Source organism: Capsicum annuum, chromosome 1 (genome assembly GCF_002878395.1).
Source record: "Capsicum annuum cultivar UCD-10X-F1 chromosome 1, UCD10Xv1.1, whole genome shotgun sequence".
In the NCBI taxonomy this organism is placed as follows: domain Eukaryota; kingdom Viridiplantae; phylum Streptophyta; class Magnoliopsida; order Solanales; family Solanaceae; genus Capsicum; species Capsicum annuum.
In genome coordinates this window covers 209943016-210015104 of record NC_061111.1, presented here as the reverse complement: position 1 = coordinate 210015104, position 72089 = coordinate 209943016, and positions in this window count along the sequence as shown.

Genomic DNA, 72089 nt, shown 5'->3' with positions numbered 1-72089 from the left:
CCATGTGTGTGAGAGATAGTACCTAGTTCCAGTTGTGGGTTAAATAAGAACTTTTCCGGTTGGTCTTGCCTTAGTTGTAGGATAGCGGTTAGGAAAGAATCATAGGTTGTTGTTGATATTAGTTTACTTTTAGCCTAAATGACCTTCCATGTGTGAATAATATCCCTCGATACTAATTTTGAGCCTGAATGCCTATTCTTTTTATATTACCTATCACCTTCCCATTTGTATCACAATAAACCTCTTTTAGCCATGGTCCTCCTTGGACATTGTGCACTTTGACTTAGGCAAATAACCTAAGTTGAGGGTGGCTATAATAGGGGTGTGTGATGTAAAGTGAGTATTAAGAAGGGTAAAAAAATACAAGGCTAGGTGTGGTAGAAAAAGAATGATAAAAGAAAAGTTGTGAAAAAAAATAAATGAATAAAAACTACACCCAGCTTGAATGTGCTTTAATCAAGAAAGGGAGAAATAAGGTAAGGGTTGATAAGTGAGACCCCAAAATTAGTGTAGTGCCAAGGAGGCTTAGTTACTTTAAATATCCTTGTGTATCATACCATCCCCAAGCCTACATTAGAAGCTGAAGAAAAGTCCTATAGTGATCCTAACTTAATTGTCTGAAAACTTTGGTAATGAAAATAAGAGTAAGCTTATGGAATTTGACATACATTGACTAGAACTTCTTTTTGAGAATGAGTGTCTCTTGACCGTCCCAAAATTGACATGCTTGAGTTCACATATTAGTGAGAAGGGACATCTTTGTAGTAAGGGCACACTGGTTATATTTCTAGTTGCTAACTTGTTTGGATAGTGTAATCTTAGTACATGCATGGTTGTTGTTGCTCAATTGATGCCATATCTTGATTTCTGTGTGTCGTATTATTGTCCTTCAATAATATGCATAGTTTTTTAAAAAATTAATTGACCTTGGAGATGGTGAAGATGTTTTGAGATAATATGGATGGTTGACTATCGAATGTACTTTGTATCCTCTTGGTTGTGTTTTAGTTGCTTGAGGACAAGCAATCATTTTAAGTTGAGGGTGTTGAAGTGTGAGTAGATGCTAATACATTTGAGGCTTTTAACTAAGAATAATTGCAAAGTCTTAAGCAACTTTTATTGTTTTTGATTGTTTTCTCTTTGATATTGCAGTAAAAGTCAAGATGCAAGAGCACCAGCAATAATGAAAGTAAAAAAGTTGATTTCTGAGCAAGTAAAGAGGGAAGTACAGCTGACGACTTATCTGATAAGTCGTCAGCCTTGTCATAAGCTATCAGAGTTGTTGTCAGCCTTAGACAGAGAATAATATTCAGTTGGAAGAACTAACAACAATATGTGATAGGCCATTAGAGTTGTGATAAGCCATCAGGCTCGTCGCCAAGCTTAGGAAGTTCTTGAGAACTTAAAGTGAAGAAGCGACAAAAATTCTGATAAGTCGTCACATATCTAATAAACCGTCAGGCTTTATCATCAACTGAAGACAGAACTTGTTCAAATATGATGAGGAGCTAACGACTTTCTTGATAAAGCATCAGACTTCTGATAAGCCATCATACATGTCATCGTCTATCCGAGAAAATATAGTGATCTATGATTTTGTTTCCATAATTAGGATGAAGTATTTAAAACATATGTTAGGGTTTTCTAATCATAAAAGGGGCGAAACATCTAAAACTTATTCCAAGGGAGTTTAGTTTTCTTTTTGGCTCTCTTAACTTAGAATTCAATTTTCAACTCTTTGATTTGGTTGTGGGAATTTTCTCTTGAACTTAGAAGAGAATCACTTCAGACTTCATCATTTGTAAGTTTAATTACTTTGAATGATGATTACAATTGTTGCTATCTTTTTCTTTCTCATGTGAAACTAAAACCCACAACTAGGTTTGTGGGACCGATGATTATTCCCCCATGGATTTAATAGTTGGTTAGGGTTTGAGTGATTGTGGGGACGTCTTAATAATTCCTTTGTTATGATTGTTATTTATTGGCTGCAAATAATAAATCCCGCCTTATGTTGATTTGCTCGAACTTTGAAATAAACTAAAGGTGGTGAATTATCAACAAGGATTTGGGAAGATTAAGCTCCCATCTAATGGTTAATGTTGTAACAAGATTGATCAACTTAAGATAAAATTAGTATGAATAGAATGATTTCCTAAGGTTGAGAGAATTAGGGAGTTCAACATCTAGGTAGGTTGAGAAACACTTAGATGGACTGTCGAAACAGATAATTTGGTGTTTTTCATAAGTCATAAGAATCCAGTACTACAACTATCATTTAATAAGGGGTTAATAATCATAGTGATCACAACTTTAGTTTCTCTATATCCTTGATTTGAAATATTGCAGTTTAATCTTTGAGTTCTAAGGCAAATTGAAGTGTTATAACTTTTGTTCAATCATTAAAAACCCCTATTTTATCTTTTCGTATCATTTATTTGAATTTAACTTGTAGCTATAATTTCAAATTAGTTTAATCATCACTCACATTATTCCTCGTGGATTCAACCCCGATACCAAAGTTGGGTAAATATATTGACGACGGTCGTCTTGCACTAAATTGATGTGTAAGTAGAGTGTTATCAAAGGACAGTTGGACTAACCCTGTTGGTGCAAATCCCTTCCCCTTTGAGCCATTACACTACACTCCCGCATCCTATGGCCTGGCTTACCACATCTTAAACATACATCACTGCCAGCTCTATACACACCATTATAATTTTTACCATATTTCTGGAAAAGTGAATGAGTACGACCTATTTTCATGCTACCTTGAGATATAGAGTATAACGTGCGATCTCTACTGACATTTATAAAGTTTAGCACTGAAGCGCCAGCTACAGATGGATTTGGGGCTGAGAATTTTTTATGGAACTAGAAACGGTTACCACCCTCTAACCTTAGCCTAAAACTAATTGTTTTGACTATCTTATTCTTTCTATTTTTCATCCTACGATTCTCCCCCTTTCTCTGCTAAGTACGAATCCAAGCCTAGATAGAACAACAACCTGTGGGTTGTTCTGACAAACTACTGAATAAGCTAAGGTAGTGTAAGAAGTTCTGAATTCGGCATGGGAGACATGCTCTTCTAGGGGATCTGCCTGAACAGGATGAGGTGCTGACTGATTTCATGTTCTTCTTCCGTCAGTCTTTTTGTAAGGCATGTTCGGTATCAAAGGAAAAAAATGAATTATACTAAAAGTTTAACTTGAGATCATGATCACTCGCACGAAATGAATACTAAAAGAAGGAGCAACATTTCCTAAAACATCTTGTAGCCTATTGCCCATCAGTGCGGTGCACTACAAACTCATATACAAGACTCTACAAGATGCGGCTTTCAGACTCCCTAGGACTCTGTTGAACCTTAGGCTTTGATACCAAGTTTGTAATGACCCGAGAGTACACCTTGGGCATCACACGGTGCTTACGACCCCGAAGGACCACAAGCTAACCCATAAATGATATCTTCCATGAGCACTGGATAATAATACTAAAATAAATATGAAATTATGCTGAATTACCATAACATTCAAAAATTAAAATACTAATAAATAATAACATCTGGTAAAAACCTCTAAAAACTAAATACTATCCGATTGATCTAGTTTGAAAGCCTATAACTGAACTGTCTGAATATGGAGTTGATGGTACAAGCCCTTAACTAACTACTAAAATACTAATAGATGATGACTCACTACTAAATTTGCAATTACTGATTAGATCTGTCTAAGCACGGTTGGGAACCTAAGTGTCTGAACCTATGATATGAGAAATCATATTGCAAATAAAGAGTATGAATCAGTACATGGAATGTACTGGCATGCTAGATGAGGTAAGGTTGAATGCAAGGATTTATATGCATGAGATAATAACTGACTGAATGATATGAACATAACTAAATGAGAGTACATGAATAACTGAGACTACTAGAATTACTGAGTATACAATACTATGCACATACACTGTATTCGGGATTATACTAAAAGCGAGTAATGAGTTCTGATAACTAAATGACTGATATTTGAGATTTCTAAAAACTGGATTACTGATAATTGGATGACTATTTTTGACAGTCCTGATTCTGTAGAACTGAACTAAGTTCTATACTAAGTCTTGAACTAAAATTGTAACTGTGGGAGTGTTTATCTAACTGACATACTCCGATATAAGGTGATTTGGTGTCCAACCTGTAACCCCAATTGAAAGGGTGTTAGCACCTTGCCAAAGGATACTAACAAAGCTGGGTAAACCCTAATATGGAAGGAAGACCCATAATTTATATGTATGGTTGCGTAAACCCTACTCTGGCAGAAAGACGTCTTCCCTTACACTGGCTACATAGTTCTATAATGCAGGGACTGCTACTAAGGGTAAAACACTATACTGGCAGAAATGCCTCCATCCGTGGTTTGCTCGGTGCTGAATCCTACTCCCAACTGAAAGGACAGTGAACTGATCAACTAGACTGTACTAGGATTGACTAAGCCGTTACTGATCGAATAGGCTGACTGAAGTGGACTGATTTTTCTCAGTTCTGTAACTAACTAAATTCTACTATCCATAATGTTACTAAGACTATCCTGAGGCTTTTGTGATTCTAATTAAATAGCTATATTTTCGGGTATTGAATACCCCCAGGACTCGATAGCATCAATATTAATAGAACATGATAATACTTAAAATATGGCAATAGTCAACTATTCATAATGCAATCATTGAGATATTTCATCCTGCACTTGGCAGTCATAAACTTGTACATGAATAGGGATACATGCTAAAAGGTCATAATTACACCATTCAATTAATATAGGCATTCCAACAAACATTTGCAAGGCAATAACTTTAGAATGATAGTAATTTTAAACATGTAGTAATGGCTTGAGTTCAACACTAGGGTCACCAATTTGTCACAAATGTACAATTACCTCAATTATGCATTTTGTCAAACACCTAGGCGGCATTATCTAGTACTTGAGCATGAATAATATGTTGATGCATCATGACTACATTTATTAATTAACAATTCAAAGGTTTTTATATGCGGACTACAACAATTACATACATAATCTTTTTTACTCGTGAAAACTATAATTAAATCTTGAATTGAAACTCATACAAATGACATAAACATGAAAACAGCCGAATTGATACATGAATTTCAAGAAACTATTAACTTAAGAATTTGAAAAGGGTTCTTGAACTCCAAGGGTGGAAGAAAACCCAAGGTTGAACACCTAACATACATGAATCTTATGGATTCTTGAAGTTCTTGAAGGATTTCTTGAAGATTGACCTTGATTCTTGAAAATAGGGTTTTTTCATCTTTGAGAGAGAATATTTTATTCTTGAGAGAAAGTGAGGAAATAATGACATAATAGGGTATTTAGGGAATAAATTTTGTGTTAAAGGTTGACTGAGGTGAGGAGAAAAGGCCTTAATACCCTCAAAATTAAAATTCAGAATTAACTGAAAAATCCCAATCTGGCAAGATGGCGCAATGCGGCGCTATCGCATCGCGTCTTTGGAAATTGACAACTGGGAATTGGGGGCTTGGAATGACGTTGTCGGATCGTGGTGCCCTTTGATTTTGAATTTCACCCTTGGCGCGATGCGCCAGGATCGCGGAGCAACACTGGATTTTGACAATTGTGAACTGAAGGCTTGGTACGATGCACCAATACCATGATAAAACACTGGAAAGTGACCATTTCCATTTGGCTGGCCTCCGCGGCCCGGTGAAGTGCTAGTTGGCATACTGCTATACAAAAATGGCTCTAACTCTTTGTTTGGGTATCAGATTTGGGCAAATTTTATATCGTTGGAAAGATAACTGAATTTCCTACGTATTGGTGAGCTCTAAACTGAAAAATAACAAGTATTTAAAAAAATTTATATGGAATAAATCATGTACTGAGATTTAAAATAAGCTATGGAAATACGGGGTATTACACTTAACTTGTTTAAAGTTGAACAAGTAAACACATAGGTCCTATGTGGTATAATACACGTAGGATGCCATGTAGGAAAATAATTGGCCACATAGGAGGCCACATTGGACATAGGTGTCTAGTTCAAATTTATACAAGTTTGAGTGACTACTTGTGCACACTCAAACTTGGAGGTCATAGATGTAATTTGATGTCAAGTTAAAGGATATTTTTATGTATTATGCCTAACTAGAACTAGTTATCAATTCTTCTATATTTTAGTAAAGATTTCTATATCATGCCTATGTTATTCTGAGTAGAGTTACCAACTTAATCAACTAGAGTTAGTCAATTTAAGAGGTGCATTAGAGTTGCTGCACAAATCTTGTAATTAAGGTGTTACAATGTGGATAGGATTTAAAGTTTAATACTTGTGATTATTGGATTCTGTGATGACACTTTTGGCTTGAAGATAGTGGAGATTGCAGGAAATTATGTGAGATGGATCGTGGTTTTTTCTCTCTTGATCAAGGAGGTTTCCACGTAAATATTGACTGTTATTTATTTTCTGCACTTCACATTATCTTAATTATTTACTGTTTTAGTGCTTTAGGGACATCGTCCCATTACTTGTGATGGACTCGAATAAGCTGTCAAATCTAGACCCTCGATCTTTCATAAGCAAGGGAAAACACTAGCATAACAATAATAATACGGATAAGGAAATAGATAGATGCTCTATACTATAGCCTGTATTTATCACATGTAGGAGGGAAAATTCTTGACTACCCGCTAACCATCCCAGTACAATTCCTTACGTTAGGAAATAATAACAAACTTTCAAACAAACTATTAGTGAATAATGGTACAATCATATATCAAAATCATTATTCATAGACCAAATAATCACCAAATAAAATAAGTGAAACCTCTCCAATGTCCATAGACATAGTAATGCACATGAATGTGTTAAGTGTGGCCTATAGTATAAACATTGCATCTTTAGTCTTCTTGAAATAAAAAAGATTATTTAACCACCGTGACTTAGTTAAACCACCGTGACTTATTCTTGCTTTGCCCGTTCGCTCCTCTTCATCATTAAACAGTCAGTTATAACTTTTTCTTCAAAATGATTTATAAGTTCCTGCCCCTCATCCTCCCCACATAAAAAGAGTTTTCAGGACCTAAACTTTTGAAGAAGACCATTTCAGCGACAACTTGTTCTGAAGATGATTGAAAAATCTAGCTTTTTGGATATATCAAGCGCATATTTTCTCGCAACAAATTAAAACAGTGGTTACTCTTCAAGTTATTTGTAGGTTTGCCTAACTTTCTCAATTTTATAGACACAAATGTAGAGTACACCATTTACAAACATGAATAAAAATGTGTGATGATACTTATAGATATAAATTGCATTTAAAAGGGGTTATGTGTTGAATGGCTGTGACCCTTCTTTTAATGATTGTGACTCTCTTGAAGAGGTACTTTTACATTATTTTTCTTTTGGAAATATTTATTAGTATGGTCTTTAGACATGATAAGAAGGGTATTTTAGTAATTTTATGTTAAAATTGGTTTTGAGCCTAACTCACACCCCAAAAGACAGCTCAAGAGGGGGAGGATTGCCGAAGATTTATAAGGAGGCCACCCATCTCATTAACCACCAATGTGGGACTTTTTCTCTTTCTTCTAACATCCCCCTCACGTCCAGACCTTAACTGGGCATGAAAAATCTCTCCCAAATCTCAATCCGGAGGCCCAACTTTGGGTGAGATGGGTCTGGCTCTATACCATGTTAAAATTGGTGTTGGATCTAACTCACACCCCAAAAGCTAGCTCATGAGGAGGAGGATTGCCCAAGCCACATAAGGAGACCAGAGACCCTTTTCTTTTCCGATGTGGGATACTTAACACTTCCCCGCACGCCCAGGCTAGCTGTAGCGTGGACAACACGCACAGGCTAACTGGAGCGTGAACAATATATGAGGGGGCCCACCATTAGTGAATAAATATTTGGAATGGGCCTGGCGAGGTTGAGTTAGGCCTAAGATCAATTCTTGACATGGTATCAGAGCCAGGTTCATCCTCGTTTTGGGCTCCCGGTCCACGCGCCAGTGCCAGTTAGGCCTAGGCGTGAGGGGGGTGTTAGAGTGGGTAAAAGTCCCACATTAGTTGGGGAATGGACTAATGGTTTGCTTATATGGACTTGGGTAATCCTCCCCTCTTGAGCTAGGTTTTGGGGTGTGAGTTAGGCCCAAGACCAATTTTAACATTTTACATTTCGATTAAGGGCTTCCTACTTAAGAAGGGTATTTTGGTAATTTAATATTCATATAGATATAGATAGATATAGATATAGAAGTATAGACATAGAGCCTATGTGTTCTATTTCTCTCTTTCTAGCTCTATACATGTTGCATAATTAAGGATGATAATAAAAGTTTTCAAATGATCTGACATTGATTATTGCATTTGTTTATGAAAAAGTAATCCAAAAGAATAAGACTTACCAGCACCACAGATACTGAAGATGAGATTTAATTATGCGCAAACATGTACTTGCTAACATCCAAAAAGACGTGAGTCAATGGTTAAATATAATTGAGTATACTTTGCAGTAAATGTAGCTAAAGATATCATATAGTTAACCTGTGATTTAGAATTAAATTGCTCTGTCAATGAGATATCTTTTTTAGGTTATCATATATAGTAAATCATCTTACATAAAAGAGGATATCATGGAAAGGTAAAAGTTTAAAATGAAGAAAGAATGTGTTTTTCCATTTTTAAGAACTTTTTAATTCTAAAGCTTTCACATAAAATGTTTAATCCCACAAAATTATAGGATATTTGAGAACATTCTACATATGTGTAATTGAAAATCAATATTCAAAAGTCATATTTACTTTGTCAAAATCTATACCAAATTAAAAATAGACAGCGAGATTAAAAATAGGAAGTAGGTAAAAGAAACTGATTGAAATTTTAAGGCTTAAGTCATCGTTAGACACCTAAAGTTGTTCCGAAAATTCACTTAGACCCCTCAAGTAAGGGCTGTACCTATCAGGCCCCTAACACACATGAATTTTGATCCAATTAGGCCTTTTTTTTCTAATCATCAATAGACATAGAGTGTGTATAATACACTTGTCTGACGTGACAAAATTAATCAATTAAAATAAATACGTGGTAAAAAATAAATTGTAACTGAAATTGCTGATTCTTTTCATTTTTCTATTTAATTATCTATTTAATAATAATTTTTAATATAAAAAAAAAACACCCCCTACCCACCCACTCACTGTTATCGTCACACCACCTATTAGTTGGTAGTTCTTTCAAGTTGTGCTAGAGAGTCCCCACAAAGCCAGCTACACAATCAGCTGCATTCTCAATTTGGATAATTAGAAGCCTTATAGCTTGTAGAACATCAATATAGATCTTGCGGATACTTGGATCAATAGGCTTAATCTTCATCTACAGATGATCAAAAATCACTTGATTTTTGCTTCCATTTCACTTTTTGTCTCTATGGATCTGTCCGAAACAAAGCAGACAAAATTCCTCAGTAACTTCAACTCATTAAAGGTGTCACATCCCTTTTTTGTCCAAAAGGATCGAATCGAAGGGTTTTTCAATTAAAGTGACCATATTGAATAGGAATTATTTTATTTACAGAGTCGCCACTTGGAATTGAGTTATGGTATTCGAAGTCACTTTTTTGAATTCCTAATCAAAAGGAAAAAACTCTTTTATTTAGTCTGCGAAAATAAAAGACCAAGTAAGGAATTCTATTGACCGAAGAGAAGGTGTTAGGCACCCCTCGAGTCCTGTGGTTCTAGTACGGTTGCTTTTATTGACTTATCTTGACTAAAACTATTTTGGCAAATTATGTTAAGGCCTGAATTCACTCATTTTTTTATCTAAAATTTATCTATTATTTACATTAAATAAATCAGTAAATATTAATTTTAGAAAAATATTTGTCAAAGTGCATTACTGCATCCTTAAATTTCAAATATCCCAAAAAGATGTGTATGCCACATTCTTAATTAAGACGAATATTTTTGAACGTGTTGAAATATACCTAAACTCTTAATAATAAATTAAATCAAAATTCATTTGACATAATTAATTAAATCCATAAATAATTATTAAATTCTATTTATAAAATATTAAAATGTACAAATCTACGTATATTATATTAAACTAATATTATCTCCGAAATTTATTCTCTTCAAAATTCATACAAACCCAAATCATATTTTTAAAAGACAAGTTAACACAAAAATCACAATAATCTAATTTAAACATAAATATATGAAAAAGAAAAATTGAAAAAAACTGAAAATAAAGTTATATAAAATTCAAATGAGATATAATTAAAAAAATTATTAAAGATTAAATTAATGTCATATTTTTAATTATAAGTTGATATATGACGAAATGTTGTTAAATAAAGAGATAAATATAATTTTCTCATAAAGTACAAATAATAATAAAAAAATTTCCAATGAATTTAGCATTAACACCTTATAGCGTATTATTTCTTTTTTAAAAAAAAAACAGCGATAGTCACTGCCGGAGTTGGTGATGGCGAACGCAAGGGAGATGAGAAGGAAAGACCGATACCAACAGCTGACCTGAGGACTGGTGGTGTTGGGCTGTGGATTGGTTTTAGAACGTTGGCCATCCAGTGATCAGATCCGAAGTCAGCGTCAGAGAGGGGAAAGAGGATAGCAGTGCGGGGAAGAGAGAGGGAGATGGCAGCGCCGGTGGCTTCGCTGGTGTTGGGAAAGGGGAAGAGGTGGTTATCGGTAGAAAGTCGTCGATTTTAATGAATTTTTCGGTAATGCGGGAAAGAGGGAAGGGAAGACTGTGGCAGCAACGGTTGGTGAAGGAGGAGAAAGTGACAACATTGTTGTCTCACCGATGGGAGGCGTAATGGAGTGATCGTAACGACTCCGGCAAGAACCAACCAAAGTCAACTTGAAAATAATCAGTTTTGGTATTTTTTTTTAAAACAGACGTTACATTCCGGTGAGGGAACGATTCTGAAAAGGATGGTTTCGTAAGTAAATTATTTTACATATATATATATTTATCTCTATATATACATATTTGATCTTTTATACAGTGAAAAGGAATTGAAGAATGCGTCGTTACTTGCCGTGCATATAAATGCGAATCTATGTACATATAAATTTACAGATGAACATATATGCATACAGTGGTATGTTAAATAATAATAGTGTTCATTTTTATTGTTTTTCTCAGCATATACAATTTAACATTCATATAAATATTCCACAATTTAATATATAATACATATTAACAAACAAATTCATATTCTAATTCCTAATAAAATTTAATACAGTAAGGAATGTAGGATTATAGAAGAACCTGCTGATGACTTAATCAAATACTACAGCAAGAAATGTTGTCACCGAAAATTTCAGAATGGAATTACGAAACTCGAATCACAACTCTTTCTTTCTTTCTTTGTCCTTCTAAGTTTTCTTTACTGTATTTTTCTCTCTGCTTTTTTTACTGTTTTTTTTTCTCCAGATGACTCTGCTATTATTTTCTGATTTCTGATAGTGTAAAACGTACATAAAAAAAATATCTGATAGTGAACATATATCTGTTGTTCTGGGGTGAGAAAGTCCCTTTTATAGAAGAAATTTAATAAATTAAATAATATTATGCCAAATATAAATATTTAATATAAAAATAATTTAAAATTTGAGGAGGATAAAAAATCACGTGTCTACATTTTGCCCCTCTTTGTGTGAAATCTCGAAGAGTTTTCCTACAATGAAGTAAACAAGATATTATTTTTGAACCTCCAATTATTTGGAAGGTAAAGAGAAAAATAAAAATAAAAATAAAAATAAAATAAAAAATGTGACCGAGTCCTATTTTTGGACCTCCTACCTATTCCGGGTTATAAGGAAATCAGGTCACAAGTTGTTCAAAGGTAATTTGGTGAGAGAAAAAGTTAGAGTCTAGTGAGATTTTGTCAAGATTCCAGTTAACAACTTCTGCCTTTTACATTCAAATGACTAAGAAAAATAAAAAAAAAATGAAATGAAAATTACAGACTCTAGAACCTCGATTCAAATCTTCATGCCTTGAACTTGAAAATTCATCCTGTTCTTCAATCGGATCTCTGAATTGTTATTTTTCTTCCGGTTCTTCAGGTAGGCTCCTGACTTCCAATTTCTTCACCATGTTTTTCAGGCGGGCTCCTGAATTTGTAATTTCTTCACCCTGCTCTTCAGGTGGGCTCCTGAACTTGCTATTTCTTCTCCCTGTTCTTCAGGCGGGCTCCCGACTTCCAATTTCTTCACCCTATTCTTTAGGCAGGCTCCTGACTCCCAATTTCTTCACCCTGTTTTTCAGGTGGGCTTCTGGACTTGCTATTTCTTCCCCCTGTTCTTCAGACGGGCTCCTGACTTCTAATTTCTTCACCCTGTTCTTCAAGCGGGCTCCTGACTCCCAACTTCTTTACCCTGTTTTTCAGCCGGGCTCCTGTATTTGTAATTTCTTCACCCTGTTCTTCAGACGGGCTCCTGGACTTGCTATTTCTTCACCCTGTTATTCAGGTGGTCTCCTGACTTCCAATTTCTTCACCCTATTCTTCAGGTTGGCTCCTGACTCCCAACTTTTTCACCCTGTTCTTCAGGCGGGCTCCTAACTTACAATTTCTTCACCCTGTTCTTAAGGTGGGCTCCTGGACTTGCAATTTATGATTTTCAAATATGTTCCTGAACTCAAAATAAAAGGTGGAACAGAAAAATAACATCTTATTCTTCAGGAGGGTCCTGAGCAAAAAGTAGATTCCCATTCTTTAGGAGGGTCCTGAGCAAAAATAAATTCCCATTCTTCAGGAGGGTCCTGAGTAAAAAAAAAATTTCATACAACACATATAAAATTGTTTCCCCAGTTTGTACTGGAAAAATTTATGTGTCACTAGATCTTAATATATCTTGTAAAGAATAAAGTTTACCATGACCGAAATCCAGCATCGGATGTTGTAACCATGCTTCTTAGATTGAGTGAAGTGTGAAATCATATCTTTTATCTGAAAACAATTATTTCATCTTTGTTCCAAACAAATAAAAATTGTGAGTTTTAAAACATGAGGTGGTTGGTTTGTGGCATTTGGCTTTTGAAGTAGTCGCTCTCGCACTTGCCATGCTCAACTCTTCTCCAAACCATGATAATATTCATTGAATTGACGTACTTCTGACTTAAAATTTTGACTACTGAGATCCTCAACTCAAATCATATTTCTATTGTATGATGCTTCTGAGTTTAACTTCCAATACATCCATTAAATTTTCACGAGTTTAAAATGGTCAAATCACAATCATCTTGAATATCTTACTTTTACTTTGAAACGTTGTCTCTGTGCATCGACCCTTTGTCTTACTTTGTACTCTTAAAAGAGTTGGTAGTAAGTTTGGAGTTCTTTCTCACTCGACCTGACGTGAATTTGACTCAAAAGACAACAAAAAATTTTCGTTTGATGACAAGGACACAAAAATCAAAACTTAAAATAAAATAAAAAGAAAAAGACAGTAGTCATCTCTTTTTCAAAACAAAAAGAAAACTTATCTGAATGTGGAAGCCAATTCTGGTGATTATGACATGCATTTGAATAAAATAACAAGATCTACCCACACCAATCATTACAACTTTTGTCCACTTATTGAGCTTGAAATTAAGTCAATCTTGAACTTGTTATTTCTTGATAACAACCTTTCTTCAGCTAGTGGCACCTCAATTGGTTTTTGCCAATGAGCCTATCTCCTTTTCATTTCTACCTTAGCTCACAGTCGTCTTATGGTGCCCGAAAGGGTTTTCACCAATAAGACTCTCTTATTTTCAATTTTTTTTGGATAAACACCCAAAATATGAAATATCATGCACTCATAACATGTTTAGCCTTGACATTCTCAAAGATTGGTGTGAAGGTCTTTCTTTGGTTGTAACTTGTCTTTTGGATAGGGTTAGAAAGAAAGATCGGCATGAGGCTCAAAAAATATATATAACATTGGGTGAAACATACAACTTTTGGAATCGATTCTTTTAAAAAAATAAATTTTTGCCCCAGTTTCATTTCATTCTGGGTAATTTGAATTTTTGATTGATTTTTTTTCTTTTTTCTTTTTTTCAACTTTTTTTTCTGACTTTAATTTTATTCCAAAAGAGGGGTATGAAGAAAAATAAAAGATCAAAGGGGTAAGCAAAGGTTGATTTATTATTCAGCTAGTAGAACAAAATGCCTTCATCATTTCAAATCTTTAAAAATATAAGTGCAAAAGATACATAACATAATTGTACATGAATATCATACATAATATCTTTTAAATGCATCAGCATTGGCCGACATTCCTTCCATTTTTCCTTCTACATCAGTTAGATATAACACGTCATTAGGTAAAACTTTCTTTACCATAAATGGCCCATGCCAATTCGGAGAAAATTTGCCTTTGGCTTCAATCTGATGGGGTAGAATGCGTCTTAGTACTAACTGACCAACTTCAAAATATCTGTGACGTACCTTTTTATCATATGATCGTGCCATTCTCTTTTGATATAGTTGTCCATGACATACCGATGTTAATCTTTTATCATCAATCAAGCTTAATTGCTCCAAACGAGTCTTGACCCATTGGTCATCATCAATTTCAGCTTCTACAACTACTCGAAGAGATGAAATTTCAATTCTTGTAGGTATAACTACTTCAGTTCTGTACACTAACAAGTAAGGAGTTGCACCAATTGAAGTTCGAACTGTTGTACGATAACCCAACAAAGAAAAAGGTAACTTTTCATGCCATTGTGGGGAACCCTGCACCATCTTCCGGAGTATTTTCTTTAAATTATTGTTGGCAGCTTCTACAGTTTCATTCGCATTTGGACGATAAGGAGTTGAATTTTGATGCATAATCTTAAATTGCTAGCACACTTCTTGCATCAGATGGCTATTGAGATTCGGAGCATTATCTGTGACAATTATCTTTGGAATGCTGAACGGACAAATGATGTTAGAGTGAATAAAATCAACCACAACTTTCTTCGTCACTGACTTGAAAGTCGCTGTTTCTACCCACTTTGTGAAATAATCAATGGCTACCAAGATGAACCTATGTCCATTCGAGACCTTTTGTTCAATTGGTCCAATTGTGTCCATTCCCCAAGCCACAAAAGGCCATGGAGCAGTCATTGTATGTAATTCAGATGGAGGGGAATGTATTAAGTCTCTGTGTACCTGGCATTCATGACATTTACGAACGAAATTGATGGAATCTCGCACCATGGTGAGCCAATAATAGCCTGCTCGGAGTATTTTGTTTGCCTAAACATACCCACTCATGTGTGGTCGACAAATCCCAGAATGTACTTTAGTCATGATTTTTGAAGATTCTTTAGCATCTACACACCTCAGAAGTCCAAAATCAGGAGTCCTCTTATACAAGATTTCTCCACTTAAGAAAAATCCACTAGACAAACGTCGAATGGTTTTTTCTTTATTACATCAGCATGTATAGGATATTTTTCAGTCTGAATATATTATTTTATATCATGGAACCACGACTCTCCATCAAATTCTTCCTCAACAACATTGCAATATGTATGTTGATCATGAATCTGTATATACAAAGGATCAATATAAGTTTTGTCGGGATGTTGAAGCATCGAAGATAAGGTCGCCAAAGCATCAGTAATCTTATTATGAGCTCTGGGAATGTGTTTGAACTTTATCGATACCAATCGTTGACAAAGATATTGCAAACAACCTCTATATGGTAGGATTTTCAAATCACGAGTCTCCCAATCTCCTTGTATTTGGTGGACTAATAAATCTGAATCTCCTAATACCAACAGTTCTTGGATTCCCATGTCAATGGCTAATCTCAATCCCAGAATGGAAGCTTCGTATTGTGTCATATTATTAGTACAGTAGAATCGAAGTTGAGCGGTTATAGGATAATATTGTCCCAATTCAGAAATAAGAACCGCTCCTATACCCACTCCTTTTACATTAGCAGCTCCATCAAAGAACAATTTCCAACCTGAATGACAATCATAAAAAATAACTTCATCAATGTACAATACCTCTTCATCTGGAAAATAAGTCTTCAATGGATTATACTCCTCATCAATAGGATTTTCAGCCAAATGATCCGCCAAGGCTTGAGCTATAATTACAGTTCGTGTCACATAAACAATATCAAACTCTGTGAGCAATATCTGCCATTTCGTGAGTCTGCCTATAGGCTTAGGCATCTGAAAAATGTACTTTAAAGGATCCATACGAGATATAAGGTAAGTAGTATAAGATAACAAGTAATGTTTCAGCTTTTGGGCTACCCAAGTTAAGGCGCAGCACGTCTTCTCAAGAAAAGTGTACTTAGCCTCATAAGTGGTAAAAAAAATTTTGAGGTAGTAGATGGCTTGTTATTTTCTACCCTTGACATCATGTTGACCCAATACACAACAAAAAGAATTGTCTAAAACAGACATGTACAATATCAAGGGTCTGCCTAGCTCTGGAAGAACCAAAATAGGCGGATTCGACAAGTATCTCTTAATTCTATCAAATGTCTCTTGACATTGTTCAGTCTATTCAACTTTAGCATTCTTCTTCAATAACCTAAATATTGTCTCATAAGTTATTGTAAGTTGAGCAATGAATGTACTGATATAATTCAACCTTCCAACTAAGCCCATCACCTTTGTTTTATTTTTCGGTAGAGGTAAATCTTGGATAGATTTTATTTTTGAAGGATCTAACTCAATACCCCATCGACTGACTATAAAACCCAAAAATTTTCCTGATGAAATTCTAAATACACATTTTTCTGGGTTAAGTTTGAAATCATACCTTTGAAGCTTTTCAAAGAATTTTCTCAGTTCTTTGACATGGTCAGCCTGCTCTCTTGACTTAATGATCAAGTCATCCACATAAACTTCAATCTCTTTGTGCATCATGTCATGAAAAACTATTGTCATTGCCCTCATATAAGTTTCCCCAGCATTCTTTAGTCCGAAAGGCATGACTCGATAACAATATGTCCCATATGGAGTAATAAATGATGTATTTTCTGCATCTTCTGAATCCATAATGATCTGATGATACCCCGCATGACAATCCACAAAAGAAGCCAGATCATGTTTAGCACAATTATCCAACCAAATATGGATATTGGGAAGTGGAAGATTATCTTTAGGACTTGCTTTATTTAGATCACGATAATCAACACACACCTAAAATTTGTCATCCTTTTTTGGAATAGGGATAATATTTGCTAACCAAGTAGGATATTGGGCCACTCGAATGACTTTAGCCTCGAGTTGCTTCGTGATTTTCTTTTTTATCTTTACACTTATGTCAGTTTTGAGCTTTCATAGCTTTTGCTTGACAGAAGGAAAAATAGGATCAATTGGCAATATGTGAACTACCAAATTAGTGCTCAAACTGGGTATATCATCATAAGACCATGTGAAGATGTCTTTATACTCATGCAAATCTTCAATTATAGCTTTCTTTTGTTGTGGTTGAACATGCACACTTATCTTAGTCTCCTTAATATTTTCATGATCTCCTAAATTGTTCACCTCAGTTTCTTCCAAATTAGGATTTGTCTTATTCTCAAACTGTTTGAAATCCTTGCTTATATCCTCAAATGATTCTCCTTCATCGTATTCAACTTCTTTATTCATTATTTCATAATTAGATTGGGTTTTTAAATCTAGTTGACAATTTTGCATGCATTTCATATCATTAGAATCGGCATAGAAAGAACTACATGATAGAAGAATATATAAATAAACATCAGACCCAAAATAAAACAAAAGGAGACTGCACTTTATTAAAAACAAAGCTAGAAAGAGTTTTAACCTAAAATACCAAGGTAAAGGTATGAATTACAATCCTAAAATTATTCAAATTACAAAAATAAAAACAAGCTACTAAGATTGTAAGAAAAACAAACAAACTACCAAGACTCCTTCATAATAGGGAGAGGAGTGGCCTCTCAATTATTAAGCTGGTCATCAGGGCAGATAAACTGCACATCTGCATTGTTGGTACCTTTCCTAATTTCAACCATATCAGCTTCAATGAACATTTTCTGAAAAAGGTCAATCAACTCTTTACCATCATCATTCATTGATTTTGCAGCAGGTAACTTGGAGGATCCAATATCACTGAATTTGATAAAAGACTCGTGAAGTGGCGGTATCGGCTTGGTAAGTAACCATGACTCTTTCTTACACTTTTTAGCCATCTTTATATCTTCAGCAGTACGCTCGTATCCCAAACCAAAAGTACCAAAGTTCTCATAGAGGTTTACCGGATGAACTATGCCTTGCAAAAACTTCCCTAGACCTTTTTCTGGTTCAAAACCATGCTTCAATAATTCATTTACTACATAACAGATGCAGAGGACAATTGTGGTCTTACGATGAGATTCTCCTCGAGGATATGCTCAACAGCCACTACCTCAGAAGCTTGACGAATTAACACATTGGAAGTATCTGCTTCGATGGAGGAAACGAAATAGTCTTTATACATGGATAAATGTCCTTCACCATGAACAATTATTTCTTGCCTGTTGCGTTCAAATTTGACCATTTGATGCAATGTTGATGCAAATTCTTTAGCCCTATGAATCCATGGCCTTCCCAATAACATATTATATGAAGTTTCAATGTTTAGCATTTGAAAATCCATAGCAAACTCCCTAGGTCCAATTGTTAATATGAACTCTATTTCACCAATGGTATCAGTTTTTGATCCGTCAAATCCTTTGACACATACATTATTAGGTCGGATCTTTTCCACATTAACATTCAAATTTTGAAAAGTTGACATAGGACAAATGTTAGCACCTGATCCTCTATCAATTAACACTTGAGTGATAATGGAATGTTCATATTTCACAAAAATGTACAGATCTTTGTTATGCTCAGTACCTTCCATAGGCAATTCATTATCTGAGAAAGTAATTTTATTTGTTTCAAGGATCCTTCCAACAAATTTTTCCGGCTAATTTCACTCTAATCTCACTAGGAACACATGCTTTATTAAGAATCTTCATTACAACCTTGTGGTGTTCCTCTGAATGTATCAATAAAAACAACAAAGAAATCTGTGTTGGTATCTCTTCAACTGTTCTATAACAAAATATTTTGGCAATTTCATTTTCTTTAAGAATTCTTCAGCTTCTTCATCAGTGATGGGCTTCTTGATTGTCATTTGTTCTTCACCGCCTTGTTTATTCTTTCTTAACTCTACTGGAGTATAATATCTTCCAGATCGAGTTAATCCCCCTACTTCATGTACATCTTCAGTAACTTCTTTCCCCTTGTGCATCACTACAATGCGATCATAATTCCAAGGGATAGCCTTAGTATCAACCATAGGCAGCTGTGACACTGGTTTAATAACAATAGGAGCTATGGGAGCTCCTTTTATGATTAAAAGAGGCTTATTGGATCTTCTAGGAATAATGAGTTTTGTCTTTATTTGACTTGACCCAATATTTTCTGAAATCTCTCTCCCCATCACCAAGAGAGCATTCGATGATTCGGGTTTTGCTATCACCACCTCCGTTTTTTGCAAGCTTTTCCTTTGTCAAATTCACAACATTTACTGATTTTTCTGAATCAATTTTAATTTTAATAATCGGCTTAAAGAAGATCGTAGAATCTCCACCAGTGAGTATCACTTCGAGCATGTTTGTTTCATTATAATCTGGCAGCGGATTTTAATTGACATTTGGAGCGTCTGAAGTTTCTACCATAATCTGTTGGGTATTAATCAACTCTTGAATAGATCTTTTCAGATACCAACATTTCTCTATGTCGTAACCTGGGACATCAGAACAGTATTCACATCTTCTAGAATAGTCCAAGTTCTTCGAAGGAGGATTCAGGATCCTTCACTCAATTGGGTTTAGAACATTCATTTTTCTCAGCGTACGAAATAAACTGGTTTAAGATATTCCAATGGAGTGAAATTATCTTTTACTATGTTATCCCTTTTGAATTCTGCTCTAGGCCAAAAATTAGACCTAGAAGGGCCTCTTTGAACTTGCGGGGCTGTTGGATGATTTTGGATTACTGGTGCACGCCACTATGGGTAAGAAGGAGCCCGAGCGTATGATTGTGCATTGTAAATAGGATATTAGGGAGATGGAACAACATATAATGAATTCTGTGCGTATGGTTGACGCGCACCTCTCCAATTTTGTCGTGCAACTATCATGACGGTTACTACATTCTCTTTTTTTTCTTTCCCCCAAAACTTCCTGCACCACTTTGAATTTCCTGTGTTGTTTCTTTCAAAGTGGCCTGGCTGATGATCTTTCCTGACTTTATTCCATTCTCTACCATCTCTCCAACTTTGATAACTTCGGCAAATGTGCTTCCGATAGAAGAGAGCAAATGATGGACATAATCAGGTTCTTGTGCTTGTAAAAAAATATCAATCATTTTAGATTCTTTTATCGATGGTCTGACTCTTGAAGCCTGCTCTCTCCATCTGACGGCATACTCTCAAAAACTTTCAGTCATCTTTTTTCTTATGTTGGCAAGCGTAGTACGATCTGGCACAATCTCAATGTTATATTGAAATTGTTGAACGAAATCTCGAGCCATGTCATCCCATACGTGCCAATGAGAAATGTCTTGATCGATGAACCATTCAGAAGCCATCCCTGTAAGGCTTTCTCCAAAGTAAACCATCAATAATTTTTCTTTTCCTCCTGCTCCCCTTAATTGATTGCAAAACTTTTTCAAATGAGCTACACGATCGCCATGTCCTTCATATTTGTCAAATTTTAGCATTTTGAACCCTATCGGCAAATGGACATCAGGAAACATACATAAATCCTTGTATGAAACACTTTTTAGTCCACCTAATCCTTGCATATTTCTTATACTCTGCTCTAGACTTCTAACTTTTCTAGTCATCTCCCCCTGTTCCTCATTCTTGGCAATCTTCTCAATCACGATAGGCGTATCGCGTTGATGAACATGATAATGTGGATTTTGAGATTTGAAAGTCATTTTAGGAGGATACAACATATCATGACTTGGTTTACTCGTATTATTCAGTACTGTCAGTTGAATACTCGCAGTAGCTGGTGCCACAGAAGTAAAAAGTAGGTTATTTGTGACAGATGGATTCGGTGGGTACATGGTAGAAGTACCAGCAACTCCAGTCATATTAGCAAATGGGCCAAATCCTGGTGGGTAAAATGGATCACTAGTTTGAGCTGGGTCAAAATTTAGATCATTCGAAGTCGAAAGTCCAAGGATTAAAGAAGGCGGGGCTTGTCCATTAACCAAGCTTGATACATCTTCGCCATCTATTAATTCAATGATTTTATTTCTTTCATTGATGCTATTTCCTGCGAAATCAACTGATTCTGCTCTTCTTCACTGTCAGACCCTATACCCTCTCTGCGGGTCATTCTTCTTTTACCCTTGTATCTGGTGTTATACAGATGTGATGCTAGTTTAACCACAAACCAACCACCAATTAGTTTATCTTTCTGTTACCAAGTAGCAAACGGGTGAGTGTTACATATTTAACACATTATAATGCCATGTTATATGTCATGCTTCTATATGCATTTTCCAACCTATCATGGAAGCTTTGTGTTTCATCCCGGCTTTTCTAGGCATATTTTCAAATGTTATGATCAAACCATTTAGAGGGTTGCCTACGTATCCTGCCAAGACATGAATCAGATCTTGCGTAGTTCGGGAGGAATTTAGAAAAATTGTTTTGTCTTTTTTTTTTAATTGAATAAAATATTTAAAGTAAGTGAAGTAAAACATATGTACTATATATAGAAATAAACAGTCAACTTCATTACATTCTATAATATAAATATGACAAAATAACTGACCCAACTCCTAAAATAAAACCTACTAACTGACATTTGAAAAGTAAAATACATAATATCTAAACAAGAAGTTTTAAAACTAAAAAATGAAAAATTATGAAAAAGAAAACAACTATCCCTTCAAGGAGACTTCGATTTAATATGTCCTTCCAAACTCAAATATATGTCCTCTAATGAAGTAGTGAGACGTTATGCGAAAGCTAGTACTAGTGCCAAAAATTCCTCACGATCCAACTGCTGATAATCCAAACTCATTCAGGCAGTATCTTGTGCTACACTGCAGACCTTCCCTCGAAGGGAACTAAAAGCCTGATTACATTCCTTAACCTGTCGATCTCAGAAATCAACCATCTCTCTTGCACTCTGTTCATGAGCAGAAGCAACCTCCAACTGTTCTCACAATATTCCTCTTTCACGAATCCACTGAGATCTCTCTTGATCAAATTCTTATTGCGTATTCTTTTCAACTTCGTGAAGTTGTTATCGGCGAGATGCGGCAAATTCTGCAATGTGTGACCCCCTAGTGGTAGCAAGCTTGATTTGTCCCCGAAGTGCAACCTCAATATCTGTTGACTTAGCTTTCTCTTCATCAAATTCCCTTTGTTGTTCGTCTATGGCATGCTCTAATTATACTCTCAAAGCTTGGTTGGACTCATGATGTTCTCGCATGGCTCTCTCAATTCCTATCCTGATTGCAGCTTCCTAATCTATAGGTCCCCTAACCGATCTTTCTAGTCTGATTGGTGGACTCGACTGTTCTTTAAACCATTCATGGTAATCTGGGTGCACTTCTCCTTTCTCATGCTCTATGACCATCGTTTCAATCCCCATAATACGGAAACCCTCCCAAATCTGCTGGGCCAAATCTTCTAGAAGTGGAATCTCTGGTCTGACCTCAAATACAAACTTAGTCATGTTTTTCGTTATGGGAATTATTTGACGCCTGCCTAGCTGACGTAGAACCCTCAATGGAACATACGATTGAACACCTCTAATACTCATTAATAACAAGAACGGATGAATGACAGAACTATGTACGACTTGCCTCCAAGGGAACCAATGGAGATTCCAAATGATTTTATCTACTGTCAAAGAACGAAAAAGCATAACCCAATTCCAATTTCTTTTGGACATTTATATTTCTCCATCCTTTACTTGTAATCGTTGATGCGATTAAATCTCTCAGGATCGAACCTTGTCAATGTAGGACGTTGATACAGATACTGCACAATCCACATTTGTAACAAGATATTACATCCTTAAAAAAAACCTCTTTCCCTTCTGACAAACAGTCAGAGCACGGTAAATATCAGCTAGGATCATTGGTATCATAGTGTATTCTTTCTTAATCAGTATCTGTACCACTCCCGCTAAACGAATAATAATTTTTTCTTCTCTTCTCGGGAAAACCATAGTGCCTAAAAAGGCTACCATGAATGCAAATCGTCTGTGAATTTTCCAAGCCTCAAAACCCCGCTTATTACAAAGTTGTTTACCATACTTTTCAAACCCCTCTTACCTTCCATATCTGTCATACAAAAATTGCAAGAAAACCCAACCTTTTTTCATTGATTCTTCTTTCGTATTCCGTATGTTCATGAGTTTGCAAAATCTGTTTATTGAAATAAGTCTTAGGGCTATAAGTTTCTTCCGATGCATATCCCCATATCCAACATAGCTCGCTATCTTTTCTAAAGTAGGTGTCAACTCAAAATCTAAAAAGCGGAATATATTATACTTCGGGTCCCAGAAATTCAGTAATGCAACAATCACCTCCCTATTAGGGCTGATTCCCATGATACTCGTCAAAAAACCCAAATACTTATGTATCTCGTCATAATCGAATGTATCCATTTCATTCCACCACAACCAAAGCTGCAAAGGGGTACAATCCATAACCTGAAGCGGTACACTCCCATCTCTCTTTCTCTTTGGACGCTTTCCACTAACAGGGGGCGACATTTTATACCTATTGACAGGGACATAAGATTAATAAATATCTAGACTTAGACAAAACTTAATTTATTAATTTTGAAAAGAATTTATAACTTAACCTGTAAAACCTAGTACGGCCATTAATTGGACTTAGTTGGAAATAATAATTTTATCAAAAATCAAAGCGAGACAAACAAGATTGATAATATTTTTTTAAGAAAAACACTTATTTAAATTGACTCTATCAAAAACTTTGCTATAACAGACTTCTAGACAATTTTATCTATATGTTTGAAGAAAATATTCCCTAATTACAAAAATAAAATAAAAGAACTCAGAAATAAAGAAAAATAGAATGACCGTTTTATGTATAAAGTTGTATAAAAATTTCAGTCTCACAACCCTAAAGGTTCAGAACTGTTAAAATTGGTATGTATATTTTTTTTTGTAAAAATTTAGCCTCATGATCTCTAAAGAATCTGGGCTGTTAAAATACATATTTTATTTTTATTTATTTTGTTAAAACTTAGCCTCATGATCCCTAAAGATTCCGGGCTATTGAAATATATTTTTATTTTGTTATTATTATTATTATTATTATTATTATTATTATTATTATTATTATTATTTAAAACCTTAGCCTCATGATCCCCAAAGATTCAGGGTTGTTAAAATATATATAAAAGTTGGACTTGAGAATTATAAAAATAATTATGAAAGTAATCATATTTTCAAAATATTCCCCAATAAATCTATGAATGATTTTTCAAAAGATAGGGTCGTATCCTGGGAAGGACTTCCTACGTATCCCACTAAAATGTGAGAATCAGACCCTCGTAGTTCATAAAAACTCTAAAAGTATATTATTCTATATTCAAAATTTTCCTTTCTTTTTTTTTTTTTTAAAAAAATTTTTTTTTCTTTGAAAAATAATTCAATAATTTTAAGGATAATATAATCTTTTTCATTTTAAGTTGCCTAAAAATCCGGTCAACAATACAATAAGTCTTCCAAATTAATGTCAAAGAGCATGTAGGATGCACATGTTGGTCTTTATATATTAGGTCACCTGTTCTAGAAAGACCCGGCCCCTGTGCCGAGTCTCGCTAAGTTAAATGCATATGATGCAAATAAAGCGGCACCTAATAGGGATAACCAGATTCTGAGTTTTTAGTTCTTCTAAGTTTAAATCTAATAGGGATAGGTGTCTAGACTGGCTTGACCGAGCGGACACTCGAGTCGGGGAGGGACAACTTGGTCGGTAGCAGGGCAACACCGCATTCATTGTCGATCCGAACCCCACCTAACATGTGTGACTATATCTTTCACCAAGTGCTTTGACACTCCTGTTATCTCAAAAAGAAGGTGGGATGCATATGTTGCATTCTCTCTATCCTATTTCAAAGACTCAGAGGGGGTACGCGAGAGAAGACAATATATAATACAGCTCAAATAATATCAAAGTGGTAAATAAGCAACAAGTAGCACATAAGGACAACAAACACAATAGCAACAATAATTAAAGCAAGTATAAGTCAATATAAAAAGCTCGAATTCTTATTAATCCCCAGTAGAGTCACCAAAGATGTCACACCCCTTTTTTGCCTGAAAGGATCGAGTTGAAGGGTTTTTTCAATTAAACTAACGATATTGAATAAGGATTATTTTATTTACAGAGTCACCACTTGGAATTGAGTTATGGTGTTCTAAGTCACCTTTTTGAATCCCTAGTCAAAAGGAAATGACTCTTTTATTTAGTCTCCAAAAACAAAAGATCGGGTATGGAATTCTATTGACCGAAGGAAAGGTGTTAGGCACCCCTCGAGTCCCGTGGTTCTAGCATGGTCGCTTTTATTGACTTATCTTGACTAAAACTATTTTGGCAAATTATATTAAGGCCTAAATTCACTCATTTTTTTAATCTAAAATTTATATATTATTTATATTAAATAAATCAGTAAATATTAATTTTAGAAAAATATTTGTCAAGGTGCATTACTGCATCCTTGAATTTCAAATGTCTCAAAAAGATGCGTATGCCACATTCTTAATTAAGACGAATATTTTTGAACGTGTTGAAATTTACCTAAACTCTTAATAATAAATTAAATCAAAATTCATTTGACATAATTAATTAAATCCATAAATAATTATTAAATTATGTTTATAAAATAATAAAATGTACAAATCTACGTATATTAAATTAAACTAATATTATCTCCGAAATTTATTCTCTTCAAAATTCATACAAACTCAAATCTGTGACAAATCTGTGAAGCTCTGCAAGCCGAGGAAAATATGAAGGAATTCAAAATTTCTTTTAAGGAGCTTGATTCCATCCTTTGAAGTTTCCGGTATTTTTGAATCCGTTGGAAGTTTTTTAATTATCAAAAGAAAATGTTGAATTTGTATTTGATTTTATTGTTGAAAGTTGTTAGTTTTGAGGGGGTTGAAGACAATAATGACTGGTGGGGGTGGGGTGTTGTGAAAACAATGATAAAGCGGGGGAGGGTTGAAGACAGTGAACTGGGTTGGGGATGGGGTAGGGTGAAGACGATGGGGTGAGGGTGAAGAGGATGATGCAGGGTGGAGGTGGGGTGGGGTCAAGACGATGATGCTGGGGGAGGGGTTGAAGATTTTTTTATTTTTTTTTAAATTAGAAAGTATTATAATTAAAAATTATATTATTAAAATAATTTAAGTATAAGTTTTTAAATTAAAAAAAGTAAAATACTATTATTTTCTCTGATTCACGCGCCCAAGGATAGTGAAACACACTCTCCTTGCCAAATAAACATTCTATGCCTGATAGGTATCAATTTTAGCACTTAAGGTGCCTAATAGGTAAAAGATTTAGTTGAGGGGTCTAAGTGAATTTTCGGGACAACTTTAGATGTTTAGTTGAGGGGTCTAAGTGAATTTTCGGGACAACTTTAGATGTTTGGCGATAATTTAAGCCAAATTTTAATTTAAGAAATCTTGAAACTTTAATGATAATTGACTGATACTCACTATGATGGTAAGAGAGCAGAGAGCAAAGTGGTTGGTAGATAAAAGGTGTTTTTAGGAAAAGTCGTTGGTTTGTTGTTCTACATAGCCATGGATATATTCATGTCAACAGTAGCAACGATTGGAAAAACAACTTAATCCCAACAATTACACCTCTTCAAATAAATTTGGTGGTTTTATTTATTTACTTTAGTAAATAGATATTTAAATTAATTAGAAGGGCATTTTTATAATTTCATTTTAAGTTTTTTTAAGTTGGTGCTTTTAATGTGTATAGATAGATAGATATAGATAGTTATTTGACAGTATTTCACCAGTTTATTTTATTTAAGGATGACAGACCGGACTTTAAACTTGGGAGGACCTACGCTAATGGAACCAGGTATTAATGTCCCTGAAAACACTTTTCCTTCTTCACTGGAACTTTCTGATTCAGGTTTGTAATTTAACTTTATACTTTTTTGGCATTTGGTTTATGTTTTTTAGTCTTTTGCATTGATGATCCTGGATGTTTAAACTTAGGATCTCTTTATCTTTCTTTTAAAAAATTAAAATTTCCTTCTGATCATCTTTTTGGATTCTACCTGCAGGGAATCACACAAGCATCTCATTAAGGATGACCTTATGTTGTGAGACCTGAAACTTTTGCATTAATAGAAATGTGAAGAGACAAGAACAAGAGATGCCTTATGGTCATTGCTTGCTCAGCTCAGTCTCGGCAAAAAATTATTTGAAACTTGAATAGAAATGTGAAGTCCATTATGGTGTTTAGGTTCAAGAGAAAATATAGGTTATCCTAATATAATGATGTGATCGAGATCTTTTTCTTACTAAACTTTTTCTTCTGGCACTGAATAGATGTATTTACCAGCTGACCAACAAATAATAGCTCATATAGGAGGAACTATAACAAGTTCTGGAAAGCAACCTGTAGTGCAGGAGAAAGTAAACCAGTTGAAACCCTCTTCACATAAGGTACGTCTTATTTCACAAAAGTTGTCACAAGTAATTGATTTTATTTTAATGTCGTCAAATTTCAGCAATATTTTAGCACTACCAGAATTGGGGAAACATGTGCTCCTGTTTGGCATCTAACTTCTTACATGTGTATTGTATCTGAGTGGCAGAGAGAGAAAAAGGTTGTTGAGGTTTTTTGGCTTCTGTTAGATCATTTTTCTGCATCTGCTTCTTCAGGCTGGTGATTTCTTTTCACTTTGCCCTTATAGACACTCGGAATGTCAATATAGTATTCATTTACTGAGCTGTAGGTTTGGCAAGAGAAAGCTACTGTTGCTGGTGTTGCAAAGGATAATACCATAAGCTGCTACTCCTAAGGAGATGTTGGTCTGGTTGGTGCAAGAATTGTAATCTAAGCATGCACTCAAGATGAACGAAAAGGTAGGGGACAGAAAGTTTAATGGTTCCTAAGAATATTAATTTAGAAAATGTTGCAATTAAGATAATTGACAGTTGATAAAAATAGTTTACCCTCCATAAGGACTGTATATAACTGGTGTCACCAGTTGTTAGTCTCAATATTACTGACCGAGTTAGGTTGTGCATCTAATGTTATCATATTGAGATAACCCGCCACATGGATAATTGATATCATATTGATTTGCAGATAACTCTTTAAAGAGATCGGTGGCCTTCACACAATGATGAGCAAGCTCTTATGTTTCCACTCTAATTCAAAAGGAGAATTGTTGGCTACTGGAGGACACGACGAGAAGGTTTGTCTTATTAATCTTCAACAGCATTCTAGTTGGTTAGATGGAAGAGCGCTTTTCTCAACTTCTCCTGTCAACAAACTTGTACTGTGATTTATGTTTAGGATCTGATCCAGGGACTTGGGAAACAACAATGTTTACAGTGGAGAAGGCCATGCTCATCACGTTACAGATGTCGTTTTAGACCAAACTCAATAGTGTTTGCAACATCTTCCTTGGACATAACCGTGAAGATATGGGATGAAGCTATGGTACTACCTCTATTTTCCATTGTAGATCCTTGGTCTAATGAGTCCTTCAGTTTTTTTTGTTCTTAGTTGTAACGGCTAATAAGTATCTATCAATGTTAGAATGATGGACAACTAGTAAATATTGTATATATTAATGGAACTATATATTGTTGTACATTAGTGTAATCACAGAGATTTGATTTAGTAATTAAAGAGAATAATATTGATTATAGTAAAGCAGATTTGGTGGGATAGAATAGCAGATTTAGGGATAGGAAAGACAGATTTTTAGGGATGTAATCTTTTAATACTTTCTATTTAAAGGCAATACTTTCAATATTTAGAGGCATTTAGCAAAAAATTAACATAGTAGTAGCGCCTTCTCTTGATTGTCTTATTTCATAGAGTCCATCTGTGATTCCTTTTAATTTTCTTTTGAAAATTTTGGTTTTGTTGACTGTTCATCAACAATTAGTACCTAGGATTTTGATCTTTCTCATTGTGGTTGTTCTTTTTTAGTCATAGTGTTTCTAGTTTTCATAAATATGACTTCACATCAATTTGAATATTCAGTGTTCGTCTCAACCGAAAGAAATTTTCATCCTTACAGTTTCAGTTTGTTTATTTGTCATCAAAAAAGAACTCTGAGGCCATATAGATGGAGTCGATCCAGCACCTTCTAGCACTACAAAGTTAAGTGAATGGAAGATTAAAGATGCTCAGGTGTTAACATGACTTTTGGGGTCAATTGACCCTTTTATTGTTCTTAATCTCAAACCTTTCATGATAGCTAAACCCATGTGTTATTATTTACAAAACATGTACAACTAAGATAATCGTGTCCGACTCTTTCAGTTAGAGTATGAAATTTCTAATTACTCGGTCTCTCTATTGAAGATTTTTTTCTTGATTTTAGAACTTATAGGCTGAATTTACAGATTTATTTATGCCAAAATACTTGTCAAATATCTCTTTATAATTCAGGAAGTTCATGAGAAGAGAAAGTGAGATTAATTTTTGATGAAGTTATGCTTTACGTTTGAGAGGGCTCACTATAACTTCATGAAGAGAAGCGGTTTGTCACATAAAATGCATTCAAAAGAGGAAATAATGTCGATATTGCATTTGTTGCTTAAGATAAAGGAAAGGGTAGGGATATCACTAGAACTGAATAGGAAAGTTCCAAGGAGTAATTTTGGCAAGAAGTTCAGTAATTATTGTAAAAAAAAAGGATACATTATTAAAGAGTACCCCATATGCCCCAAAATTAGAAGGTAAATTCTTTTTAAGAAGGGATAAGTGGTTCCACTCATGAGAGCTCATCTTCAGGGCAAGTTATCCTTAATAGTACAACAAATAATCGTATTAGCCTTCTCAGCATTGGGATTACAAGGTACTAAAGTTAAATTTGATTTTTGGTGTTGATTCTAGTGTATCTAATTATATCAACTCAATAGGCATACTAAAATATGTTTGTAAGTATCAAGGTTCATCACAAATATAGGTTGCTAATGGTAGTAATTTACCCATTACCAAGGTTGGGGATATTGCTCCAACTTTCAAGAATGTTTTTATTTCACCAAAGATCTCAACTAGTCTTATTTAAGTTGGATAGTTGGTTGATGTAAATTTTTCTGGTAATGATTATCTTGTGAAGGATTAGATGTTAGTGACGATAATTACGTAGGAGCCTAAAGTTGGAAGATTGTTTCCTCTACATTTTTTCATTCCTCTGGTAATATCTTTGGCTTGTACTTCTACATCTAATAAGGTTGAGGTTTGGCATAAGCGTCTAGGACATTCAAATTCTGTTATGTTGTCTCATTTGTAGAATTTTGATTTATTGTGAAATAAAAATCAATTTTCCACTGCTTTATTTGATTGTTCTACTTGTAAATAAGACAAAAGTAAAATTCTTCCATTTCCTAATTTTGATAGTCATGCTACAAATTGTTTTGATGACATTCATAGTGATATTTTTGGTATTTCACAAATTGTCTCTCATGCTAAGTTCAAGAACTTTCTGACATTCATAAATAAGTATAGTTGATTTACGTGGGTGTATTTTCTTCTTTCCAAATCTGAGGTATTTTCCATGTTCAAGATATTTTTGACTAACATTGATACTCAATTTTCTACTTGAATCAAATTATTAAGATCTGATTCTGATGGAGGATATATGTCAAATGAATTCAAAAATTGTTTACTTGAGAAAGGAGCCGTTTCACAACACTCTTGTTCATATACAATACAGTAAAATAGAGCCACTGAGCGTAAAAATTATCATCTTTTAGATCCCACTCGTATGTTATTGATTGAATCCCTTGTCCTATCTAAATACTGGGTTGAAGCTTTGTCTAGTTTTGTCGATTTAATTAATAGATTGCACTAAAGTGCTAAATCTTAGTTTTTGTAATATCAATTTTATTGAAAAATCCTAGCTATAATAATTTTCATACATTTGGCTATGTTTTTTTGTGCATCCACCTCCTTCTTAGCATAATAAATTTTTTGTTCCATCTATTAAATGTGCTTTTATGAGCTATTGTACTTCGCTGAAAGGTTTTATTTGCTATGATCAATTTTCTTACAAAATTTTGTATTTTTAGAAATGTTTTCTTTGAGAATTAGTATTTCTTTCCTACTTATGTTGAGTCATCTCATTTTTCTCCTTTTCTTCCTATTTTTGATGACTTGTCATTTTTTCTAAGCGGTTCTAAGCTAGATTTGTGTATGAACCATGTCATCCCACTTTACCTTCTCCTGAAACTGATCCCCCACCTGAGACTGCTCCACAACTAGAATATGAGAATTCATCAGGCTCTACTCCTCTTGATCGGACTCGACATCTACCAGAGTATCTCGTCCTCCTAATTGGTATGCCTTTTTTTCTACAATATTCACCAATTTGTTTCTACTTATTACTCACAAGCTTATAAGCATGAATGCTGGTAGAAAGCAAAGGAAGAAAAACTTTTGGCTCTTAAAGAAAACAACACATGGGATATTTTTTCATGTCCTTCAAATGTCTGCCCAATTGGATGTAATAGGTCTATTCAAGTAAACTTATTCTGATGGAAGTCTATACCGGTACAAAGTTTTCCTGGTTATTCTTGGTAACTAATATGAGTATGGTGTAGACTATGAGGAGACTTTTTCACCAGTAGTAAAAATAACTACCGTGGGAATTATCATTGTCATTACTTCTTCACAAAACTGGCATCTTCATCAGATGGATGTCCAAAATATGTTTCTTCTAGGTGATCTTAAAAAAGATATTCATATGAAACCCTATCCTGGTTTGTTCTCATCACATACATCAGATGTATGCAGGTTGAAATGATCTTTGTATGGAATAGAAAAAGCTCTCAGAGGTGGTTTGACGAATTTCAATCAACTTTGCTACATTTCTCTTTTAAGCAGAGAAAATATGACTCATCTTTGTTTCTTTGGAAAAAATCTACAAGTTATTTTCTTCTTTTGAAATATGAAGATGGCGTTATTATCACAAGAACTAATTCTTCACTAATCACTAGCCCCCATCAGTAACTTAATTATTCTTTTCTTATGAAAGAACTCTTATTGAGTTTGAAAGTCATTGTAATTAATCAAGTGTGTTTCTAAACCAACACATATATACATAAGATCTAATTTCTTTGGTAGGTCATCAGGATTCCTCTTCCATAGAAACTCTACGAGAATTGAATGTAAAGTATTGCCTGGAGGAAGGAGGTCTTTTTATTGATCCACCTATATTTCGATAATTAGTCTAGAGCTTAAATTACCTTACTATTACCCGACCTGATATCTTCTTTGTAGTTCAACAAGTTAGTCATTTATGCAAGCTCTCCATTATCTTCATTTGGTGGTTGTTTGTCACATCATTTGATATCTTCTATGAACATCTAACCTGAATTATAATTTCTTAGTGGTTCTCCTTATTGCCTTAATGCTTTTGGTGATTTTTATTGTGCAGGATGTTCTAACACTAATCATTTGGTCACTAGTGTTGCATGTTTATGTAACGCCCCGAATCTAGTACCTGGAATGCTATACGGTGCTCATGATCCTGAAGGACCACATGCTAACCCATGACTGATATTTGTACCTGTATACTACACAAAATACTGAATAATGCGAAAACATGCACTGAAAGGCCATAAGGTTGAATACTAAACATAATATGGATGAGATAACATCTGTGGGGTAGTACAATACCGAAAATAAAAGTTTAAACACTGAAGTCTGAAACATGATAGTCTATATCTAGTCTGAAAGCCTCTACTGTCTGAGTAATTTGAATAAGGAGTTGATGGGACATGTCCCCAACTAACTCCAACTAATAAACTAGTTAATCAGATAATACAGAATAATTAGGTCCTCGAATAATGAGGACTCACTTCTAACTTTGACTGCTGAAATTGGAATCTACTGTTGATCTGGAGCTCATGTCTCTTAACCTATGGTATAAGACATCATAGAGGAAATGCGTCAGTACTTTGAATGTACTGGTATGCATGTGAGGTAGGCTGAATGCATGGGGTTCATATGCATAAACAATAATAATAACTGACTAACTATCATGAGTGTGAGAATACATGTATAGGACATAACAACCAACACTAATACTGTGACAACATGATTATTGAATCTGAATATAACTGATAACATGAGTGACTATATCTGACAGTCCTAAATCTGATGGAACTATCTGAGTTCCGTACTGTGTCTAAGTTGACTATATCTGACATCCCTAAATTCTAAAGAACTATCTGAGTTCTTTTACTGAGACTGTGGGAGGTAGAAATCTAACCATCATTCCCCAAATAATGCATTATATATGAATTGGGGTCTAATCTATGCCCTTATTGGAAGGGTGTCAATACCACGCCACTGGTAAGGAAATCATGTGAGTGACCCTAATATAACAGGTAGCTTTATTGAGAACGGTGGGAACCCTCATATAGCAGGCTGAACCACCTTATCTACCCTTATATAGCAGGCTATGATGTCTCAACCTATGCTGGCTACATAGTTTTGGAACGCAAGGATTGCATCTAAGAATCACACCCTCATATAATAGGTGAGTTCCTATCCTTGGGTTTACTTGGTGCAAATTTCTACTCCCATCAGAATAGATACTTAACATAATTTACTGAACTGAATATAGACTGAGTTACTGAATTCCGTTGACTGACGGAATATTACTAATATTTGAGAACTAACTGCGTTCATAAGATCATGGAGATTTCTTGAGTCATAAGACTGTCTGAAGTCTAAGGATTTATATCTTGACTGAGAGTATTGTGGAAACATGACAAGGCTCTAGGCACATAGCTAATGTTTCGAGTACAAGTACCCACAAGACTCGATGGAAGAAAACTGAACAAGCATAACTTACTTGAACATATAACTAACATCATAATCCATAATACATGTATAGAAGCATTCCATCAAAACATATGATAGGCATAACTTGTACATACATGGGGATTTTGTGATATCATACAAGTTAGGAATTGTTGCTTCATCTAGGAATTTAATCAAACACATGGTAGGCATAGCACATGTAGCCAACATAATACAACAATTAATCATCATGATTCATCACTAATTTTATCATCTAGGGTTTATTCATAGGTTCACATGAATATACATCTATATAAATCAATTCCACATAAAATTTATCACCCAACATGGATTTGAATTCAACTGATCATTCTCAACATAAACAAAACAAATCCAACATGAAATTTATAAAGAAACCCATAAACTTAAACTTAGAAAAATGATTCTTAGGCTTCATAGAAGAAAGGAGTCCATGAATGAGCACTACGTATACCTTGGTTCGTGATTTCGTAAAGATTGACTGTGAAACCTTCTTGAATTTGAATCCCTAATAGAAACCCTAGCTTATTATTGAGAGAAACTTGAGAAAAAATAGTATATTTTGGGTGAAGAATGACTAGATCACTTGTCATTGGGCTTAAATAGATGTTGGAAATTGACCCTTTTAACCCTGAATGTGTCATTTAATTTTAGTAAAATTTTCCTGAACTGGGCCCTTGGAGTGACGCGGCATCATCGCACCATTTCACTAAAAATTGACAATTGGGAAATTTAGAGATGGCGCGACACGGAGCCATCACGTTGCCCCTTCTTTTGTGACCTAGAACTTTGGTGCGACGCGGAGAAAATCGCGCTAAGACACTGGAAAAGGGACAATTCTAAATATGGGCCCTAGCGCGATGCACCATAATAGCGGACCCATACTATAATTTTACAAATTTCATTTTCTCTTTTGGCGTGGCATGCCACTGACTAATATGGCATTGTTTTTTGATGGGAACTTAAAATAGCCGTAACTTCTGACTCGGTTATCGGATTTGGGAGAATCTTATATCGATGGAAAGCTTATTGAGTTTCCTATATGGAAAAAGGATAAAATCTTGGAAATTCCTCATGGAATAACCATCATTAAATTTAGAAGCTAATACTAGACATTCTTGAGATGAAATTAGCTAGGAAAAAGTATGGGGTATTACAATATCTCCCCCTTGAGAACATTCATCCTCGAATGAAACTAGCTTAGTGGGAAGAAAAGACAACTGATGTACATACTAAACATGAATAACTAGCACATGATCTCATGACTGAGATAACTGACAAGCTGAACGTACAATACTGAACATGCATATCTGATGAATGTGTAACTGATTCATGAATGCATGACTGAATGTTTCGAGGAACTTAGTTTCTCACAATGAGAATGCATTTCTAATACATAATTATATAACTGAGTTGATACATGTATGACTGAATATGCAATGGTACTTGATACCAAGTTTATGCTGGGAACATGAACATGAAACTGAATACCAAGTTCGTGATGAACAATGATCATGAAACTGAGTAACCTTAAGGAGAACTGTTACCTTGACCTTGGTCTGAGTTGGTAGAGAAGAGGTGAGGATACTTGGTACGCATGTCTGCTTATGCTTCCCAAGTAGCTCCTTGATGGACTAATTTTGCCAAAGAACTTTAACTAGAGGGACTGCTTTGTTCCTTAATCTACGAGTCTAATAGTCTAAGATTTCAACTGGAATCTCTTCATAAGAGAGAGTGTTCTGAACATCAATGCTATGAATAGGGAGTACAACTGATGGGTCACCTATGCATTTCTTGAGAAAAGAGACATGAAAGATTGGATGAATTGAGGCTAGATCTGAAGGCAATTCGAGCTCATAAGCTACTTTTCCAAAAGGAATGAGAATCTTGAAGGGACCGACGTATCAGGTTCTGGGTTTCTCTTTGTTGCCAAACCGCTTCACTCCTTTCATGGGAGAGATCTTTAGAAATACATAGTCAGAAATATCAAGCTCGAGATCTTATCTACGAACATCTGCATAAGACTTTTATCGGCTCTGAGCAGCCCGGAGTCTTTCTTTGATCAACTGGACTTTTTCTAAGGCGTCGAATACTAAGCCAGACCCTATGACTGAGGCCTCACTAACTTCAAACTAACCAATTGAAGATCTACATCTCCTACCATAGAGTGTTTCGATTGAAGCCATTTGAATACTGGAATGATAGTTGTTATTGTATGCAAATTCAATTAAAGGTAAGTGGTCATCCCAACTTTCCTTGAAATCAATTGGACTCGCTCTTAGCATATCTTCTAAGGTCTGAATGGCCCTTTCTTCTTGACCATCTGTCTGAGGATGAAATATTGTACTAAGATGAACTTGGGTACCAAGACCCTTTTGGAATGCTTTCCAAAAGTGAGAGGTGAACTGGGTATCTCTATCTGAGGTATGAACTGGAAGTAAATGGGCTGATTTGGTTATTCATTCTACAATGACCCAAATTGAATTATGCTGATGATGAGTTGAAGGCAAACCCGTAATGAAGTCCATGTTCACAACTTCCCACTTCAAAGTAGAAATACTAAACTCCTGTATGGACCTACTGGGCTTCTGATGCTCTATCTTAACTTGCATATATGTAGAGCACTTAGCAACAAACTCTGCAACATCTCTCTTTATCCAACTCCACTAATAGATCTCCCAAAAGTTACGGTATCTTTATGACCCCTTGATGAATAGAGTAGCGTGCACCATGTGCTTCTGCAAGAATTTGTTACCTTAAGTCGTCTACACCTGGAACACAGAGAAGACCTGAAAACACAAAACACTATCTCCCTCTTAGGAGAAAACCTCTACTCTCTGATCCTGAACTGACTCTTTCAACTTGACAAGGCTGGGATCTCTATCTTGCTTTTCTTTTACCTTGAAAACTAGAGATGATTCTGAACTACTCTGAACATATACACCACCCTCTGAAGAATCGACTAAGCGAACAACCTGTCTGCCAACCTGATGGACTTCTTGAGCTAACTTCTTCTTACTATCCTCCTCATGAGAAACACTACCCATAGATAGCCTACAGAGAGCATCGGCCACTATATTAGCCTTGCTCAGATGATAGAGGACACTCATGTAGTAGTATTTCAAGAGCTCTAGCCACTTTCTCTGATGAAGATTGAGATCTTTTTAAGAAAAGACATACTGAAGACTCTTGTGATCTGTGAAGACATCTACATGAACTTCGTAGAGATAATGCCTTAAAATCTTCAAGGCAAAGACTACGGCTGCTAAATCAATATCATGAGTAGGATAATTCCTCTCATGAGGTTTAAGCTATTTAGAGGGGTAGGCCATGACCTTATTATGCTGCATGAGGACATAACCTAAACCTACTCTGGATGCATCACAATATACTAGGAACCCATCTGAACCATCTAGAAGAGCTGAGACTGGGGCTGAGGTAAGTCGAGTCTTCAACTCCAGAAAACTCTACTCGCAAGGGTCTGAACACTACAACTTGACTTTCTTCTGAGTGAATCTAGACATAGGGGATGCAATAGATGAAAATACTTCAACAAATTGTCTGTAATAGCTAGCCAAACCCAATAAACTCCTAATATCTGATGGAGAGATAGGTCTTGGATTGTTTATTATTGCTTGGGTCTTTTGAGGATCAACTCTAATGCCATCACCGAAAATGATGTGACCAAGGAATGCTACTGAACTTAGCCAAAATTTGCACTTACTAAATTTGGAGAATAGCTAATGATCTCTGAGAGTCTGAAGTTCTGTCCTAAGATGGTCTACATGATCATGCTCACTGTGGGAATACACCAGAATATCATCTATGAAGACTATGACAAACATATCCAAGTACTGCTTAAACACACGGTTCATTAAGTCCATGAAAGCAGCTGAGGCATTGGTAAGACCAAATGACATGACTAGAAATTTAAAGTGACCATGGCGAGTTTGAAAAGTTATTTTCAGAATATCACATTCCCTTACTCTAAGCTGATGATAGACAAATCTAAGATCTATATTAGAGAAATAACCGGCACCCTAAAGTTGGTCAAACAATTCATCGATTCTGGGAAAAGGATACTTGTTCTTGACCGTGACCTTATTGAGTTGGTGGTAGTCTATACACATTCTGAGAGAACCATCTTTTTTGTGCATGAATAATACTGGAGTGCCCCACAGGGAAATGATGGGCCTGATGAATCCTTTATCTAATAGATCCTTCAATTTTTCTTTAAGTTCTCTGAGTTTTGCTGGTGCCATTCTATATGGTGGAATAGTGATAGGCTGAATATTTGGAAGAAGATCGATGCCGAAGTCTATTTCCCTTTTGGGAGGAATTTCTGTAAGATTTTTAGGAAAGACATCTGAATATTCATTCAATACTAGGACTGATTCAAGGATGGGGTTTTCGGAACTAGTGTCCTTAACTTGAACAAGATGATAGACACATCCTTTAGATAGCATTTTCTTTTCCCGAAGGTAGTAAATAGGCTGACCCCTGAAAGCGGATACACTATCCTTCCACTCAAGGACAGGTTCATTTAGGAACTGAAACTGGATTATTCTGTTTCTACAGCCGACTATGGCATAGCAGGAATAAAGCTAATCCATGTCGACAATGATGTCAAAATCAGTCATCTCTAATTCGACTAAGTCTGCTGAACTGACTTTCTGAAATATCATAATCGGGCAATTCTTGTATACCCACCGGGCTAGGATGGTTTTATCCACTGGGGTAGAGACTAAAAAGGGCTCTTCTAGGATTTCGAGACTGATTCTGAAATCGCCTGCTATATAAGGATAACAAAAGACAAAGAAGCTCCTGGATCTATCAAAGCATAAACATGCATATAAAGATCTGTATTGTAACAGTAGCTACATCAAGAGAATTTTTTTGATCTTTTCGAGACTAAAGAACATAGAGAATATTTAGCCATTGCCCACTACTAGCATTGGAGGTGGCACCCTCCTGATTTTGGAGATCGAACTGAGCTGAGGAGCGATTCTATTAACCCTAAGAACCTGGCTGAGGATAGCTCTGACTATGTGGCCTCTCTTATAAAATCTAAAACAAATACCACTAACAGCTCTGCAAATACCCTAATGGTGCTTGCCATAAATCTTGCAAAGAGGATAGGTGCAGGCACTGCTAACACTGCCCTGGGTCTTAGAGCCTGGCGCTCTATCTTTATTACCCTCTCTGAACTTAGGAACTGGAGCACTGGCTAAAGAAAGAGATGGAACTGGTGATTTAGGATGAAATTTAGAACGGTTTCTACCTTCTAATTTAGGCTGACTAAAATTGAAGCAACCTGTACTAGCTTTCTTATTCTACTTCTCCCTCATCTTAATCTTTTGCTCCTCAATTTGTTGAGCATGATTCATAAGTCTGGCTAAAGGCATGTCACTATTTAACATGGCATATCTCCACTCATTAACCATGCTATCATTCACCCCTGAAACGAACTTACTCATCCTTGCCCTGCTATCTACAACCACATGAGGGGCATATCTGGCTAATTTAAGAGAATACTCTTTCACTATCATATTGCCCTGCCTAAGGTTGATGAATTCTAACACCTTAGCTTCCCTAAGATCTAAGGGAAAGAATCTATTGAGGAAAGCAGACACAAACTTCTCCCACTCAAATGGCCCTGTATCTCTACCTCTTAGACTTCTACTACTTGAACCAAGTGTAAGCAAACTGATATGTACCTATCTCAGCACTCTCAACAGTAGTTACCCCCATGATGTTTGTCACCTTCTGCACCTGATCTAGGAATTTCTGAGGGTCTTCATCTATCTTCGACCCGATAAAGAATGAAAGATTTATTCGGGTGAAATCCCGAATCCTGGCTGTAGCTAAATTAGCCACTGGGCTGTCCAAAATGATAGCTGGTCGCTCATTATGGGTAGCCACTGACTGAGAGAGAGTGCTAAATATGGTTCTGAACTCCGCATATGAAACATGATCGCGCAAAGGTTCTTCGAGCTGAAGAGCTGACTGATTTCTTCTCTTAGGAGGCATATTCTGAAATGAAGAGGAGAAGTGGATTTGACTGAGAGATTGACTTGGGAATATGCTCACTGGCACGACATGAATAATGAAAAAAGGGGAAATTATTCCTAACTATCTCATATCCTCTTCTACATAAATGTGGCGTGCAACACACCCATGCATAAGACTCTACTAGATGTGGCTTTCAGACTTCCTAGGACTCTATTGAACCTTAGGCTCTGATACTAAGTTTGTAACACCCCAAATCTGGTACCCAGAATGCTACATAGTGCTCATGACCCCAAAGGACCACAAACTAACCCATGACTGATATTTGTACCAGTATACTACATAAAATACTGAATAATGTAGAAACATGCATTGAAAGGATATAAGGTTCAATACTGAATATAAAATGGATGAGATAACATCTGTGGGGTAATACAATACCCAAAATGAAATTGTAAACACTAAAGTCTGAAGTATGATAGTCTACATCTAGTCTAAAAGCCTCTACTGTCTAAATAATATGAATAAGGAGTTGATGGGACATGTCCCCAACTAACTCCAACTAATAAACTAGTTAATGAGATAATAGGGAATAATCAGGTCCTCGAATGATAAGGACTAACTGCTATCTCTGATTGCTGAAACTGGAATCTACTATTGATCTGGAGCTTGTGTCTCTAAACCTATGGTATAAGACACCAGAGCGCAAATGTGTTAGTACTTTGAATGTACTGGTATGCATGTGAGGTAGGCTTAATGCATAGGGTTTATATGCATGAACAATAATAATAACTGACTAACTATCATCAGTGTGAGAATACATGCATGGGACATAACGATTGACACTAATACTGTGATAACATAATTATTGACTCTAAATATAATAATAACATAAGTGATTATATCTTACAGTCCTGAATCTGATGGAACTATTTGAGTTTTGTACTGTGTCTGAGTTGACTGTATCTGACAGTCCTGAATTCTAAAGAACTATCTGAGTTTTTTTACTAAGACTGATACTGGGATTGTGGGAGGTAGTCATCTAACCGACATACCCCAATAATGTATTATATCTAAATTAGGGTCCAATCTATGCCCTGATTTAAAGGGTGTTAATACCGTGCCACTGGAACGGACAACATGTGAGTGACCCTAATATAATAGATAACTTTAGTGAGAATGGTGGAAACCCTCTTACAGCAGGCTAAGCCACCTTATCAACCCTCATATAGCAGGATATGATGTCTCAACCTATTCTGGCTATATAGTTCTAGAATGCAAGGATTTCTTCTATGAATCACACTCTTACGTAATAGGTGAGTTCCCTTCATTGGGTTCACTCGGTGCTAATTTCTACTGCCATTTGAATAGACACAGAACATAATTTACTGCACTGAATATGGACTGAGTTACTGAATTTCGTTGACTGACAGAATATTACTGATATCTGACAACTGACTGAGTTCATAAGATCATGGAGATTTCCTGAGTCATAAAACTGTCTAAAGTCTAAGGATTCATAGCTTTAATGAGAGTATTATGGAAATATAACATGGATCTAGGCACATAACTAATGTTTCGGGTACAAGTACCCCTAGGACTCGATGGAAGGAAACTGACCAAACATAACTTACATGAACATACAACTAACATCATAATGCATAATACATTTATAGAAGCATTCCATCAAAAGATGTGACAGGCATAACTTGTACTTACATGGGGATTTCATAATATCATACTAGTTGGGCATTGTTGCTTCATCTAGGCATTTAATCAAACACATGGTAGGAATATCACATATAGACAACATTATACAGCAATTAATGATCTTGATTCATCTCTAATTTCATCATCTAGTGTTTATTCATAGGTTCACATGAATATGCATCTATACAAATCAATTCCACATAAAATTGATCACCCAACATTGATTTGAATTCAATTGATCATTCTCAACATAAACAAAACAAACCCAACATAAAATTCATAAAGAAATCCATAACTTAAACTTAGAAAAGAGATTCTTGGAATTCATGAATGAAAGGAGTCCAGGAATGAACACTACGCATACCTTAGTTTGTGATTTTGTGAAGATTGACGGTGAAACCTTCTTGAATTTGAATCCCCAATAGAAACCCTAGCTTGTTCTTGAGATAAACCTGAGAGAAAATAGTACATTTTGGGTGATGAATTACTAAATCACCTGTCATTGGGTTTAAATAGGGGTAGGAAATTGACCCTTTTAACCTATAGCGTGTCATTTAATTTCAGTAAAATTTTCTCGAACTAGCCAGCTAGAGCGACGTGGTGTTATTGCGCCGTGTTACTGGAAATGACAATTGGGAAATTGATGGGTGGCGCGATGTGGATCCATCACGTTGCCCCTTCTTTTATGACCTGGAACTTTGGCACAACGTAGAGGAAATCATTCTAAGACTCTGGAAAAGAATAATTCTAAATTTTGGTCCTAGCGCGATGTACCATAATCGCGGACCCGTACTGGAATTTTCCAAATGATATATCCTCTTGTGGAGCGGCGTGCCACTGACTAATATGGCATTTTTTTACGATGGAAACTTAAAATATTCGTAATTTCTAACTCGGTTATTGGATTTGGGCAAATCTTATATCGATGGAAAACTTATTAAATTTCTCATATGACAAAAAGTTAAAATCTTGGAAATTCCTCATGTAATAACCATAATTCAATTTAAAATCTAATACTAGACATTCTTGAGATAGAATTAGCTAGGAAAAAGTATGGGGTACAACAGTTTCTTAGAGAGTCTTTGATATCACGGGAGGGTAAGAAGCAATATCGTGTGATACAAGCAAAATTGCCTCCAAACCTTTGGATGAAATATGTTTGATGATCGAGGTACTTGATGAATCCTTAGTGCTATTATAAGATTCCATATGGATGAAGATTACATTTAAGAAGAGTCAAAGGACTTTGATGAGTTCGTAGGAGAGCAAAATGGGGCTCGAAAGCCCCTTGGAAGGGTCATGTGCCCATGGATCTTTGGATCCAATTTTGATCCACTATAGCATTTGAAGATCAGGTCAAAACATCCCTTAGTGGGCCTTTTCTCACATACGGGTCACTTTTGGGCCCTAATTATGTAATATTTATCCAAACTATAAATACTTGGTTACTAGGCTTATTTAGTTAGTTTTTGTTGATTTATAATGATGACTTCATGAACCTCCATTGAGAGTTTTTTGCGAGCTTGGAAAAGCAAATGTTGATCTTTGATTAGAAACATCTATTGTAAGGGAGATTCAATCCCCTTTTTGGTCACGTAAGAGATAGGTACTATTAGGTAATCTTTAAGGGAGGTTTAGGGGTTTAATACACTCTTTGATTGCCTTTTTGTTATCATATTTGTGTCTATCTTTCTATCTTTCATATCCTGTCCCTCTATCTTTATTTTTATGCCTTTATATTGAAGTCTTCATGGCAAGAATTGTATCATTTGATATCATAGCCGAGCTTGATTTCATTCCCACAAAGTCAAATCTTGGGTCTAGTCTTAGAAAATTAAAATCACAAAAAAAAATTACTATTCATATTTTAGGTCTTAGGTCAAATTTTAAGTTTTTTATTTTTGTTATTTCTTGTGTTTCTAGTGTTAAAATTGTGTTCTCTAACACTATACGAGTCTATAAACCATATTTGAGTCAAATCAGAGCTTATTTGAGTGTTTTATTGTTGCTGAAAGCTTGGGTTGAAGAAGTTTGAGGTGAATTAAAAATTTTAATATGTTGGAGAATAATTTGGACAAATTGATGTTTGGAATGAGTTGATAAGGCTAACAAGTTCCTACGTTCAAAATTTTATCTCATTCCAAGCTCAGGAGAAAAAGTTAGAAAGATTGATGTTCTTGGTGTGTCCTTGATGAGATTGTTATATTCAAGTTGAAATTTCAGCCAAATGTTCTTTTTTTGATCCAAAAATAAGAAACAAAAAAAGACTGGAAAGTGATTGCTCAAAATCATCTACCAAGATTCCAATGATATCGCAACAAAATAAGACATAAAGGACCAAATAGAGGGCATTTCGTTCAATTCAAAGGCATGGGGCGGCCAACTTGCTTTGCAAGTGCGCCCAAGATGATGCAACACCTCAAAGAAGTAGAACATGCATCCATGTTTCCTTGAACCCATGCCCCACCTACTAGAGCACGTCCCCAAGTGAAGATCAGCCCCTCTAAACACAGATCAAGTCCAAAATACAAAATTTAATCCTCCAAACTTAATTTATCACTTAAATTACTCCATTTCTCAAGGTTTGATTCCTTAGTTTTATTTTCTTGATTCCTAAACTCATCTTTTGATTCTTAAACTACTCAACAACTAAGTAATTCATCTACTAAATTGATTGATTAGTTCTTGAGTCCCATTTCTTTCATCGTTCAATCTTATTCAAGATTTTGTCTTTTTCAATTCGTTGTGATTTCTTGATTAAAGTACTTAAGTAATTTTTATTTTGTGTCATTCAGAAAACAATCCAATCCAGTCGCAAGTATAGGTTGACACCTTATTTATTATCGGGGTATAAGCAACTTTTAACATTCTCCTCTCCAATTGTGAAGATTACAAAGGTAAGATTCTTATGAATGTTGATGAAAAGCTTTATTACTAATATTGTTTGTTCATGTTGTAGGTACAAGGCGATATAAGGAATTATGTCTTTGATAGCCTTGGATAATTATGACTACAACATAAGAGACTATGATTGTGGTAAAGATAGTTCTAGCTATGAAGAAGAAGGAGATTATAGAGGCTATGAATGTAGCACATGATCAAGAGTTGGATGAAAATAAGATCTACTATTTTGATGGAGAATGTGAGTTGAATTATGATCCTATGTCTTATAGTGAGTATAAAGATGATGAAGAGCCTTGTGATTGCTCTTATGATAAAGATAGGGCATGTGATCAGCAATAAACTTCCCACTCTGAGCCTAAAGGTGATGTAAGGTATAACCCATTGATTTACAAATCTTATTATAATCATAGTGAGAATGTACGTGAGGATTGTGAAGTTTCTTATTCCCCATATTGTAGTACTTTTTATCAACGTCGAATCGATGTGATTGTTTATACTAACTATAGTAGAGGTTGTTGTATGGGAATGAAACAACATTCATCTCCAAAGCCTAGGGGTACTATATCTTTCTCTTCTTATCCTAGTGCCTAAACATATAGAAATGGGACCCAAGGTCGATATAGAGGGTATAGTAGGAGTAAAGATATTCCTACTCTCCCCATCTTTATAAGAGAGTCGAGTCTGAAGAATATCTTTATTAGGAATGGGAGTATGTGAAGATTTTCATGGATTATGATATGATCAAAGTTGAAAGAGCTATATGTGCCGTTAATGATATTTAAAGTCTGACACCATTGTAGTGGGAATACATAAGGAACTCCAAACTAATATGGAATGCCTTGACAGAACTCATGAGGGGTACCCATGTACAATAGGGTATACCAAGCTTCATAATATTGATCCAAGAAGAAATGTTCACTCTAGAAAGGTTAGCATTTATGGGGTTTTGAGATGCCTCCTATGCTTTATAATTGGTTCTATAGAAACTATATCATTCCACCTATGGTTGAACATCTAGGGATACCTCGACAACCTCTATTTGTTCTATACTTCTTGGATGGGTATAGGGTTTCTGAGAGAGTCAAGATTTCCTTTACTTGGTGTGGGTACTATTAGGAGGTGTGGTGTGACTTTTTTTAGTAGAACATGGACATTTATGCATGGGTACCAATTAATTTGCACAACATAAGGTTTTAAATGTACAAAATTGTTCTATGATTATAAACGACCAATGGGGAAATCATCTTTTTCCATACATTCTTCCTAAATGTCAAAGAGATATGACTACGTACTCCAAGCCTAAAGAAATTAAGAGACAAATGATTGAGAGGAATAAGGAAGTACAAGGTAGCAACCTAAGAGAGGAAAAAGGAGAGGTTGTGAGGAGTGAAGTGAGGGGGTTTCCACCATACTGAGCTAAAATTGTTTGTCCTTCTTTTAATAAGGACATGTGTGTAGGTACGAAAATGGAAAGTAGAGGAGAACAACAACCAAAAGAGAAGATTCCATTTGAAAATTTTATGAAGGGAATCTTAGATGCTTCCAGGGATTGTGAAAGACCTTCACACCAAGGAAAAAAAGAATATTATCAAGAACATCAAGCTAAAATAGCTAACTCTTACACTTTTATATATATGAATGATGATTAAGTTGTTGGTCGCATATTAAGTATGAGTAGTAGCTTATCTATATCTGAGTCTCATTTTTCTTTGACTCTTGTTGAAAATGCACCCATTGAGAGTGTGGAAAAGCTAGTTGATCCTATTGATGACTTCATTGACTCTTTTAGAAAGATCAATCTGAGTCCACCTAGTGTTGAAGCCAATGTGATGAATGATGGTGCATTGTCTTGTGAAAATTATGTTGACCAACTTGTGGGTGAAGCTAGTACACCACTTGAGGATGATTGTGATATGATTAATGAACCTTAAGTGAGTGATGATGATGAAAATATTGGTCAAGTAAATAGGAGTGACCCTTTGAGCATTCATTTTAGTGAATATCCTATTGTTTGTCTTGATCATAGGATTGATTATGTGCTTCAAACTTGTTTAGAACTTGATAGTTGTGTTACTGAGATTGAACTTGCAAGTTCTAATCCTCCTTCATGGATTGATCCATGTTTCTTTGAAAACAATATCATGTTCAAAAATGGTACAATCACTCCTATGAACCTAGTAGTGTGAATAATGTTAATTGTGCAACTAATCTTAAGGGCTATATCATATATGACAACCCACAATGGTGTGACTACATTTCTCCTAAATATGGAAATATCTTCCTTGAAGATTAGAGTACTCTTAAGGGAAAGGAATGTGAGGTTTCGAAAAGAAATAATCAATTGGGTGATGATAACTTTAATTTTCTTGAATATTTAAGAAACCCAATTAGTGATTATTTCTATGAAAATGCTTGTGGTTGTGATCCTTTGTAAGACACCCCACCCTTGTTTGATAATTATGAGGATGAATTTCTTAATTCTTGTGATGACTTGAGTAATGATTCCTTTGAGGTTAGTAGTGGTAGGTGTCTACTTAAGGATTCTTCCCTTGAACAATAAAGTATCAATTATTTGGAAATCATTATTCTTCTACCTTTTGTACTCCTATTATTGAGAATACTCATGGTGATGATCTTGAATCTAATAGTGAGTGTATGCATGAGGATACATTGGTTGAATTTAACTTGAGTGATACCTTTCTCTACTCTTCATTTGCTTTCGATGATGCTTATGCTAGGGTGGAGAGTATATCTTTTGATTTGGGTGATGTGTTTGGGGGAAAGAAGTGTTGTCTAGACCTATGTCTGTGGCCACTCTATCCATTTGACCTCGGTGACAAATTTGAATATAGTGATTTCCCCACACATAACTTGATGCTTGGTTTAGTTTACAAGCAAAATTTAGATGAGTATGTTGGAATCCTTTCCTATGATGGAAAGTCTTTCTTGAGGATTTACAACCCACTTGATAGACCCAAGTTATGCATGGGAGGCATTTTCAACAATGATAAGCATTCATTTAAGAAGGGAAGTAAAGAAAAAGATCCAAGAGAACTCAACATTATGTGTTTCCAATCTTGACCAAGGTTACACTACTTGTAGGTCAAGGAGAGTTTTCTCTTGAAAATATTTTTGATGGATTCCATTCTTGTGATCCCTTTCTTTGTGAATTGGTTACAATTGGTGACCCCTTTCTTAAGGGAAGTTGTTTGATAGGAAAAATCGTATGTACTTAAATGTTCTGATTCCATCCTTGTGTGCATTATGTGCTATATATTTTGAGCCAAAACGTCTTTTTTTTTATATTAGCACCTTAGATGATGCTTTTACGCTTTTTTCTTTCTATACTACCTCTTTGTTTTTGATAATATCCATGTGAGTCTTGGATTTTCTTTATGTAGAGGTAGGGAACTTGTTGGTTGGTCCACTTCTTTGAATAGCAATGCTCTATGGATCTTGGGGACTATAAAACCAATTGAGGCACCACTCTTGATGTGGTCTCTTAAAGAGGTGATGAAGCATTTGTGTGTTATGTCTCCTAAGGTGAAGAAAGCCTAACCTTTTGGATTTAGTGATGCCATTATGACCTTTTTGGTTTCCTTACCTCTTGGTGATTCTCATAGCCACCTCTTTTGTGTATTTTACAATAAGGTTCTAATGTTTACCATGAAGGATCCTTGGTTATGTCTTAAGTTTTTGCAACCTTGGCATAATGCTATGATTATTTGTGCTAACCCTAACCCTAAGGTTATGAGGTGGTTGTATTTGTTTGTCCTTCATTTAGTTTTTCAAGGCTTCAATTCAAGGTTGAATCCTTTTCAAGAAGAGGAGGATGATACAAGACAAATTACCTCTGGACCTCTGGATGAGATATGCATGATGCTTGAGGTGCTTGATGACTCCTTAGTGCTTTTAAAATATGACACATGGATGAATATTACCATTAAGGAGGGTCAAAGGAATTTGACGAGGTAGAAAGAGTTTAAAATAAGGCTAGAAAGCCCCTTGGAAGGGTCATATACCAAAGGCTCTTTGGATTTGATTTTGATCCACTCTAGCATTTCAAGAGTGGGTCAAAACAACCCGTAGTGGGCCTTTTCTTGTATTTGGGTCACTTTTGGGCCCTAATTATGTAATATTTAGCAAAACTATAAATACTTGGTTTCTTGGATTATTTATTTATTTTCTTTTGATTGATAATAATGAATTCATGAACCTTTACTGGAGTGTTTTGAGATCTTGGAAAAGAGAATATTGATCTTTCATTAGAAACGATAGTTGTAAGGGAGATTCAATCCCCTTTGCGGTCACGTAAGAGCTAGATGCTATTTGGTAATCTTTAAGGGAGGCTTTTGGTTTTATTACACCCTTTGATTTCCCTTTTGTCATCATATTTGTGTCTATCTTTCTATTGCTGATATCCTATCACTCTATCTTTACTTTTCTGTATTTAGATTCGAGTCTTCGTGGCGAGAATCATATCACCGTGTGTCAAACTCTTCGACAGAGGCTGAATATCAACAAATGCCTACTACTTGCTCCGTGATTGTATGGCTTCATGGATTATATGCTCAGATTGGATTTTGTCAATTTAATCATACATATCTCCATGCAGGCAATAAAAGTGTTATTCAGAAAGCTACTATTCAAGTTTATCAAAGAAGACCAAACATATAGAAGTAGACTGTCATTATATATGAGAAGCTGTAGAAGGATTCATTACTCTTCCGCAAGTGTATAGTGATTTTTAATAGCTGATGCATTTACAAAATTAATGGTACGATGATGAGATTAGTTTCTGGTAAGCAAATTAATGTTTCTTGATCTACCAACATAACTTTGAGGGGGGTTATTAGAATGATGGAAAAGAAGAAAATATTGTATATATTAATCTAGCTATATAATATTTTAAATTAATGTAATTACAGAGATTTGATTTAGTAATAAAAGAGGGTAATATTGATTATAGAGAGCAGATTTAGTGGGATTGAATAATGAATTTAGAAGGATAGAAAAGTTAATCTTTTGGGGTATGAAAGACCAGTCTTTAGGGATGTAATCTTTGAATACTTTCTATTTAATGGCAACTCTCAACATTGAGAGTCATTCAGTAGAAATTTGGCAATCAAGACCTAGGACTTAACCCTGGGCGTAATTGGCATCCAAGACCAATATATGCCCGAGAGAACCCTCTTAATATACCATCAAGATTAGTTTATTAACATTTGCGGTAAAAAGACCCAATAAAAAACAATCTAACTTAAATAATAGTAATAAATCCAAACTCAATAACAAAACATTAATTCATAAGTCTACAAAGACTCTAGCTTACAACTAAAACCCTAAGTTGGGACATGGCCCGGACGATTTAATAAAACTAAAATTAGAGTATAATATTAAAATCATAGGTCTTCCAGAAGAAGGCTCACCACTTGCTTAAGTTTTACCTAAGAATCCTACTACTGCACAGAACCACGAAAAAATGTCTCCAAACCTACATCATGAAATGATGTAGCATCCGAAGGTGGTCCGTAAGATGAGCATAGTTTATAAACCAGGTAATATAATTGAAAGTAAATCATAAGGAGGAAAAAATAAAAAGTGAATCAAGATAAGATGTAAACATTTGTTAACTCTAGTTTTGAACTAAGTAGTTTCATCGACAATAAGTAACCCATAGTCTATATTGATTCGGTATGTATTTAACTGGCGGAGCCACAATCCTCGTTTGTCGCATAGACTAAGATGTACGTTATTTTTCTATCTTATCATCCTCATAGAGGAAAAACATAATATTGTGCCATTATACTATGAGCCATCCCTATGTCGACAAAGCAAAGATTTAAGGCATAGGGTTACTGAGATTTAAACCTTGTGATGAACTACATAATTCTCTTTAAGCCCATTGATTATATTTTCATGAACATGATAACCTTTAGAGATAAAATAAATCTTTAATAGGCAATTATTAATTAAACTAGCATGTGTATTTTGGTTATTCAATGATATATGCAAGTTGGATCCCCTTCCTCATTTTCTACTCACTTCACACAATATATTTTTCTATGCATCGACATCAACTACTTAGTATAACCAAATGCATATAGACTATCCAGACCTATTAGAAGAAATGATTCTTCATAATAAAACCTTTTGAGAGTATATTATTTTGAACACTAACTAAGATGAATTTTTTTGAAAAGGATTAGTTAGTTAACAACACATAGAGGTGACCATTTATGAAAGAGGAGACTACATGGCTGTAATTGAACACAAAAAAATCAACATTTAGCTATATGTTGATAAATTGGCACCAGACATACAATAATTATCACATGTTGAAATTCAACAGACGTTTGAGATGTCTGTTGGAAATCACATCTGTGTTTTAGAACATTTCTAAATATCTTCTTCCCAAAAATTATGAGGCATGTAATCGATTAAGGCAAATTTAGGGAGATCTGTAACAAATTGAACATGGTATAATTTCTAAATGGAGTAAAGAGACAAAACGAGAATAATACATTAGAAGTCATATTTTTATATTTATATATAGCATGAATGATGGCAGACCTCTATTGAAACCTTTTTTCTACTGGAATCTCATTGTATTTAAATTCTTATTGCCAAAGAAAATGAGAAAAATTCATTTAAAAATAGGGAGAAAGAAGTTGAAAATGATAAACATACACATTTTAAGATTTGATAGTAACTTTGTACTTTGAAGGGTGTTAATCATCAAGATGAAAGCAAGAGAATCAATATTAAAGTCCATTACGATGTCAAATGATTTGGAAATATGAATCTTCCGTTTATTACAGTACCCAATATGTTGTTATCTGTGCCTCAAATTTGCAATTTATATAGCTATTAAAATCATAAAGATGGTATAAAAATAGAGTATAAGAGAGAATTGAAAATGCACAAGTAAAAAAGTTGATGATAACCAACCCAATATTCGTCCACCATGTCCTCTTAGCTGAATTCTATTTAGATCTCATCAATGGATTCTTTTAATGATAAACAAAACCTCATCGTCTTATTAATTTGTACATGTTGCTGAATATTTGCATTGCATAGAAATTTTATGCGAAGTTGTGGAATCCTGCCACTATACCCACTTTGTATTTAAAATTAGTATTGTAAAAATTATATCAGACATAAATCCAGCCATATATTCTGGGTATACCACTGGTAAGTAGACTTGAATTTTAAGTTACATTTCAAAATGTGTTGTAAAGACAGTTTCTTTTGGGTAAAGGCAGTTTTCTATGCCATTAATGTAGGCAATGTGGATATGGCACTCTAAGTACTTCTTACCAAATTTTTAAAAATCTTTTTTACAATCAATTATTTAATGTTAAAGTAATAACCAATAACTAACTTTATTAAATGATTATCCTAATATGCTGAATGGCTAATTCAGAGAATGTCACTTGGCTTATTAAGGAGGTTATCTTCTCCTATTAAAAATATATAGATTAGTATCGTCATACGAAGATTTGCATGTCATACATATCATGCCATGACCTTTTCATACATTCCCTAGCTCATTAGCCCTACCATTTTGAAGATTTATAATAAACACTTTTAAAATTCTTTAAAAGTTAAAATATTTCACAATAAATATCAATATTTGTAAAAGACCAATGGATGAGGTAATTTCTTCCTTTCACCCAAAACCAAGTTTAGAATACAAAATTGATTTGAAAATAAGATAAACCAGTAGGAGGTGTGGAATTTATCATAGTGATTAATATTGCGAAGTATCTTGTTCAATAAAAAAACTAAACATATTGATATTAGACATCACTTTCTTAGGGATAATGTTGAAAAAGGTCTTATATCAATCATGTTCTTCTCTACTAAAGAACAAATTGCTGATATATTTACTAAGGCATTAGGTAGAGAACAATTTGAAAAGAATAGGTTAGCCTTGGGGATAATTAAAATTGTATAAATCTCTCTCAATGATTGATTAGAAAAGACAATATGCTCCTAAGTTCTTATTGATTAATCCAGTCTTACACATTTAGTTGTGTCCTAATTCCATGATTTTAGAGTAATCTGACTCATTTTACATTGGTCTTGCAAAGATGCTGGAACATTTAAGCAATTTTGTCCATCTTATTCAAGAATGTTAAGGTATGATTATATTTTACCTAAAATTGCATTGAGAGAAACAAGTATGCCACATGGTTCTTTTTTATTCCCAAAACCGTCAAAAACTCAAGAGTTTTTTTTTTTTAAAAAGTTGCTACTACTTTCCCATCAACACTAAATCACTCCATCATTACGCTTCCTTGTCAGATATAGTCCTCCTATATTTCATATTCTTTTTTTTTCTCCTTAAATATGTTTTTTTCCTCTCCTTTATCATTTATTCTCTCTCCAAACACTTCACAACTAAGAACAACTTACTATTTCTCACTCACTATGGCATCCTAATCATCTTCCCTATCCTCAAAATCTATTACCAGTCCTTTAACAACCATTGTTCTTCTTCTAAATGCTAACTTACCACCTCTATTTTGTCCTACAATCTCTATCAAACTATCTAATTTTGTAGCCTTCAGAAATTTCAACCACCCCCTTGCCTAATCTTTTTCAACTCCCTCGTCCTCTTCTAAACCCTCACTACCACCTCTAATTCCTGTCTAAATTATCGACCCTGATGATGAACTTATTGCTAATTTGTTCCTAAGAAGGTCAAGAACTAAAAGAAAACCCTCTTCCCCCACCATTGTTGTTGAATACCAAGATCTGGGTGAACCCACCCCTGTTAAACCAACTTCTATAATTCCTCATACTCGTCAGAGGAAACATCAGGAAAAAGTATCTCTCACAAAAATCTTTTAATGAGTAAGAGGAAATGGGTTGCTACATATGGTCTTTCTCCTCCTCGTTCATCCTCTCCTCATATTCTTCTTTGTTCAGTTAGAAAAGGCAAGTCGATCAAAGAAAAAATTCCAAAAACCACTTCTTCTCGTAAACCTTCATCTCAGCCTAAAACCAACCCCATCTCACATACTTCCTCATCCTCTAAATCTATTTCAAAGAAATCATCCACCCATTAGAAGAAATAGGTTACCAAACCTATTCTCTCTGAATCCTCTGACTCTGAGTCACTCTGTGATACTTCCCCTATTCCCTCTACTGAGCTAGATCCCAATTTTAAATTTGATGAGGATACTCCTAAAGATTATACCTCTCAGTCAGCTTATATTATTCACTTTCAAAAATTCAAGTAAGCTAGAGGTCATGTTGTCACTGGGTTTGGAGGTCCTGATATAGATGTCTTAGTCTCCAAATCAGAAATTTAGAGGTGGTCCCACTTATTTCTTCAAGGTGATTACAAATGTAAGTTTGGAAAAAATGAAGTTTATGAGTTATATACGAATGGGGTAGCTCTTGGGGAAATGTTCTCCACCACTATTAGAGGAGTTACTATTAATCTTATTGCTACTGATCTTGCTCGAATCTTGAGCATTCTTACTGGGGATTGGGGTTATTATGTCAAGGCAACATGGCCTCCACTTGATAATCTGGCATCTACCCTTGATATATCTCAAAAATATTTTGGAAGACCTCTTCTTGCAAATTATCGTAGAGTTCTTAAGTGTGAAATGTCCCCACTCCATTAGCTTTATTTTGATATTGTCCATAAAATTCTTATTCCTTGACAAGAAAGAAGGACTGTAGCCAATTTTCTTGACCTCACTGTCATGGAACTGCTTGACTGTTTAGTGAGTATTGATCTTCCTCACCTTCTGATTCAGCACATGCGAAGGGTCATACTTTAAGATGTGAATGGCCATGCCTTGCCATATGCATTCTGTCTCACTCCCATTTTTTTAGGCCTACAATGTCCCTATTCAAGTATGGTCTCTGTAAACCACTAAGGATGTCATTGGGACTGTGAACCATATAGGTTAACTATTTCTATTAGGAGTGCTGACAACCTTGTGTAACGGTTGCGAAATGCACTTACTGCTAAGACTGAAGAATTGGAAGTTGTTCAAGCTAAGTTGGATGTTTCCCAGGTCACTCATGATGCTTAGAAGATAGAGCTTCTAGCTCAAATTGCCTCTCTTAAGGACACTATAGAACGTGAAGGCTCTAAAAATGTTAATATTGTTTGAAAATTGACCTCCCTTATCTCCTCCTCTTCCTCTACTTAGTTCCCCTCTTAGTTCCTTAGGGCTATTTTTTTGTTCCCTTTACTGGGTACCTATTCTCTTTTGTGCTGCTTTTGGGTAATTTTAATTATATCCTACTTTTAAATAAAATGGACTTATTGATTTTTGTGTTCTACTCCTATTTTTGTCATAATGCATCAACGTTCTCTTACTCTGGGTTTTGATTGTTTTAATGATAGCTTAGTGGCCATGGATTATTAAATATTTTTCACTTTTTAGGCCCATATTTTTAATGATGTCAAAAGGGGGAAGAATAAATTATGCAATGCTAATAACTCAATTGACTAACCTATTTCATTCTGTGTTCTTTTATCTAATTCCTTTATTGAGAGTTTTAGGAATTTGTGATGGGTGTTGTGTTGCTTATGTTTGTAATCATCAAAATGGGGAATTTGTTAGAAAACTAAAGTTCTGATGATGGACACATGAATGAAACATATTGTGCAAGCTAGTCCACACAAGTTTAGAAACAATAGTCACAAGCAAGGTTATTGATAAGATAACAAAGCGTAAAGACAGGAGTGGATAACCAAAAAGATTTAGATATTCTCTCAACACTTATCATATGCAACAAAGAGGATAAAAAGGAGAAGATAAATCCAGCACAAAGAGATTGAGTTTAGCAAGGAGTCCTACCAGACTAGGGGATAAAGTAGAAGAGTTCTACTCAGTTAAAGACACAGACGACTACAATAAAGAGTGAAGCAACCTGGTATAGTCCTATTGAAGATAGAAGAATACATCATCTAAAGGACTCAATATAGAGTTGGATTAAATACAACAAATGATATTCAGGTGTTTCACTCATGCACTTAACAAGAAAATCATTAATCAGCAAATCAGTTCACTAACTTGAAAAAGAACCTAGTCCTTTACTTAGCAAGTCGTAGACTCTGTGTAATAGGTTGGTTCTTTGAACTTTAATGAGTCTTTGTTCTAGTTTCACTGAATTATAAAATAAGTTAGGAGTTGTGTCTTCAAGTTAGGGAACTCAAAGATTTGGGTACACTTATCTTGGGAAGATTTGTGTTATTGTAGAAATAGAAGTTGGAAGTTTTAATTCCTAGTTTACAAGAAGCCTTGTAATTTGTTGATTGTTGAGGCTCAAGAGTATTAGTGAAATTGGGGTTAAATCCTGCAGAGGTATAGGTCGTGAGTTTTTATACCTTTCTTGAGCCAGGTGTTTTCTACTTAAAAATAATTATTTTCAATTTTACTTACGTAAACCACGTTAGTTGACTTATTCCACTAATAGGAAACTATTAGAGTAAAACACTAAAATTAGTAGGGTACACACTCTAACAATAAGGATTTTTTTAATTCAAGTAATAATTCCCAATTCTCCTGTTCTGTAACGCCATGAGTCTGTTACCCCGACGCACACAATGCTCATAATACCGAAGGACCACAAGCTAACCCATGACTGGTACCTGTTACAATAACTGAATAATAATAATAATTTAGCCAATAGATCTTCACAAGCTATGCAATGTCTCTTTTCATCCCACTTCACCAATAGATCTCCCAAAAATCACAATACATCTTAATGTCCCCTGGATGAATAGAGTAGCGTGCACCATGCTCTTCTCTAAGAATTCACTGTCTTAAGTCATCAATTCTTGGCACACACAGTTGACCCTAATAACACAATACACCATCTCCCCCTTGGGAGAAAACATATATCTTCTGATCTCTGACTAATTTTTTCTACTTGACTAGACTGGGATCCTTATCTTATTTTTCCTTAACCTCTGAAACCAGGGATGATTCTGAACTACTCTACACCCATACACTATCTTCTACTGAATCGACTAAGCGGACACCTAGTTGGGCTAGCTGATGGACCTCCTGAACTAACTTTTTCTTATCATTATTCACGTGAGCAACACTACCCATAGACATTCTACGAAGAGCATCAGCCACTACATTGGCCTTGCCTGGATGGCATAGAATATTCATGTCATAATCTTTCAACATCTCCATTCACCTTCTCTGATGTAGGTTTAGATCTTTTAGAGAGAACACATACTGGAGGCTCTTATGGTCTGTGAACACATCAACGTGCACCCCATACAAATAGTACCTCTAAATCTTTAAGGCAAATACTACTACTGCTAACTCAAGATCATGAGTAGGGTAATTGATCTCATAGGGTTTAAATTGTCAAGAGAAATAGGCTATAACCTTACCTCTCTTATCAGAACACACCACAAGCCAACTCTGGAGGCATCAAAATACACAACAAAGCCATCTGAACAATCTGGTAGGGTCAAAACTGGAGTTGTACTGAGTCGAGTCTTCAACTCCTAAAAACTCTTTTCATAAGAATTTCACCACTGGAATCTAACTTTTATTTGAGTCAGTATAGACATGGGGGATGCAATAGGCAAAAATCCCTTAAAAAACCATCAGTAATAGCCGACCAAACCCAAGAAACTCCTGATATTTGATGGAGAGATGGGTCTGGGCCAGTTTCTCACTACCTTGGTCTTTTGGGGATCAACTCTAATGACATCACCGAAAATGATATGGCCAATGAATGCTGTTGACCTTAGCCAAAATTAGGACTTACTGAATTTAGTGAATAACTAATGGTTTCTGAGGATCTGTAATACTATTCTGAGATAGTCTGTATGGTTGAGCTCACTGTGGGAGTAGACAAGAATGTCATATATGAAGACTATGATGAACATGTCCAAGAACTGCTTGAACACATAGTTCATCAAGTCCATGAAAGCTGTTGGGGCATTGGTAAGACCAAAGGACATGGCTAAGAATTCAAAGTAGCCATACTGAGTTCTGAAAGTTGTTTTCAGGATGTCACACTCTCTGACTCTAAGCTGATGATATCCTGATCTGAGATCTATCTTAGAATAATAGCTGGCACCCTAAAGTTAGTCAAACAAGTCATCTATTCTGGGAAATGGATAATTGTTCTTGACTATGACTTTATTTAACTGAAGGTAGTCAATACATATTCAGAGAGAACCATATTTCTTATGCACGAATAAAACTGGCGCACCACATGGGGACACACTGGGTTTGATAAATCCCTTATCTAAGTGATCTTTCAATTGTTCTTTTAATTCTTTGAGTTTTGTAGGTGTTATTCTGTATGACAGAATAGATATGGGTTGAGTATCTGGGAGAATATCGATTTCAAAATCAAATTCCCTTTTGGGAGGAACTCCAAAAAGATCTTCGGGAAACACATATGGGAATTCATATGCTACTGACACTGATTTAAGACTAGGGGTTTCTAAACTAGAGTCCTGGACTCGAATAAGATGGTAGAAACATCCCTTAGATTTCATTTTTATCGCCCGAAGGTTAGAAACAAGTTGACCCCTAAGTACTGAAGTACTACCCCTCCACTCTAGGTAGGGCTCATTCAGAAACTGAAACTGCACAATTCTATTTCTGCAGTCGACTGAGGCATAGAAGGATAAAGCCAATCCATGCCGAGAATAATAACAAAATCCATTATCTCTAATTCGACTAATTCTGCTAAAGTAACTTTCTGAGAGATCATAACTGGGCAGCTCCTATATACCCATCTAGCTATGATGAATTTACCCACTGGGGTAGAGACTGAGAAAGGCTCTATTAGAATTTTGGAACTGACTCCAAAATCGACAACTATATAAGTAGTAATAGAGGGCAAGGAAGCTCCTGGATCTACCAAAGTGTAAGCATGAAAATGATAAACTTATAACATACCAGTGACCATATCAGGAGAACTCTCCTGATCATGTTCGGACTGAAGAGCATAGAGTCTATTTGGGCGTTGCCAATTGGTGGCACTGGAAGCAGCACCTTACTAATTTGGGTGATCGGACAGAGCTGGGGGACAGTTATACTAACCCTAAGAACCTAACTGGAGATAATATCTGACAATGTGTCATAGTTTTCCATACCCGAAACACACATCATTGTCGACTCTATAGATACCCTGGTAGTTTTTGCCACACTTTTGACAAAGAGGATTAGTTCGGGTACTGCTAACACTGCCCTGAGGTTTAGGGCCTAGTACCCTATTACTATTTTTCTCTTTGAATTTTATCATAGGAGCACTGACTGAGGAAGAAGCTGGACCTGAGGATTTTAGGTGGAACTGAGAATAATTCCCACCCTCTGAGTTACACTGAGCAAAGTTGAAACTACCTGTTCTTGTTCTGTTATTCTCTTTTTACTTCTCCCTATTGTTAGCTTCCTCTATCTGCTGAGCATGGGCCATGAGCCTAGATATGTCTATTTCCTTATAAGTATTGCGGTCCTGTACTCCTTGACCACACTACTAGACATCCCTGACACAAACTTACTCATTCGGGATCTACTGTCTCCACCACATGAGAATTATATCCAGCTAATTGAGTAAACTTGAAAGAATACTCTTTCACTATTATATTGCCCTTCTTTAGATTGATAAATTCCAAAACCATCACTTCCCTCAACTCCAGTGGGAAGAGCCTATCTAGAAAAGTTATGGCAAACTCCTTCCACTCTATGGGCCCTGCATCTGCGACCTTTCTGCTTTCCACTATCTAAACCATGAGTAAGCCACATACTGTAACTGGTATGCAGCTAACTCAACACTCTCAATAGCGGTCACCCCCATAATATCAGTAACTTTCTGCACCTGATCAAGAAATTCCTTAGGGTCCTCATCTGACTAAGACTCGATAAACGATGGAGGGTTCATTCGGGTAAAGTCCCAAATCCTAGCAGCAACAATATTGTCTACTAGGTTGGCCGAAATGGCAGCTGGGCATTTATTTTATGCTGCCACAAAATGAGTAAGGGTGGTGAATACTACTCTAAACTCAGCGTGGGAGATGTGTTCGTCGAGTGGATCTTGCTGGGCGGGCTGGGGTTCTGGCTGGTCTCCCATTCCTCTTCCCTTAGCCCTCTTTGGAGGCATATATCTATAAATGGAGGAGAAAGGATTAGACTTAGAGTTTAACTTAAGCTCATGCTTACTCGCATGACATGAATACTGAAAGAAGGGGAACTTTTTCTAAAACATGTCGTAGCCTCCTGTGCATAAGTGTGGTGCGATACACACCCATGCACAAGACTTTACTAGATATGGCTTTCATACCTCCTAGGACTCTATTGAACCTTAGGCTCTTATACTAAGTTTGTAACGCCCCGAGTCTGTACCCCGAATGCTACACAGTCTCATAATCCCGAAGGACCACAAGCTAACCCATGACTAGTACCTTCTGCAACAACTAAATAATAGTAATGTAATAAAAGTAATTTAGGTGGAAACTTGCCATAAGGTTAAATCTAAATATGAAACTGAATACGGTATAACAATACAAAAACTGAAATATTTGTCTAAAAATACTTCTAGTGTAAAAATCTTCTAAACTGTCTGAACTGTAGATTTGATGGGATAAGCCTGTAACTAACTCTAACTAATAAAAGTGTACAGATAATCTAAAATACTGACGAAAATAATCATGTCCTCGAACTATGAGGACTTACTGCTAACTCTGAATGCTGAAATTCTGAACTGCTAAGGGTGCTCGAGAGCTCGTGCGTCTGAACCTATGATATCGACATCATAGTGTAAGAGAAAAATATGTGTCAGTACTTATAATATACTGGCATGCAAAATGAGGTAGGATGAAGTGCATGGGTTCCTATGCATGAACAATACGAATTAAATGACATAAATATAACTGAAAATAAGTACATGAATAAGTGCTTATACTGTAACTGAGATTGTGACAACACTGAATATTGAGTTTAGATACTGATTTACTGATATCTTAGTTTCTGATACTATATTACTGATAACTGAATGACTATATCTAACAGTCCTAATTCTGTGGAAACATAATGAGTTTCGTACTAAGCTGAGTGATTGTGTCTGACAGTCCTAAGTCTGTAGAACTAAACTGAGTTCTATATTGAGATTGAATCTGAAACTGAGACTGTGAGAAGTAATTTTTAACTAACATGCCCCTTCTCTAACTGATTTGGGTTCGAACCTATATCCCCAATTAGAAAGGTGTCAATATCGTGCCACGAGTAAGGAAAAAATTATTAACCTTATCTGGCAGGTGCTCTAAAAAAGAATAGGGGGACCCTCAATTGCCAGGTTAAATCAACTCATCAACCCTCAAGTGGCAGGTTGATGTCTCAACCTACACTGGCTACATAGTTTTGGAGCTTAAGGGCTTCTCTAAGGATCGTAGCCTCTACTGGCAGGTGAGTCCCCATCCTTGGGTTCACTCGGTGCTGAGTCCTACTCCCAACTGAATTGACACTGAACTAATTCCTAGACTGTACTAATCTTGAATGAACCATTACTAATTGTACTATTTGACTGAACTGACTGAGTTCACTGAGTTTCGTGTACTGACGGAATACTACTAAGATTTTTCTTAGTTTTGTAACTGACTGAAGCTCTATGTAAATAGCTAACTTTTCAGGTATAAAATACCCGTAGGACTCGATAGAATGAAAGAATAATTATAGCATAAGCATGAAAAGCATAATCATATGCGCTTGTTCACTACTCATTCATGGAAATATTTTATCAAACACTTGGTGAGCATACATATGCACATAACACTAAACAACAAGTAGACATTATAAGTCAAATCCCCATTGACAATTTCAAGGGTTTTACATGGATCCTTATTATATTACATACATATCAATTTTTCTCACATGAAATGTATCATAAAACATGGATTAGAATCCCAATTAATCATTATAAACATGAATATAATCAAACCGATCATTTTATTCATGAAATCCATAAACTTGAAGTTTAAAAATAGTTTTTTGAACTCCAAGAGTAGAAGGGACCCTTGGATGAACACTTCACATACCTTGATTATTACTTTTAAGAAGATTATAGTGAGTTCTTGAGATTTGAATTCATGAACTTGTGAGGCTAGGGCTTGCTCTTGAGTAAGTTTATGAGTAATCTAACGCCCCGATTTTCTATAACTGGAACACCACACGGTGCTTATGATCCCAAAGGACCACAAGCTAACCCTCTTCTGATATCTGTACCTGTTCACTGCATAATATACTAAATACATGCGGAAAACTGGCAGAAACTTGCCATAAGGTTCAAAATATGTCAAATACACAAATCTGCAAACTGAATACTTATACATTTGTCCGAAAAGCCTCTAACTGTCTGAACTGTGGAGTTGAAGGAGCATGTCTCCAACTAACTCCAAGTACCTAAACTGAACTAAAATAATAAGGTAAAAAAATCATCCTTGAGTGATGAGGACTCACTGCTGAATCTGGATGCTGGCACCTGAAATGCTACTGAAGCTCTGGATCTCATGCTTTCGAATCTATGGTGTCAAACAAAATAACAACACCATAGCGTAAATACGTCAGTACATTGGAATGTACTGAGTATGAAAATGAGGTAAGTCTAAATGCAAAGGCGTATGCATAAACATAACTTAACTAAATATTATGCAAGAGCTGGATTAGCATACATAAAAGAATCTGTAATTACTGAACATACTATGCATGCTGTCACTGAGCATACTCGAACTAACTCTGGTAACTGATACTAAATATAATGAAATTCTAAAATTTTTGAACATACTGAGATTACGAATATCTAAAGCTTCTGAAACTGATAGCAACCCTATCTAACAGGTTGTCTCCGTATCTACTAATAATAAGAATTATTGACTGAATTTGAGATCAACCCTATCTAGCAGGTAGTCTCTGAATCACTGGATAATATTACTACTTGATAACTTATTTTTGAGATTGGCCTATCTATCAGTGGATCTTCGAATTTACAAATAATCATACTGTATTAACTAAATCTGAGATCGGCCTATCTAGTAGAAGATCTTTGAATTGAAAAATAATCATACTTGATGGACTGCATCTAACAGCCTGGAATTCTTTACACTGAACTGAGCTCTTTCTTGACGTCTGAAACTGATTCTGAGACTGTGGGAAGTAGTCATCTATCTGACATGCCCCAACCTACCACAGGTGGGGTAAAACCTATGCCCCAATTGGAAGGGTGTCAATATCGTGCCACTGGTAAAGACAACTTTACATTACCCTCTTCTATCAGGTACTTAAGCAAGTAAGGTAGAGCCCTTACATAACAGGAAAAGCCACCTTATCTACCCTCAACTATCAGGTATGATGTCTCAACCTATGCTGGTGACATAGTTTTGGAGTGCAAGGATTGCTTCAAAGAATCACACCCTCTACTAGTAGGTGATTTCCCATACTTGAGCGCAGTCGGTGCTGAATTCTACTCCCAACTGAAAGACTCTAAATTGATTCTTAGCTGAACTTAAACTGAGCTGAATCTGTTACTAAATATATTACTTGACTGATCTAACTAAAATTTCTTGGTTCCATATCTAACATAATGCTTCTGAATTATACTCTTTGTCTAAGTGCTACTGAATTTCATATCTTATGGTACTTTACTGGAATCTAATCCGAATATTGAGATTACTGAGTTTTCATACTTTTTAGGTACTAACTGAGTTCTACTGATCATAGGACGACTGAGATTATCTTGAGATATATTCGGCTCTAGGCACATAGATATACCCCCAGGACTCGATAGAAGAAAACTGACACAACATGACTTTCTTGATCACAAGATAAAGTCCACAATTCATAATATCATAAGTTGGGGATACTTCGCGAAACATATGATCATCATAATCTTATTCACGAATGGAAGGAATATAAACATGTCATACTTTCATCATCCTCATCTTATCAATCATTTATAATGTTCATAATACCATAAAAGTCATTCATGGTCATAAAAAAAAAAAATCTTTACCACTTGGGTCACAATTAAGCTATAATGCATAATATTTATTTTCTTGGACATTTTATCCAACACCTAGCATGCATTACTTACAAATAAAAGGAAGATTTCTTGTCAACATACCACAATAACTCTTTCCCATCCACATAGGCCTTTTTATCAAACATACAAGGAGTATACTTTGGTCATACCACAATCAACACATCTAATTGACATAATCTCATATATCAACCAAACTTCATAATATAATCTCTATTGTTTAATTTACACTAACCATTCATCAAACATTTAGAAGACGTGGCATTTAATCATAATACTAATCAATACTTGAATATCAAAATTTCAATATCAAGTTTACCATCTCAAATCTTCCACATGGATTTGTATAATACTTCATAATGATTTGTTTCACATAATTCTTGCACCTTCTCATGAATTAGAAACTCAACCCAAATTATAGTCACGAATATACCTATACCCAAATCATGAATAATACACCTATCTTGAAATTCAAGAACTCTAAATGACAATCATACTTAACATACTACAATGGTAATATTTTCTTCATATAAGCATTTTATCAAACATATAGGGAGCATGCTTTAGTTATTTAATATTCACTACTTCTAAATTTCATGACTCCATCAACCAATTAATCATACAAGAATTTCAACATGATATGATCATAATTCAACCAACATGGAAAATATGATTATTTCAACGTCAATCAACATATAGAAACATCATACTTCACTCATCTTGGCCTTACAACAATTGATCACACCAATTAACATGACTACATAATTTCAACATGCTTGTTGAAGAGGCTTTATCATGAGCACCACAAGATCAACACATACTAGAATCAAAACTTGAATCTTTATCATCAACACATGAAATTAATCTCAACAACATCAAGATACATAATTTCAAAGCACATAAATCATAAGACTCATAAAGACATAATCTTTAGATTTTAGGAAAAAGGGTTCTTTAGCTTCTTGGGTGAAAGGAACCCAAGAATCAACCCTTGCATACCTCAAGTTCATGAATCCTTATGAACTCTTGATTCCAAAAATATATTAGTAATATTGATAGGTGCTCCTTGTAGCTCTCGCAATGGGTATTCCGAATCTCAAATTATTTTCCAGTTCCCACGATTGAATTTTGGAAGATCTTGATTTTGTTTTGAGGATAATAGTTGTTGTTCTTGACAGAAATAGGAGAGATGAGTATATTTTTGCTGAAAAATGAGGCTTAAACCGTATATATGGGTATATATATAGGGGTGGTCAATGACTTAAATACCCCTGGAGAAAGAGAGAAAGACACAACTGTCGTATGTTATTTTCAGGCTGATAGGCTATATTAAATTGATCATAACTCTTTACTCATAAGTAAAAATTAGATGAAACCAATTGTATTGAAAATAAGACTCAAAGAGATTTCCATCGATATTTAGCAGCTCTCACAGTTCAAAATATTCAAAAATTTATGATCGTTTGAAGTTGACCCTGAAATTCAGAAAAATTGGGCACACTGGAGTTGCCAGGCGCAGCGGGCTAATCGCCCGGTGCTACTATTTTGGGCACCCAAACATGCCCTTACGCTACTCCAAAAATTTTGAAACTCACCCAGGATGTATTACGACCTTTGCCTATCTCAACGCAACTTGAAAATCAGAAAATAAATGTCGGAAAGGTTATCGAACAATTACCCAAAGATCGGAGGTCTAAATAAGAAAATTTCAACACTTAGCCAAACTTTTGAGTGCTAAGCTTCTCTTGGGAAGATTAAAAGTCTTTAACAACTCTAAAAACTTATGGGGTATTACATTATCTCCCCCTTGGGAACATTCGTCCTCAAACATCACTTGCTAAGTTACAAGTACTGATCAACTGAACTTACTTAATGGACGAGAATATCAAAAACTCATCTATATGATGGGAACTACTGATACACTAAATCTTATTCTGAATATGCAAAGATGATGCATAGAATACATAACTGAAACTGTCGATATGTTGAATTATCATAATGAATATGTATATCTGATGCATGGATCTGTAACTGAGGTATTCTCATGTACGCATGATTGAATATACTGATAGACTGAGCTTCTCTACTGAACATGCATGTCTAATGCATGTATACTTGAATGTACTGACTCTCAATAACATGCTTGAATAAATACACAATGATAACGGGTACTACTTTATGAGCAACATCTGAACATGCAAGCGTATGGTTTTAAATGAGATGAGGCATCAGAATACTATGGGGCATCTCCCCCTTGGGACACTATGTCTCTCTTAGAATACTTGCTCTACTGATATGCTGAGGCGATGAATAGGGAATCTATGAATTGAATCATAACTCAATCTCAGGAATCTAAAACTAATGCACACAAAGATAAGAGATTTATAACATACCCGAGTCAATGTCGAGGAAACTTTCATGGTCATAGTGAGTCTGAAGTGCATAAAATTTTTTATGAGCTAAAGGATAACTATGCTGACTTCGGGGACCTGGCTTAGGACAGTCTCAAACTTTCTGACCTGGCTCGCCACATCTAAAACACGCATCACTACCATCTCTACATACACCTTTATGATTCTTACCATATTCTTCGTATAGTGGGTAGTTAAGACCCCTGCTCTCACTACCCTGGGCCTTGGAGCATAGTACACTAGCAGAGGATGGAGCTGGGACTGAAAACTTCTGAATGAGATGGGAACGGTTACCACCCTGTGACCTTGCCTTGAGGGAACTATGACTGACTGTTCTAGCTTACTTATTAGATCTCTCTCTTTCCTTCATCTTGTCGAACTCAATTTATTGTACATGCATCATTAACCTAGAAAGATCCATCTCTTTGTTGAGCATAGCACTTCTACACTCTTTAAAAACCAACCCAAATACACTAGTCACAAACTTACTAATACTCGCCCTAGGGTTAGCCATCAACTCAGGGGCATACTTCCCTAACTGGTTAAACTTAAGACAAGACTCTTTCACTGTCATGGAGCCTTGCCTTAGGTTCATGAATTCTTCTACCTTAGATTCTCTAATCTCTAGGGGAAAAAACTTATCTAAAAATGCATCATGAAATACTTACTAGGTCTTGGGAGCATCATTCTCCCCACTACCCTTTCTCCACGCTACAACCCAATCTTAAGCAATACCTTTCAACCTATAAGAGGTTAGTTCTATGCTCTCTTCTTCAGACACATGCATATCCTGGGTGATTTTCTTCACCTCTTCTAGAAATGAATGCGGGTCCTCGTCTGCCTTAGACCCAAAGAACTCAGGAGAATTCATCCTCATAAAGTGACAAAGTCTGGCTATAGCTGCATCATCACCTTGTTAATATGGGGCAGCAGTCTGAGTATTGAACCACACAGAAGTAGTCACAGCTTGGGCCAATATCTAAAAAATAGCCCAAAATTTAGCATGAGATACATTCTCATTCTCGAAATCTACTGGCTGAGGGGCTAACTGGTTCCCTATTCTCTTCTTAGGAGGCATATTCTACAAATGGAAGAGGAACAAGGATTAGACTGAAAGTTCAACTTTAGCCTTTACTCACTAGCAAGACTTGACTACTGAAAGAAGGGAAACTTTTCCTAAAACATCTTATAGCCTTCTGTACATAAATGTGGCGCGCAATACACCCATGTACAGGACTCTAATAGATGCAGCTTTTCAGACTTCATAGGACTCTATTAAACCTTAGGCTCTTATACCAAGTTTGTAATGCCTCGATTTTCTATAACCGAAATACCACACAGTGCTTATAATCCCAAAGGACCACAAGCTTACCCTCTTCTGATATCTGTACCTGTTCACTGCATAATATACTAAAATACATATGGAAAACTGGCAGAAACTTGCCATAAGGTTCAAAATATCTCAAATACACAAATCTGCAAACTGAATACTTATACATTTGTTCGAAAAGCCTCTAACTGTCTGAACTGTGGAGTTGAAGGAACATGTCTCCAACTAACTCCATCTACCTAAATTGAACTAAAAAAATAATGTAATCAAATCATCCTCGAGTGATGAGGACTCACTGCTGAATCTGGATGCTGGCACCTAAAATGCTACTTACGCTTTAGATCTCGTGCTTTCAAATCTATGGTGTCAAGCAAAATAACTACACCATACCGCAAATGCATCAGTACATTGGAATGTACTGAGTATACAAAGGAGGTAAGGGTAAATGCAAAGGTGTATGCATGAACATAACTTAACTAAATAATATGCAAGAGCTGGATTAGCATACATAAAAAAATCTGTAATTACTGAACATACTATGTATACTATCACTGTGCATTCTCGGACTAACTCTGGTAATTGATACTTAATATACTAAAACTCTAAAATTTCTAAACATACTAAGATTATGAATATCTGAATCTTCTGAAACTGAAAGCAACCCTATCTATCAGGTTGTCTCCGAATCTACTAAAAATAAGAATGATTGACTAAATTTGAGATCAACCCTATCTAGCAGGTAGTGTCTGAATCAGTGGATAATATTACTACTTGATAACTGATTTTTGAGATTGTCCTATCTAGCAGCGGATCTTTGAATTTACAAATAATCATACAAGATTAACTGAATCTGAGATCGGCCTATCTAGTAGCAGATCTTTGAATTTAAAAATAATCATACTTGATGGCCTGTATCTAATAGCCTTGAATTCTATACACTGAACTAAGCTCTTTCTTGAAGTCTGAAACTGATTCTGAAACTGAGACTATGGGAAGCAGTCATCTAACCAACATGCCTCGACCTACCACAGGTGGGGTCCAATCGATTCCCCAGTTGGAAGGGTGTCAATATTGTGCCATTGGTAAAGACAACTTTACATTACCCTCTTCTATCAGGTACTTAAGCGAGAATGGTAGAGGCCTCACCTAATAGGTCAAGCCACCTCATCTACCCTCAACTATCAGGTATGATGTCTAAACCTACGCTAGTAATGTAGTTCTGGAGCGCAAGGATTTCTTCTAAGAATCACACCTTCTACTAGTAGGTGAGTTCCCATCCTTGAGCTCACTTGGTGCTAAATTGTACTCCTAACTAAAAGACTCTGAATTAATTCTTAGCTGAACTTAAACTAAGCTGAATCTGTTACTGAGTATATTACTTAACTGATCTGACTGAACTTTCTTGGTTCCATATCTAACGGAATGCTTCTGAATTATACTCTCTGTTTGAGTGCTACTGAATTTCATATCCTATGGTACTTTACTGGAATCTGATCTGAATACTGAGATTACTGAGTTTTGTTACTTGTCAGGCACTAACTGAGTTCTACTGATCATAGCACGACTGAGAATATATTGAGACATACTCGGCTCTAGGCACACAACTATATTTTTTAGGTACAAGTACCCCCAGGACTCGATAGAAAGAAACTGACACAACATGACTTTTTTGATCATAGGACTAAAGTCCATAATTCATAATATCATAAGTTGGGGATAATTCACGAAGCATATGATCATCATAATCTTATACACGAATGGAAGGAATATAAATATGTCATACTTTCATTATTCTCATCTTATCAATCATTTATAATGTTCATAATACCATGAAAGTCATTTTTGGTCATAAGCAAAACATACCTTTACCACTTGGGTCACAATTAAGCTATAATGCATAATATTTATTTTCTTGGGCGTTTTATCAAACATATAGCATGCATTACTTACACATAAAAGGAAGATTTCTTGTCAACATACCACAATAACTCTTTCCCATCCACATAGGCCTTTTTATCAAACATAAAGGAAGTATACTTTGGTCATACCACAATCAACACATCTAATTGACATAATCTCATATATCAACCAAACTTCATAATATAATCTCTCTAGTTTAATTTACACTAACCATTCATCAAATATTTAGAAGACGTGACATTTAATCATAATACTAATCAATACTTGAATATCAACATTTCAATATCAAGTTTACCATCTCAAATCTTCCACATGGATTTGTATAATACTTCACACATAATGATTTGTTTCACATAATTCTTGCACCTTATCATGAATTAGAAACTCAACCCAAATTATAATCATGAATATACCTATACCCAAATCATAAATGATACACCCATCTTGCAATTTAAGAACTCAATAGGACATTCATACTTAATATACTACAATGGTAATATTTTCTTCATATAAGCATTTTATCAAACATATAGGGAGCATGCTTTAGTTATTTAACATTCACTACTTCTAAATTTCAAGACTCCATCAACCAATTTATCATACAAGAATTTCAACATGATATGATCATAATTCAACCAACATGGAAAATATGATTATTTCAATGTCAATCAACATATAGCAACATCATACTTCACTCTTCTTGGCCTCACACACATGTATATGGGTATATATATATGGGTGGTCAATGACTAAAATACCCCTGGAGAAAGAGAGAAAGACACAACTGTTGTATGTTAATTTTAGGCTGATAGGCTGTATTAAATTAATCATAACTTTTTACTCAGAATTAAAAATTAGATGAAACCAATTGCATTGAAAATATGACTCAAAAATATTTTCATCGATATCTAGCATCTCTCACAGTTTAAAATATTCAAGAAGTTATGATCGTTTGATTTTGACCCTGAAATTTAGAAAAACTGGGCACACTGGAGTTGCCAGTCGCCGCGGGCTAATCACCCTGTGCTACTATTTTGGGCCCCCAAATGTGCCCTTACGCTACTCCAAAAATTCAGAAACTTACCTGGGAAGTTGTATGACCTCTCCCCATCGCAATGCAACTTGAAAATCAAAAAACGAATGTTGGGAAAGTCATCGAATAATTACCCAAAGATCAGAGGTCTAAATGAGTAAGTTTCAGCACTTAGCCAAATTTTTGAGTGCTAAGATTCTCTTGGGAATATTAGAAGGCTTTAACGACTCGAAAAACTTACGGGTTAGTATAAGTAAAGAATGAGATTTTGCCCTACAGGCTGATTAATTTTGTGTTAAGACTGAATATGGTGGGGAAAATGACCCATTTCCCCCCCACAACTCGTATTAAAATAATGTTGAATAGGGAAGCCCTCGTGTCGTGAACCTTCTTGGGTTAAGTATCCATTGTGACGTGACCCCTACTCGGGTCAAGTATCCATCGCGATGTGACCCTTACTTGGTTTGACTGGCCCTCGCGGCGTGGGGCTATCACGATCCTTCACTATTTTGGTCATCCAAACTAGCCCTTACGCTAGTCCAAAAAATCTAAAACTCTCCTGAGATGACCTACAAGTGACCCTGATCATGAATCAATTTAAAAATTGACTAACTAAGGTGGGGAAGGCTGGAAATAAAATCCTCCAAATTCAGAAAGCTAAAATGATTCTAATTTTTTATACTTAGCTAAAATTTTCTAACTCTAGTACCCCTTACTAAGCTTAAATGACTGAGTTAAGCTAAGAATTTTGTGGGATCTTACATGTTCAAATATAGAATGGAATAAATATCATAAAAAGGGGTACAAGAGGTTTGAATCATTCATCTTTCATAAAGTCATTTCCAACCTTAATTCAAAATTCATATGTAGAAATACACATATAATAAGAAAAATATTTAGTACAACTTTGTTGGAAAGATGATTGTTCAACATATCTTAGAGGAGAGAATTATGGACAAAAATTCTTGAAATTGAGAACCCTATCTTGATTTTTCTGAAGACTTGAATTTGAGAGTTTGAAGGAGAATGGAGGGGTGTTGGGTGATGGAAAACCTTTGATATGTAATGGGGAATAGGAGGTTTTTAATTGTGCGGTGGTTAGAAAAAAATTTGGGATGGAATTAACACTTTAAGGATGTTCTTTTTAAACTTTGGTTTCAGCTACGTGGCTCACCTACGTGAACCACGTATCCACCTTATCTAACCTATATAGCTGTAGGCATGTTTCTAGACACATTCTAGAATGTCATAATACATAAACAGGATATTTAACTTGACACCAAATTAAAACTATGACCTCTAACTTTACCAGTGCACAAGTAGGTCCTTTACCTATATAAAAGATAAACAAAAAAACATTCCAACATACATGTGTGAAACTCAATCCCTCGTACGTGGATTAGTAATCCCCTATGATGCTGCCACCTAACTATAAAAGACACATTATAAGTATGAACTTTAACTTTTTTGGTGCACAATAGGCCCTTTAACTATACAAAAACTAAACAAAAAAATTATTCCAATTCTACAACTTACATGCGTGAAATTCAATCGCTCCAAGTTAA